General features: G+C 41.4%; 2 protein-coding genes and 1 gene segment (V, D, J or C); 2 read left to right on the top strand and 1 right to left on the bottom strand.

Annotated features, from left to right (window-relative positions):
* Positions 1–1,967: 1,967 nt before the first annotated feature.
* Positions 1,968–3,298, bottom strand: LOC311035627 (Ig kappa-b4 chain C region-like). The segment is given in 2 exons: positions 3,240–3,298; positions 1,968–2,482 (listed from the first exon to the last, which is right to left on the bottom strand).
* A 31,008-nt stretch (positions 3,299–34,306) lies between these two features.
* LOC311035626 (uncharacterized protein) lies at positions 34,307–39,864 on the top strand. 2 transcript variants are annotated; one of them, XR_014599755.1, is made up of 8 exons: positions 34,307–34,490; positions 35,343–35,394; positions 36,057–36,187; positions 36,807–36,882; positions 36,971–37,019; positions 37,631–37,714; positions 38,912–39,043; positions 39,794–39,864. XR_014599755.1 is itself a non-coding variant. In XM_084043937.1 (7 exons), the coding sequence occupies exons 2-6, from the start codon at positions 35,347–35,349 to the stop codon at positions 37,711–37,713; spliced, it is 387 nt and encodes a 128-aa protein (XP_083900063.1). In that variant the 5' UTR covers positions 34,307–34,490; positions 35,343–35,346; the 3' UTR covers position 37,714; positions 38,912–39,063. The 2 variants fall into 2 exon arrangements, 1 of the variants encoding a protein (XP_083900063.1); XM_084043937.1 differs by lacking the exon at positions 39,794–39,864 and having other exon boundaries at positions 38,912–39,063.
* A 2,466-nt stretch (positions 39,865–42,330) lies between these two features.
* Positions 42,331–53,783, top strand: LOC311036045 (excitatory amino acid transporter 5-like; the record flags this gene model as incomplete). Its single annotated transcript, XM_084044569.1, has 12 exons — positions 42,331–42,495; positions 44,754–44,833; positions 45,553–45,768; positions 47,823–47,865; positions 48,577–48,790; positions 49,815–49,914; positions 51,750–51,983; positions 52,492–52,686; positions 52,834–52,968; positions 53,105–53,243; positions 53,385–53,465; positions 53,596–53,783. The coding sequence occupies 12 exons, from the start codon at positions 42,331–42,333 to the stop codon at positions 53,740–53,742; spliced, it is 1,749 nt and encodes a 582-aa protein (XP_083900695.1). The 3' UTR covers positions 53,743–53,783.
* Between the last annotated feature and the right edge of the window lie 578 nt (positions 53,784–54,361).

Genomic DNA, 54,361 nt, shown 5'->3' on the forward strand with positions numbered 1-54,361 from the left:
TAAATAAAAGATGAGTGTTAAAAAAATGTAATTTACTGCTTTCTATAGTTTTAGCAATTTTCACAATCTTTTTTTACACAGTGTTTTCACAGTGGGCGGGGGCATTCTGTCCGGTGGCTAAATATGTATTTTTTTAACACATTAACCCGGCGTTTTCTTTATTATTATTTACAGTAGCTCTTCTAGCCCCCAATAACTCACATCTGGCCATCTCAGACAGCCGGACCTTTTTTATTGTGTAAAAAAGGCATATTTAGCCACCGGACAGAATGCCCCCGCCCACTGTAAAGAATATCGCAAAAAATGCTAAAACTATAGAAAGCAGTAAATGAAAAAAAAATTACACTCATCATTTATTTACTTTAATTACAAGCTAAAATATAAACCTTGGTTGTAAAAAAACAAAGTTGTCCTTTTTAAATAGCCTACCAAGGTCAAGACGAATATTACTGAGTGAGTGAATGAGTGAGTGAGTGAGTGAGTGAGTGAATGAATGATGCTGTAGTTTACACATAGCTAGAGTGTTTATGATAAGCCTCAGATTAAGAATTTTGTCCAAAAGGAAATTATAATGTATATAAATTAAAATATTTTCATTCATAGCTAGAGTTTGGGTAACAAGTAAACGATCTCTCGTATTTACAGTAAACGCACGGTGAGTTTGGTGCCTCGACCAAAATTCCAGCACAGTGAAAGGGAAACTTTAGTTATAGATAGATTTATATTGTAATAATTATCATGTTTTATTTCCTGGCTCATAATCTTAAGATTCAAAACTAATTAAGATAAAGTATAAAGTAAAGTTGTAAAGTTTGAAAATCCTTGTTGTCAACTGACAGAAGTTTAGAGGCTTTTTCATGCAAAGCACACAATAACCCCCTGTAATCCAGACTTGATATGTTAACATTTTTAATTCTGCAAGTATTTTTATTCCAGTAAATGTATCTTACTACAGTATTTCCCATCCATTCATTGTGTTCCTCATAATGTTCAGTGTGTTGAGAGAAGATAGATCATTTCCATAGAGAGGAGACTTTGCATTGTCAGCTGATTCTGAGAAGGTTTATATTCCTCAGAGCTGTCCGTCAAACACAGAAACCACAGCAACCATGACACTCATCACCATCCTCATCTGTACACTCGTCTGCTGCTGTTTCACAGGTCAATACATGTAAACAGAATGTTCATCAATGTTTAATGTATTTTTCAATATTTATTATTCATATTTAATTATGAGATTTCATTAATATTTTGTTTCTTTCTGCAGGATCCAGCAGTCAGGTGACTGTGACTCAGCCTCCATTCATGACAGTTACGACAGGATCTGCTGTTACTCTGACTTGTAAAACTAACAAAGCTGTTTATACAGATTCTAATGGAGATCGTCTGCACTGGTATCAACAGAAATCTGGAGAGCCACCTAAACTTCTAATAAAATGTGCAATTAAGCGTGAATCACAAACACCAGCCCGGTTTAGTGGCAGTGGAGGCAGCACTGACTTCTCTTTGACCATCAGTGGAGTTCAGACGGAAGACCTTGCAGCAGTTTACTACTGTCAGAGTTTCCATGTGATAAACAGTGCCTATGTGTTCACACAGTGATTTAGAGTCGTACAAAAACCTCCCTCAGTCAGACCGCATAGACACTGATCTGTTACAGCAGGAACCTACTGCAACTGTTGAAGGGGAAGAGACTCTGACACAGACCACTGAACACAAAACTATGGTTTCAAAGCAAAAGTTCCCCAAATAATCAATCGGCCACAATCCTTTCCATTAAAAGTGTACAATTAAACCTCTGATTTGACCAAACATGTTGTACAATAGAGAATTCCTGCTACTGTTACTACCCCTAGATTAGCACATCTCTGTCCCCAGATGTTGAACCTCCACCATGTTTGGAGCATGCATGTACCACAAAAAGATGCTGCATCTGAAGTAATTACACAAAACATCGATTTCTCTTAAAATATCACACTTTATTAGCTAATTTATTATGCAATTCACCCAAGCAAAGAAACACAAACAAGCAAAACCCAGTTAGATATGGGTATATAGCATTTTACCATTTCATGTTGGTAAATAGAAGGAAGAACAGATTTATATCAAGGTGTTTGTACCAAAAACAGCAACTCCATAATATCACTTCTGTCTTTTCTCTACTCAGAACACTGTCCAGGGTCCAGGGTTTGAGTGACAGGGGGCTGGCCACTCAGGCTGGCCTCACAGCTCACTGAGCCCGCCTTCCTCCACTCATCTGCAGTGAGGGTCAGGGTATTGCTCCAGATGTAGTGGCCGTCCCTCCCCAGGACCTCCTGGCTGCCTGACACCCCAGAGGACCTGCTGCTGCCCCCCACCTTCCAGCCCAGAGTCCAGGTGGAGGGGAAGCCCCTGTTGGCCAGACACACCAGTGTGGCACTGCCCTGCTCCATCTCCACTCTGGAGGGAGGGAGGACGGTCAGGGTGGGCCGCACCAAACCCACTGGAGGAGAGAGAGAAAGAGAAGAGGATTGGAGAGGAGTAGGGAGAATAGAGATGTGGAACAATATTAGAGAGGACTCATTGTAAATGTTTCTGAATGAGAGCATAAACTAAATTATTTCAAATGTAAGATAAGATTAGTTCATTGTAAAATGAATGAGTTCCATGTTTCTGCTTTACAGTGTTTGACCAATATAGAACATCTCAGAGGTGACAAAGGTGTCATTGTGAAAGACTTCAGTTAATACATTCATCTCTTTCACTTCCCTTTCAGTATATCCAAACTATTGAACCATGAAAACATATTACACACTGTTTTGGTTTAATTGTCAAATCTATATAATGAAATTATGAAATTAAATTAGAAAGTCCATATATTAATATTGTGTGTGCATGCATCTTTAGAAATCTGAATCAATTGTAACAAATGAGATTTGAGCTTATGCAACTAAACAATCAATCTATTGCCACAAAATTTGACAAAATGGGGGGAAATTAGATCCTTGTCTGAGTAGCTGGTGTTATCTCACACATACACACAAAAAAGAAATATACTTGAGAGTGAATGATGCTGTGGTGTAAACATAAATATCTACAGATCTGCAGTGTTGATGAAAGGGCACAGATTACGAATTTTGTTCTAAATGAAAGGAAATAAAACGGTATATAGATGAAAATGTTTACTTTTAACACACAGACAAACAATTTCATTAAAGCAATGGTTTGTTTGTAAATATTAAATAATCAGTTGTACTTACAGTCAACGGTGAGTTTGGTGCCTCCACCAAAAGTCCACCACAGTGATACAGACTCATTGAGCGGCCGTACAAAAACCTCCTGCACTTAAAACACACCTCTTTACAACTCAAGCTACAGTTTCACAAAATCTGTTGTGTCATAAAAATGCAGTTAATCCAATATTGTGATTAGTTTGATCAAATATGTTAATCGATATTATTTAATCAAATACAATTGATTCATTTAATGCTGTTTTCTGATTTCCCTATTTGTTTAATGAATAGGAAACATTAGTCATAGAAAGGTACACAATGATTGTCTTTTCTTGATAGCTGCAATCTAAAAGAAATCAGTTTTGACATGAAAATGCTGCTAATCCCACATTGTCATTAGTTTGATCAAATATGGTATTTGATATTATTAAATCAAATAAAATGTATTATTTAATGTATTTGTGTAATGAATAGGAAACTTTAGTTATAGATAGATATATATTGCAATCATTATCATGTTTTATTTACTGGATCATAATCTTAAGATTCAAAACAAATTAAGATAAAGTATAAAGTAAAGTTGTAAAGTTTCAATGAAAATCCTTGTCAAGGTCAAGGTTTTTATTGGTGTCCCAAAAGGGCAAATAGTTTTACAGCCGGAGTTGTCAACTGACAGAAGTTTAAAGGGCTTTTTCTTGCAAAGCATGCAGACTCATGTTACACAATAAACCCCTGTAATCCAAACTTGATATGTTAACATTTCTAATTCTGCTAAAGTATTTTTATTCTAGTAAATGTATCTTACTACAGTATTTCCCATCCATTCATTGTGTTCCTCATAATGTTCAGTGTGTTGAGAGCAGATAGATCATTTCCATAGAGAGGAGGCTTTGCATTGTCAGCTGATTCTGAGAAGGTTTATATTCCTCAGGGCTGTCACTCAACACAGCATAAACCAGAGCAACCATGACTCTCATCACCATCCTCATCTGGACACTGGTCTGCTGCTGTTTCATAGGTCAGTATGTGTAAACAGAATGTCTTTTTCACTATTTATTATTAATACTTAATTCTGAGATTTATTTTGTTTCTGTCTGCAGGATCCAGCAGTCAGGTGACTGTAACTCAGCCTCCATTCATGACAGTTACTACAGGATCTGCTGTTACTCTGACCTGTAAAACTGACACAGCTGTTGTTAGGAATTCTAATGGAGATTATCTGCACTGGTATCAACAGAAAACTGGAGAGCCACCTAAGCTTCTAATAAAACTTGTAAATCAGCGTGAATCCCAAACACCAGCTCTGTTTACTGGCAGTGGAAGCAGCACTGACTTCACTTTGACCATCAGTGGAGTTCAGAATGAAGACCTTGCAGCAGTTTACTACTGTCAGAGTTTACATCACATAAAAAGTGTCTATGTGTTCACACAGTGATTTAGAGTCGTACAAAAACCTTCCTCAGTCAGACTGCATAGACACTGATCTGTTACAGCAGGAACCTACTGCAGCTGTTGAAGGGGAAGAGACTCTGACACAGACCACTGAACACAGTTTCTAAAAGTTTCAGTGTTGGACATGAGTGTTAATATAACTCAGTTTTGCATGGTTACAGTCATTACACTCTTCTCAGAAGAAACAATGCATCCTTGTACTGATTAAATTACTCCTCTGGCATACTTATCTGTACAAGTGTAGTTCTTATCATGCAGCAGATTAACTGACTTCCGAAACTTCAATAGAAATCAATATTTAAAAAGCAAATAATGAAATACCTCAGAATATCATATTTGTAGGATGCAAAGCAGTCTGCAGGAATGCCATTTGTGTTGACTGTAAAGTTGAATTTATGTTCTCAGTATGTGTACTTGTATGCACTCCATTGTTACGGGGCCAGAGCTCAGCTCTGGACCTGTTTTGTTATTGGCAGTATTCTGTCACTTCTTCTTCTTCTTCTTCTGCCACTTTTCGCAGTTCTGGCTGAACCGTGCTGTCGCTTTTTACGAAACTCGGCCATATGGTAGATGGTCATGAAAAACGATCAAGAAATAATTCTCACAATCTTTCGTCCAAAGGTGGCGCTATAGCACTCAATTGAAAATGCCAACTTTGAACAGGTACAACTCATGCCCTGTTTGACCTACAACCATGAAACTTCGATACACACATGCGTCTCTTCATGCCCGACAACTTTCGTGGTCTGACTTTTGACCTCTGACCTTTAGATCGCCCACCATTTTGAATTATATGAAAAACAGCCATTGGCTCATAACTTCTGCATTTTTTCACTTATGGAAAATCCGCCGCTTTTGTTTTGTCGGCAAAGGTCCTAAGTTCATGTGTAAAATGTTTCGTGCAGATTACTCAAAAATCCCAGGAGGAAATAGATTTTAACTATTGCAGTTTTATGAAAATTATTCATCTGCCCCTAACACATACATGCAAGACTCACATTTCTTTGAAACGTTGCAGTAATGTAGAGAGTCATTCCAAATATCACTGAAACCAATCTCAATCCAATTGGCCAAAGGGGGGCGCTATAGCAATTTTTTGAAAATGAAAACTTTAAACAGGCAAAAGTCATGCCTTGTTTGGCCGAAATTCGTGAAACTTGCTTACACTTGTGCCTTGACTCATGAGGAACACATCTATCGCTTTGACCAGTAAGCTCCGCCCTTAGATTGCCCGCAATTTTGAGCAGTTTGAAAAACACTTAAACCCAGGATTCTTCAGCTATTTGCGTGAAACTGTATCATCTGTGTGATCTCCTTTTTCACAGTTCCTTGTCTGTTGGTCCAATGGTGTCTCCCTTAAATGAGTGCCTCACAATCTCAAGGTCACCAGTTCAAGCCTCATTTGGTGCAGACTTCATTTAAGTTGAATTGCAAACAACATGACTGTATCAATGAATACATGTGCAAATGGTAAAGATAACCTGAAATGCTTATTTGAGAGTACGTTTTTTCAATGTATGACATACTTCATTCTGAAAATAGCCGATCTCAAAACTTTTCAGATAGCAACGTGTCTCTGAGCTTGTAGATCGGCTGCTTTCACTGTTTTCGGTTGCGAGGAGACATACAATTTCTCTATTGGTAAATGGTTTGTGAACGAGTGATCTTAGTGTTGGCTTGGTTCATGACAGAAGGCAAGAGTTTATGATCTTCAACAGACAACTTCAGCCAGGACAAAGCTGTAGCACTATAGGTAGTGTTGCAGCCTATTAGTCCGAAAGTTGAGCGTTCGAATCCTGTTAATGGCAATAGGTTGAGATGTCCAATCAATCCATTCTGTTTCCATCTCTCTCTCTCATCAATCTATTCCGTTTCCATGTCTCTCTTCAATCTATTCCGTTTCCATGGCTCTCTCTCTCTCTCTCTCGCTCTCTCTCTCTCTCTCTCTCTCCAATCTATTCCGTTTCCATGTCTCTCTCTCTCTCCAATCTATTCCGTTTCTATCTCTCTCTCTCTCTCTCTCTCTCTCTCTCTCTCTCTCTCTCTCTCTCTCTCTCTCTCTCTCTCTCTCTCTCTCTCCAGTTTCCATGTCTGTCTCTCTCTCTCTCTCTCTCTCTCTCTCTCTCTCTCTCTCTCTCTCTCTCTCTCTCTCTCTCTCCAGTATCCATGTCTCTCTCTCTCTCTCTCTCTCTATCTCTCTCTCTCCAGTTTCCATGTCTCTCTCTCTCTCCAGTTTCCATCTCTCTCTCTCTCTCTCTCTCTCTCTCTCTCTCTCTCTCTCTCTCTCTCTCTCTCTCTCTCTCTCTCTCCAGTATCCATCTCTCTCTCTCTCTCTCTCTCTCTCTCTCTCTCTCTCTCTCTCTCTCTCTCTCTCTCTCTCTCTCTCTCTCTCTCTCTCTCTCTCTCTCTCTCCAGTTTCCATGTCTCTCTCCCTCTCTCTCTCTCTCTCTCTCTCCAGTTTCCATTACTCTCTCTCTCTCTCTCTCCAGTTTCCATGTCTGGCCCTGTATTATCGCTGCTTGCAGCTATATTTATTATTATTATTATTATTATTATTATTATTATTATTATTATTATTATAGCTATACAGCACAATGTAATAAAAAAGTCCTGCATTCACAATGTTACTTGAGTATTGGCTTCAAAATATTCTGTTCTTATTTCCTTTCCTGGATGATGGGAGCTTACAGTTGAGTTGAAGTTACAGTAGTTACCAAAGTAGCCTACTCTTATGTAGAATGGTTCATTTCACAATCATATTATTGGATTGTATATAGGCTATATTCACGTGTTCATCACTTTAATGTTGCAGCTTGTAAAGGTGGGGGTGGTTTTAATTACTTATTATTGCTGCAGGGTACCTAATAATACATCATCATTTATCAGTTAAAGTATATGTTGAATCTAAATCTGCAAAGTAATTAGAAGGCTAAGTAAAGTTCAATATTTCAAATAGGTAAGTATCAAAAAAAATCACAGGGTCAAGTAAAGTAAAAGTACCTCAAAATTGTAAGTAGGCTACATAGTTAGGCTACATTCCTCAACTGACATAAGTACAATGTTTTCTTTCTCTTAGTAAATATACCCAACTACAGGCTATAGGTTGTAGGCTAATCATACAAAAGAGATAAGCGGGCACGCCTCCATCTACATCGATAGTGTTGCAGCAGTGATAGGTCAGTGAGTTCAAGACAAGTTCATAACACTACTGAGGACGTCAGAGGGCCACTACACAGACACATCACACATGGTGAAAATGGCTTAGTCTGTAGTGAATGATTACTTGACAAAAGTTATGAGGAAAAGAAAAAAGAAAAAGAGACAAAAAACAGAAAGCGTTGGACTGATTTATTTCTTCTGACACACACACCCACATCACTTATCCTCTGACATGATGGGGGTTTTGTGGTTTATTTATATTTTCATTATAATCTTGATGAATGATTAGGCATTTTTAATACTATCCACAGCTTGAGTGAACTACAGGGATGGAGAGGTGGCAATAGGGACAGAATCCATCTCTTTGATAGCCTCATTCTCAATGGGTTGAATGAGGGGATTTGATTTGCTTATTAGATTGAATGAATGCACTATCATGTATGAATGATAGTTGGATATATAGGTATGTTTAAAAACAGTGCCCTGCCCTGATGAGGGAGAGGTGAGTCCTCCAGCTGCAGGCCATGAACTCATCAGCTGTACGTGTCTTTTCCACTTTCAAACTAGTGTCCATATTTTTGACATGAATATTGAAAAAAAATAAGAATTGTTGAAAATATCTCAAGACAGCAAAAATAGCAGATCTACTAGCTTGTAGATTGGTTATTTTCGCTATTTGTCATACGACATGTAGAGCTTAAATGATTAAAGAAACAAACAATTAAACAGACGGGAAAGAGACGTGTCAGGCAAACTGCAGGTCAGGTAGACAGCCCCCCATAGAAAATGGAGAACCCTTAGGGAGGGTCTTTGTCAAGATCAAAGAAGAAGGTAACAAGAACAACCGCCCGGCCGCCCCAGCTGCTAGTTGCCATTCTTACCCTTCCTGCAACTATAGATAAAATAGATCCGTCCCATTGAGCTTGGCCTTGGCATTCTTTACGCAAACTCTACTCTACCACCCATTAATTTGTGTTGGTTCTGTGAGCACCCCACAAGGTCACTCCTCCTACTGTTCTCATGAGGTCCTTCAGGTCCTGCCCGCTAAAACCTGATTTATACTCTGTTGTGTCGCACACCGAAAATAGCAGATGTACAAGAGCTGCAACGCGTTGTGTGAGTTTGTACATCTGCTATTTTCAGTGCAACAAAAAGTACAACTCAGGCTTAATACACAAGGAGAGGTTCTTCACAATGTTCTGTCACGACATGAGGTCTATATCTGCATCCACTTCTTCGGTGTGACAGTGTCTAGACCAGGGGTTCCCAAATGATGGAGTTTGGGAAACGCTGGTCTAGATGGTGGTGGTGAAACCCCCAGTGCCCCACCCCTTCCAGGTGCTCAGTGCTGTTTTGGCCCCAGGGCATTTCTGAAGCAGCTGCATCTGTAGTGACTCTTCTCACTGTCATTGATGCTTGCCTATCCCCTTTATTTCAGCATTACTTTATATCAGCGGTTCTCAAATATTTTCATATCAAGACCCCCAAATTAATATGTATTTGGCCACAGAACCCCATCTGAAAATATTTGGTGCAAGGGAACCCATACAAGATTTGTCTTCAAGATTTTCAAATAGCCGATAATAGGGTTAAAGTGGTTGAGCTGATTGTGATGCTAACACATTTTGCTGGGGACCCCCTGAACCCCTTCAAGGAGGGACCCACCAGGGGAGTGGGTCCTCGCTGTCAAGCAGTGGTTCTCAAAGTGGGGTCAGAGGAGTCCTCGGACCCCACTTTGAGAACCACTGCTTGACAAGAGCGTTAATCTAAATGTTATTGCATACTTTTAACAAGCAACTCTTGCATACAAATGTGCTCTGTGGCACAGACTGACAGTAGCTGTAGCTAGTAATATGCATTGAAAATTAGCTGGTACGACGGTATGACATATGTCATGCAGTTTCTATGACTGTCTCAGAATTATTAACATACACTCCTGTTTATATAAAATATCAACCTTAATGTCATCGTATACTACTCATTATAATACTCACTTCAAGTGAGTACACAAAGTGAGAATCATGCATCCCGTCAATTTTCTTATGTCTGTAAGTTAAGTTAAGTGTGACGTGGGGGAAAAAAAGACTACATCAAACTTGTTGTGGGTGAGCATTTGAACAAACAAATAATCGAAATACTGTACTCTGCAATACACACTGCCCTCTGGTGTTTCAAAGTTATTGTTGCAGGCGATGTCACCTTCAAGATTTCAAAATGTCAAAGACTTTATTTGTCAATAAATAAGAAAAAGAGGTTGCGCATCAACAATGGGTTTCCTCAGTGGAGTACTAGACCCAAAGTCCAGTATACACATCAAAAGAAGGAATTAAAAAAAAGGTAGCACATCCAAAATGTCAATTAAATGGAGGACAAAGTACTCACATTTCCACTTTTTTTATTGGCACACACACACACCAATAAATGAACGCTTACGCGTTTCGGCTATGAGCCTTCCTCAGAGCATTCATATCACATAGATTCAACTCACTTTATACAAAAGGTCAGAGTTCACCTACAGCTACAGCTGAAATCTCAAGACAATGACCATGGTCCAATCACTTGTACGCAAGAACACAGGCAATTACAGGCAATATGAGGCATATATCATAATAAAGTTACAAAGTAACACATCAAATAAACAAGTGCAGGGGCATCAAAGAAAAAAGCATTTAAAGCTATAATCGTCATTAAGTCCATTGGGTGTCATAGTGTTGAGTGTGTATATCTTTATTTGTTACATTGTTACTTTGTTATCTTTATTACTGTATTTTTCATATACACATACTTAAACATGTATGTGCAGTGATTGAAATGTTTGTGCGGCAGACTGTGCTACAACAAGTAATGTACAAGTTTTAACATAGTACAAGATAATACTTTGAAAGATGCATGAACAGTGTAGTTTGTATATGCTACCATCTGATAGAGGTGACAGCACTACTGAAATGTTAGAAAATGGTTCCAAATCTGTTGCTTCAAGAGTGTGTTGGAACTACTCCGTATATACTATATCAGTAAATTGTGTGCTCTTAATTATTTTTCAATACAGAGGAATATTCTATACCACTGTCACAGGGCAGCCCGTGCCCTACACACACATGCACGCACGCACGCGCGCGCGCGCACACACACACACACACACACACACACACACACACACACACACACACACTGATTGAGGACATTGCACACGCCTACAGTAACTACCCAGCTGCTTCCATTTGACTAACTTCGCAGGCAGTCTTGGAGGACTGTGTGAATGAACATAATAGTGTTACATGTTGATGTTGTTCATATTGTATCATTTGTACCTCACATCAACACAAGTACTAAACATTAACAGCATTTCTGTTTATTGTCAATCGGTCAACCTTTACACCCACCCTAAAACATTTGTTATAGTACTCAGAGTATCCTACAACATTGTCAAGCTGTCACAGCAATATAAGATGACTTACGAACAGTATAAGAGCAATAAGCAGTACATTATTTACAATCAAGTGAGTTAAACAAAGGCATGGTATGGCATGAGCCCAGTACAAAGGGTATGTGAATGAGGTTATTAAACACTAGTACAGAGGACAACTATGGCTCTTTTCGACTACAAGAACTAAGTGTACCGTATTGTGCCATGTAACGTGGTGCTCCTTCCATTCCGACATCTCGCCACTCCGACTAGTGGCTTCCGCGTGCGGTTAGGGTTAGGGTTAGGTATAGGGTTCGTTAACGTCGGAAAGGCGAAATGCACCCCCATCCAACGTGGTGTTCACTCTCCATTCCGACATCTCACCACTCCGACTAGTGGCTTCCGCGTGCGGGTAGGGTTAGGGTTAGGGTTAGGTATAGGGTTCGTCAACGTCGGAAAGGCGACATGTCGGAAAGGAGAAATGCACCCATGTAACGTATTTCACAGATTCTGGATTTGTTTCCATACACTATGGCTCGGTTTCAGTCAGATAAGGCTAACCTAATTTGGGCTCTTCTCAGAAGTACTAACCCTAAGTCAGAACTTATACTTATACCTTTTGCTAAAACCTTGACATTACATTACATTACAGTCATTTAGCAGACGCTTTTATCCAAAGCGACTTACAATAAGTGCATTCAACATAGGTAGGGGACGAAAACTACTAATCACCAGAAGTCTTAAGTGCATTTTCTGCAAAAACAAGCAACCAAGAGTATACCTAGCGCTAAGGTAAAAGTGCAATATATCAGCTACAGTATTTCCTTAAACAGATGAGACAAAATAGCTAAATCAAATGAGCAGGAGCTAAAACAAATATTTGTATCGACTAAACAAGATCCAATGAGCCATGCAGAGCTTGTAGATTTTAACAGCTTACATTGTATAAACTAGTGCCATATTGTGTCATCTCTTTTTTAATAGGTTGATAACTGAGTGAACACTGGATTTATTGACCACTTCAACTTGCTTTATTCATTTTGTCCACACGAGGGCAACAAAGACCGTTGAATAAAATGCACTTTATTAGTTCAATGCATTTAGATCAATGTTAGGTTTTTGACCCATGCTGTGAGTGAGTGAGTAGTTAGTGAGTGAGTGAATTAGTTAGTTTGTTTTGGGAAAAACGTTGGTACCTCTAAAGCAGTGTTTCCCAAACTGGGGGGTCGGGACCCTCAGGGGGTCCCCGGATGAATAGCTTACAGGGTGTCTGCACATTTATAAAGTTACAATTTAAGGACTTTTTTCTTTTTTTTTAGACCTTTTTAAAACCGCATTGGCCAAATTGTCAAACATTACGTAAGAAAGAGTCAAACGTTGTGAAAATAGCCGATCTACAAGCTCACGACACCTCGCACTGCACAGAGCCCAACCCGCCCAGCAAAAAATATTTAAATCAACGACCAGGCCACTCCCGCAAAAACAAAAGTAGCCTACCGACCGGCTTTTCAATACGCTAGCAACGTCAAGTCCGTCCATTCAATCGCTTTCGAGAGAGAGAAAGAGAAAGAGAGAGAGAGAGAGAGAGAGAGAGAGAGAGAGAGAGAGAGAGAGAGAGAGAGAGAGAGAGAGAGAGAGAGAGAGAGAGAGAGAGAGAAAAACGGCAGCGAACCATGTGACCAAATTTGACTGGGAGACAGTCATCTAACACATTGGTTCTCAAAGTGGGGTCCGGGGGGGTCCCCAGCAAAATGTGCTAATATAGCGTCACAATAATTTTAACCTTTTATACTTTGGCTATTCAAAAATAGCAGAATGTTCACGATTTTTTTTTAAATTGTGAACATTTGTGCAAACCTTGGAATATATATATTTTTTAAGACAACATTTTTAACTAAAATATTTGCCTCTGGGGGTCCCTGGAACAAAATATTTGAGATGGGGCTCCACGGCCAAATACATATCATTTTGGGGGACCTTGACAAATGAAATCAGGGAATCATAGCAAAATAATGATATATTGGTTAATAAGATTGAGTGAATAGTTTTGAAACTAGGGCTTAAAGAACTGAAGTCAAGTTAAAAGTCTTCAGCAGAGAAAAGACCAGTTGAATGGATCTCATTCAGAGATAGTATACTAACAGAGAGAGTGCTATAGTTCTCCACACAACGGTGTCTAACCGAGAGAATCACAGCTGACAAAAGAAAATAGTATATATTATCGGAGCTATTATCGGGATGAAGTCATAATTCAAGCAATCGGCCAGATACTCATCGAGCATGACTAATACAAATTATATCACAATATACTAAAGGTCATTTGTACAACGTTTTTTTCCGATGTAGGGCACTCAGTTTTTGGAAGCAGAGTTTAAAGAGTGGTTCTCAAACCTTTTCATGGCAAAGACCCCCAAATTGATATATATTTGGCCACTGACACCCCCCCCCCATCTGATTTTTGTTTGTGCCAGGGACCCCCCCAGAAGTGTTAAAAAGCTCCACATTTTTCAATATCTAATCTAAAATCAAAATGACACAGATGCACAGATGCTTTCCCGGTTTTAATGGGTTAAATGGCCTGTCTTGGTTTAAAGCCCACTCACCACGACAAGGTGCAGGCCGAGAGTGGGGGGGACACCCCCACCACCCCTTTCGGGGGGGTGGGGATGGAGGGATGGGGGTTGGGGTGGGGGGGGGGGGTGGCATATCAACAAATGGGACAGGAAAAACATACTCTGGTGAGACAACATGAAACATAAATTACAACCTAGAAGGAAACAGATATCACGTTATATTACAACCTAGAAGCAAACAGATATCACGTTATATTACAACCTAGAAGCAAACAGATATCACGTTATATTACAACATAGAAGCAAACAGATATCAGACAGATATCTGTTTGTTCCAGAATGACCCACAACGTTGAAATCTGGTCCGTGCAGGATCTATTCTTAAGGAAAACAGCTTGATGGCCTTGAGGTGTGGGTCAACAGCATCTTTCAACCCAATTAAAAACACTCTGTTGAAGGTCTTCCCTGGTATAGACAGCAGTGGTGTTCCCCTGTAGTTGAAACAGGAAGCTAGATCTTCTTTCTTCAGGAGCTTGATGAGGCAACCCTCCTTCCACTCTGATGGAACTTCCTCTCTCTCCCAGATGTCTCAAAATAGAGGGTATAGCGTTCCAAAGCTTGTCTCATCATCAGCTCTCAGTGCTTCTGCCGGAATGTTGTGCTGCAGCTGCAGCTGCAGCTGCAGCCTTCCCATTTCTCAGTAGTTTAAGGGCCTTGTGGAGCTCCTCCTTGGAAGGGACATCACAGACTATCTGCAGGTCACTTTAAGCTGGCTGGATGTCCGCTGGATTGAGTGGAGCTGGTCTGTTCAACAGCTCCTCAAAATGCTCCACCCATTTAAGTCTCTGTCCTTCCGCATCTGGAATTTTCCTCCCTTCTTTATCCTTCACTGGTCTCTCAGGTTTACTGAACTTTCCAGACAGCTTCGTAATAGTGTCATACATACTTCATGTTCCCATGCTGTGCTGCTCCCACTGCCAGAGCCATCCAGAGCCTCTATATAGCTCCTCTTATCTGCCCTTATACTTCTCCTGACTGTTCTGTTTGCTTCCGAGTACTCTACTTGGGCTTTTGCTTTTCCGGCCTGTGTGTGACTGTTGTTCCTAGCTGCCTTCCTCTGTTTCCTCTCCTCTAGCCTTTTCAGGGTCTCTGCTGTCATCCATTCCTTGTGGCTATACTTTGTCACAGCCCCTGTAGCCTGGCCTACCAGGGCCTGTGTTGTGTCTTGTGTACTTTTGTCTGTGTCCGTCACAGGGCCTGTAGGTTGGGGAATTGGGGTGCAATCAGGTGCATTGGGAACAGTGGCCAGGTGCTCCCAATGCACCTGATTGCACCCCACTTCCCCAACCTGAAACAGGAAGCTAGATCTCTCCACCTTCTCATGACTCTTCTCAACACCAACGTGGCTCTTGAAGCAGACCGGGTACTCACCACCTATCTCTTGAAGCAGAGGCAGGTGCACACGCACCCATCTCTTCCCAAACAAGTCAGCAAGATACTGCACTTGCTTCCACCTTCGGCGTGCACATAGAAGTATAATAAAATTGACATGGGTCAGTTCCACTCCAATGACTGTTCCAGAATGACCTACAACGTTGCAATCCGGAAAGGAAACCAGCTTGATGGCCTTGAGGTTTGGGTCAACAGCATCTTTCAACCCAATTAAAAGCACTCTGTTGAAGGTCTTCCCTGCTATAGACAGCAGTGTTATTCCCCTGTAGTTGAAACAGGAAAATAGATCTCTCCACCTTCTCTAGTGCTTCACCTTCTTGTGTGATGGGGTAACGCTGTCTGTGTTTATTTCGAGGACCTTGCTCTTTCCTCTGTGAATGGTTAGGCCAAGGCGTGTTTAGATGGCTGAGACTATGTTTGTCTTCTCCTGCATTTGATGTTGGGTGTGGGAAATAAGGGCCAGGTCATCAGCGAAGTCATGGTCATCTAACTGTGTTCCCTTCTTTATCCTTCACTGGTCTCTCAGGTTTACTGAACTTTCCAGATAGCTTAATAGTGTCATACATACTTCATGTTCCCATGCTTTGCTGCTCCCACTGCCAGAGCCATCCAGAGCCTCTATATAGCTCCTCTTATCTGCCCTTATACTTCTCCTGACTGTTCTGTTTGCTTCCGAGTACTCTACTTGGGCTTTTGCTTTTCCGGCCCGTGTGTGACTATTGTTCCTAGCTGCCTTCCTCTGTTTCCTCTCCTCTATCCTTTTCAGGGTCTCTGCTCTCATCCATTCCTTGTGGCTATGCTTTGTCACAGCCCCTGTAGCCTGGCCTACCAGGGCCTGTGTTGTGTCTTGTGTACTCTTGTTTGTGTCCGTCACAGGGCCTGTAGGTTGGGGAATTGGGGTGCAATCAGGTGCATTGGGAACAGTGATCAGGTGCTCCCAATGCACCTGATTGCACCCCAATTCCCCAACCTACAGGCCCTGTGACGGACACAGACACGAGTACACAAGACACAACACAGGCCCTGGTAGGCCAGGCTACAGGGGTTGTGACAAAGCATAGCCACAAGGAATGGATGACAGCAGAGACCCTGAAAAGGATAGAGGAGAGGAAACAGAGGAAGGCAGCTAGGAATAACAGTCACACACGGGCCAGAAAAGCAAAAGCCCAAGTAGAGTACTCGGAAGCAAACAGAGCAGTCAGGAGAAGTATAAGGGCAGATAAGAGGAGCTATATAGAGGCGCTGGATGGCTCTGGCAGTGGAGCAGCACAGCATAGGAACATGAAGACCCTGTATGACACTATTAAGAAGCTATCTGTGTCCAAGGTCTCCACTGGATGTCATTTCTTTTGAGATGTAGTTGTCTTCATGACCCAGTCAATGGCCAGCAGGAACAGAACACGTGACAATAGGCAGCCTTGCCTCACTCCTGTCCTCACATGGAGGGCATTGGCGAGTTTTCAGATGGTCTTCCTATCCACACTGTCAAACGCCTTTTCATATAAAATTAGATATAATAAAATTGACATGGGTGAGTTCCACTCCAACGACTGATCCAGTATGACCCACAACGTTGAAATCTGGTCCGTGCAGGATAATAGATCCTTCACTCTGTTGAAGGTCTTCCCTGGTATAGACAGCAGTGTTGTTCCCCTGTAGTTGAAACAGGAAGCTAGATCTTCTTTCTTCAGGAGCTTGATGAGGCAACCCTCCTTCCACTCTGATGGAACTTCCTCTCTCTCCCAGATGTCTCAAAATAGAGGGTATAGCGTTCCAAAGCTTGTCTCATCATCAGCTCTCAGTGCTTCTGCCGGAATGTTGTGCTGCAGCTGCAGCCTTCCCATTTCTCAGTAGTTTAAGGGCCTTGTGGAGCTCCTCCTTGGAAGGGACATCACAGACTATCTGCAGGTCACTTTAAGCTGGCTGGATGTCCGCTGGATTGAGTGGAGCTGGTCTGTTCAACAGCTCCTCAAAATGCTCCACCCATTTAAGTCTCTGTCCTTCCGCATCTGGAATTTTCCTCCCTTCTTTATCCTTCACTGGTCTCTCAGGTTTACTGAACTTTCCAGATAGCTTAATAGTGTCATACATACTTCATGTTCCCATGCTTTGCTGCTCCCACTGCCAGAGCCATCCAGGGCCTCTATATAGCTCCTCTTATCTGCCCTTATACTTCTCCTGACTGTTCTGTTTGCTTCCGGGTACTCTACTTGGGCTTTTGCTTTTCCGGCCTGTGTGTGACTATTGTTCCTAGCTGCCTTCCTCTGTTTCCTCTCCTCTATCCCTTTCAGGGTCTCTGCTCTCATCCATTCCTTGTGGCTATGCTTTGTCACAGCCCCTGTAGCCTGGCCTACCAGGGCCTGTGTTGTGTCTTGTGTACTCTTGTTTGTGTCCGTCACAGGGCCTGTAGGTTGGGGAATTGGGGTGCAATCAGGTGCATTGGGAACAGTGGCCAGGTGCTCCCAATGCACCTGATTGCACCCCAATTCCCCAACCTACAGGCCATGTGACGGACACAGACACGAGTACACAAGACACAACACAGGCCCTGGTAGGCCAGGCTACAGGGGTTGTGACAAAGCATAGCCACAAGGAATGGATGACAGCAGAGACCCTGAAAAGGATAGAGGAGAGGAAACAGAGGAAGGCAGCTAGGAATAACAGTCACACACGGGCCAGAAAGGCAAAAGCCCAAGTAGAGTACTCGGAAGCAAACAGAGCAGTCAGGAGAAGTATAAGGGCAGATAAGAGGAGCTATATAGAGGCGCTGGATGGCTCTGGCAGTGGAGCAGCACAGCATAGGAACATGAAGACCCTATATGACACTATTAAGAAGCTATCTGTGTCCAAGGTGTCCACTGGATGCCATTTCTTTTGAGATGTAGTTGTCTTCATGACCCAGTCAATGGCCAGCAGGAACAGAACACGTGACAATAGGCAGCCTTGCCTCACTCCTGTCCTCACATGGAGGGCATTGGCGAGTTTTCAGATGGTCTTCCTATCCACACTGTCTCAAACGCCTTTTCACATAAAATTAAATATAATAAAATTGACATAGGTGAGTTCCACTCCAACGACTGTTCCAGAATGACCCACAATGTTGAAATCTGGTCTGTGCAGGATCTATTCTTAAGGAAACCAGCTTGATGGCCTTGAGGTGTGGGTCAACATACATCTGCTCCTCTTCTGACGCGCACATCTAAGAGATCTTCTGAACCTTTTTCCAATGCACACATGGTCGATTAGTTTAGGTGTCATGAGGTCTGGTGATACCCAGGTTGCCTTGTGTATCCTTCTGTGATGGAGGAAACTCCCGCCGATGACAAGGTTGCTTGTGGCACACAGGTTGATGAATCCCATTTTCATTAATTTCCCCCGAGCTTGCAGCTCCATTATCTCCTCATAACCCCGGTTGTCGCTGCCGATCTTTTCTTTGAAGTGGCCCATGGTGATGATTATGTTTCGCCTTGGGAGGCGGGCCTGGATGATTGACAGCAGTCTGTGGTAGAACTCCTCATTGACATCCTCATTGCTCTCATTTGTTGGGGCATAGCACTGGATGTAGTTGTCATCATGTGGTGTGTCTTGGGCAATTAAACCTGGTGGCGCCCACCCCTCTCCAGGTTGGAGGCAGTTTAACGTCGTACCCAGGACGTAATCATGGACCCAGTCACTCATCATCACACTTCCGAAAAAAGGCAATCTCCAACTGTGCCAAAACAACCGGTCTTAGTCTTATTAGCCATCCCAGAAAAGTTCTACTGAAAATAATACTAAATAGGTTAAAACCTCAAGCTGAACTGATAGCTGAAGAACAGGCTGGATTTAGGGCAGGGCGGAGCACCACAGAACAAATATTCAACTTAAGAATCCTCCCGAGCCTATGGAATGGAAATCCACGCTGGAAAAAAAAATGATGACCAACAACAACAATGGCATCTGCTCAGACATCAAAGTCAATGGACAGGCACTGGACACGGTGTCTAGCTTCAAATAGCTCGGAGCAATCCTGTCCGATGAAGGATCCAAACGGGAAGTCCTTGCCAGAAATGCCCAAACAACTGCTGCCCTGGCAAAACTCAAGCCTATATGGAAAGACAAAAACATCAGTCTGGCATCAAAGGTGAGACTACTGCGCTCACTTGTGATCTCAATCTTTCTATATGCTTGCGAAACCTGGACCCTTACAGCAGAGCTACAGAAGAGAATACAGAACACGGAGATGAGATGCTACAGAAGACTCAAGGGTATCTCCTACACCCAACATGTCACTAACGAGGAAGTCCGGCAAAGGATCAGCCAAGCCATCGGCCCACATGATGACCTGCTTACCACTGTCAAAGCGAAAACTGAGGTGGTACGGACACATCACCAGATCCTCAGGCCTCGCAAAGACCATCCTGCAAGGTACCGTACAAGGTGGAAGGAGACGAGGGAGACGGAAGAAAAGAAGGGAAGACAACATCGGAGAATGGACTCACATGAAACTCAGTGAGGCAATGAGAGCTGCTGAGGACAGAGAGGGATAGAGCTGGTCATCAGGTCTGTGGTGCCCCAACGACCCTCCAGGGTTATGGGATAGGTACAGGTAGGTACAGCAGCACTGGATGATGTCCATATTTATCCTCCACTTTTCTGTTCGAAAACAGCCACTACATTTAAAAAGATGTTCAAAAATAAGTTAAATTAAAAATAAAATTAAACAAATATAAAACATTATAATAAAGTATTCCAACAGTTAGTAAAAAGAAAAAAATCCAATGTACAGTAGCCAAAGTTGACTTAATACAGGGATTAATGCATTATTATTGAGGAGTAATGGGTGCATTCATTTGTATACTTACCGAACTTGGCACCAGCTTTGGACATGAATCGTATGTATATGGACAGAATATTAGTAATGCGTATGTGTAATGTGCTTCTTTTTTGACATGGATACGTGTGAGTGTGAGTGTATGTATGTGTATCCAAGTGTGTAGCCATGATATGGGTGTATGTGCTTTGGTGTGTATGTATGAAAATATGTGTGTGGAGCTAGAATATATTCTGTGACCAATTAGCCACAGAGTATGATATGGTGAAGCATCGAAGGTGCATCGGTGTGTAAATATGGACCCATATTCTGTGGTCAAATAGCCACATAGTATGGTGAAACATAGAAACAAATTCTATTAAGTGAAACCTGACTTGTTTCCTGTATCTGTTCTTGGACAGTCTCTCCTTTTGAATTATCCAATGCATTCAGTTTCGTTACATCAGTGTTTTAAAACTGATATTTCGTTTTTGTTTTGAAACTTTGAAACTTTGAAACTTTGAAAATCAAATGAGCAAGAGCTAAAACAAATGAGTGTATCGAATAAACAAGATCCAATAAAACAATAGAACAAGAGCTCGTACAACTAGTTAGCAACAAGTAGGCAAGGCGAAGATAATCTCTCATCGGCTTCAGCACCTGGTCCATACGACCACACTGGAACAGTGTTCGGACGTTTCAGGTGCCTACTCTGGTGTTGGCCTTGGTGTTGAAGATCGGGGTCAAGAAAGAAAGAAAAGAAAAATGCTCATTAGATTGTTCATAAAATAATAGGATCATAAGTAGCACATTCTGATTTTGGATTGTATAGTTACCTTGCCATGATGTAACTCCAACGATGGGCGAGCAATCAAAAATAGTTGGTCCATTGGTTAGAAATTAGTCCCGTCCCTTCCCCACCCCCCCCCGCCCCCCAACGCGTCCCGTCGCGTCCCGTCCTTTCAAAAGACCTTTTGGACCTTTTGAAATGACCAGGTCCAGGCCTGGATTTACAGAGGCTTATGTCTAAAAACACATTGACTGCAAATGCTCTCTCTCACACACACAAACACACACACACACAAAATAACAGCCACAACACTACCAACATAGTCGTACTACAACCTGAAAAGAACTACTTCGTAGATTCAACCTGTAAACAATAACTACACCAACCAACATAGTCATAGATTCAACGCCGGCGTTCCGATTCCACAACCTGAAAAAAAAAAGCTGCATAGCAACATCTTTAACCACATCAACACACATACGACACAATCACACATACGCCACCAGCAGCGTCCAACAGCATACGCCCCATCCAACAAACTGCAGCATGAGCTGCAGCATCCAGCAAAGGTAAAGGAACATTTTTTCCTACTTTGAGGTGTCTTCAGAGGAAACGCCCGGCGGACCGAGGTATTTGGCGGAGACCACCAGTGGAGACCGCCGTGCGGTGACCAGAAATCTGATCACTCAGCGATCAACCACAGTGGAGGTCCACCGAAGACCAGGGTCAACAGCGCGGACGAATCCCCCCCATGCGGACGAATCCATGGATAGAGCGAGATCTCCATCTCTGAGGGCATCCTCGGGTTGAGCCTTCCAGCGGCATGAGAACCTCAGTCTTCTGGTGTATGGGAGGGTGTTCTACTGTAGGTGAGAACCTCAGTCTTCTGGGCATTCAGGGCACAAGAACAATCTCAGCACAGTCTGTGTCTCCACTCTGAGAAAGAAAGAAACAAAGAAACAAATATTAATTCAAGTGACCGAGAGCCAGATATACGTGTAGTGTTCCTGTCACAACATACACAGCCTAATGTATCAAATCAAATTCTATTTATAGAGCACATTTAAGCTATTGTGCAGGGGCATTTAGATTCATCATAAAATATATTTTTTAATATTCTTAAACATTTGTATTTCTGTACATTTTTCCATTGCATTACAAAATACAATGATAATGCATAGATTGAGAATTGAGCTATTGAGTAGTAGAACAATGGTTCCCAAACTGGGGGTCAGGACCCGCAGGGGGGGACCCCCCCAAATTATTTTATGGGGTCCCCAGATGATAAGCTTAATGTGCAACATTATGTTCTCACTCAACGGTAAACAAACCAACATACAGTATAAGTGTATACAGCAGGGGTCTTCAACGTTTTCAGCCCAAGGACCCCCTAGCTGAGAGAGAGATGAAGCAGGGACCCCCTAGCAAAGAGAGATGAAGCAGGGACCCCCTAGCAAAGAGAGAGATGAAGCAGGGACGCCCATATTGTATACAATTGTGTTTCAGATTCAACTTTTTTTGTTTACGTGGTCTGCTCTTTTTTCCCTCTACACCTAAACCTCTTTGCCAAAAATAGCAGATCTACAAGCTCACAACGCCACGCAGAGCTTGTAGATCTGCTATGTTTGGCTAAAGTTCTCCTCAGAAAAGGGATGCTTCAAGTGGATAAGGTAAAAAAAAAAACATCACACAAAGATTTGGCGGACCCCCTGTAGTAACTCTGAGGACCCCCTAGGGGTCCCGGACCCCCTGTTGAAGAGCCCTGGTATACAGGGTATCTGCACATTTATAAAGTAACAATGTAAGGACTTTTAAGACCTTTTTAATACCTCTGAAATGACAAATAAAAATAAACTAATAATAATTACTGCGTCCAAAGTAACCAAATATACTATAAAAAGATTGTGATACTGTACATTGGCCAAATTGTCAAATATTACCTAATAAAGGCAAACATTTTGTAAATAGCCGATCTACAAGCTCACAACACCTCGCACTGCGAGGCGTTGTGAGCTTGTAGATCGGCTACTTTCATAATATTTATCTGTGGAACCGAGTCAAACTGAACAAATGTCAAACTAAAAAGCAAAATTCAAATATGATTATGTTGGGGGGTCCCCAGTTCAACTATGATTGTTTTGGGGGGGTCCCCAGTTCAAATATTATTTTGGGGGTCCCCAGTTCAAATATTATTATTTGGGTGGGTCCCCAGTTCAAATATGATTATTTGGGGGGGTCCCCAGTTCAAATGTGATTATTTGGGGGGGGGGGGGGGTCCCAGTTCAAATATGATTATTTTGGGGGGGGGTCCCCAGTTCAAATATGATTTTGGGGGGTCCTCAGTTCAAATATGATTATTTTGGGGGGGTCCCAAATAACATAACATAATAACATTATATTATACTATTATCATAGGTATACCATTGTAAACTAATTGTACGATTATTGGATTATTATTACATACTAGGTCATTATATATCATATATTATACATTATCTATAGCTTACAACATAACATGCACACAACACTTTTGTACACTTATGGTATGGCCCAACACAGAAGACCAAGCCCTGATAGACTGTAAACTGTGGGCTCAGACCTGTGTCCACAAAGTCAGTAACAGACAACAGTGGGTTCATTTTAGTTACATTTCTTAATCCTTGAGTCCAAGTCCTGTACCCTTTTACAATGAGACTGTGGATGATTGTGGGTAAGCGGTCCAACTAAGGTGGGACTCAGGGTGGTTGGATGCCCCTGCCATGCACAGCCCCCAGTGAACATGCCTCACAAAGTTCACTGGTAAGTTTATTCCATTAAAGTTCATAAACCCCTGAGATGAGCACAATTTAGGAGGGCCCCCTCTGGTGGTCAAAATAAATCATTACACATCTCTCCAGTTGGGACAGTTTTTGGGAAGTGATAGATAGGCCAGTGCACAAGAGCATTTAATTTGCCTTTTTAAACCATCAATAACAATACCTAACCCTAACCTATCCGAACCCTGTTCATTTTCAGAAATGAACACTTGAAAGCTACACTTAAGAGAAAACAACATATCAGGAACACAGGACACTGTCAACCCATTCAATCTGGGAACGTGTCTCTGTCATTTTAGATTGTTTTGGCTATTCAAAAATAGCAGATCTACAAGCTCATAGCGCGGCACTATGAGCTTGTAGATGTGCCGTTTAAATAAATCTTGAACATTTTTGCAAATGCTTCTGGGGATCCGCGGCCAAATACATATCATTTTGTGGTCCTTGACATGAAAACCACTATTATACTGTAGCAACATGTTTTTTTTAATGATTTTTGTAGAATTTCATAGAATCCCCCAGAAGCAAAGATTTGAGTTAAAAATGTTTGCTTTAAATATATATATATTCAAAGATTTGCAACAATTTCCCATGATTTTTCAAAAGAATAGCAGATCTACAAGCTCATAGCGCGGCACTTTTGCAAAAAGACTAACATTTTTAACTCCGATCTGTGCTTCTGGGGGTCCCTGGAACAAATTATTTTCAGATGGGGGTCTGCGGCCAAATACATGCATAGCAAAATATGTATTCTTTCAACAAACAAAAAGATATATGTATTCAAAGATTTGCACACATTTTCACGATTTTTCAAAAACATTGCAGATAGCGTTGCACTCTGTGCCGCGCTATCTGCAAGCAGCGAATGCTTGAGCTTGTAGACCTGCTACTTTTGAATAGCCAAAGAAATTTAAAAATGACACAGATGCGTTCCCGGTCTTAATGTGTTAACTGCAAAAGACCCTGTGAGGGTACATTTTTACGCTCATGCACATCAAACTGGGGGTCCTTGAAATTAAAAAAAAGTTAGGAACCAAATGGACCCTTTATGGTTCTGTAACTCTCAGAGTTAAATCAACATTGATTTTACAATATAATTTGGGATCCCGGAGTACTATACTTAAGTACAATTCTGAGGCGATGCGACGCGTTGTGAGCTTGTAGATCTGCTATTTTCAAACATTTTAGTTCTTTTACTTTTGGTACTTTAAGTACATTTTGATACCAATACTATACATTGTCTTCATTACAAGCTGCTAGAGCATGCTGTTGAGAATTTATCTGCATTTTTTTAAAATCTGTTTCAGACTTTTCACCAATGGCCTGATGCGGAAATATAATATGTCCGGTGGTGGGCAGCAAAACAAGAGGGCGTTCAAGAATACAAACTTCTTTTCCCTCATCCAGGGTAAATAGAGCGTCGCAGTTCCCGCCCACTTCCAGTTGCCGGAAGTAAATACTCAATGCATTTTTCCCATTGACTTTTCCGAAAATATTTATATAAATTAATTTAAGCCTAGAATCAAGCTATCCAGGATGCTGGTGAATCATGACCATAAAACGTTTGATTCTGTGAAAAAACTTTTTTGAAAACGGCAAAACAAAGGGTATTTATTAAACATAGTATATCATATCATTAAATATAAAATTTAAAAAATCACAGAAAAAAAGGTTTTATGGTCATGATTCACCAGAATCCTGGATGGCTTGATTCTAGGCTTAAATTCATTGATATATAAATATTTTTGGAAAAGTCAATGGGAAAAATGCATTGAGTATTTACTTCCGGCACCCGGATTCTGCGCAATTGCGATGCTCTATAGAACAATTGTCTGTGCTAGTTCTTTGTTGATGCTTCTTCGTGTTATAAATGTGTGACTGCCATGATGACATACATTAACAAAATATATTTGTCACTGTTTTGATTGCAGAAGCTGTTCGGGAGAATTTCGCAGAGGCAACAGAGGCCCAGGTCAGCGCATTAATAGAGACACACGGGCGGAAACGGAAGGCCTACAAATTCACGCCCACTTTTGAGACAGCGCTGCTACTCGGGGTCCGTTACAACGATGAACTGCAGCTCTCAATGCAATCTTTATGAGAGGCATTGTAAAATACCGTCATTTCATTGGTTAACTACTGAGGCTGTAGCGACTTTTTTGGTGTTCTAATAAAGTGTCCCATTTGTTTGATTTGTCCTTTTTAATGTCCCATATCTGTCATCTCGATATACTACCCACAATATACTATAATATACTCCATCAGTATGTCAAAACCGCTAGCATCGGAGATCTAGACTTTAAGTGGTCGCATGGTATATACGTCACGGACGCATCCCTTGAGGTTTTCAATACCCAGAAAACTGGCGAAAGTGGACGTTTTCAATATGTTTTGGTCATTATCTCTGGAACAGAAGGTCCAATCTGCTCAGTTCAAAGCTTGTTGGGTGCGTGACGTTGAGGACATTAAGCACGCAATGACACATTTTCGGGTTATTTGTTTTTTTTTAGGGGAGGCGAGATCTTAGTTGGGCAGGCGACCGCCTGTCCTGCCTCTACAGTGTACACCACTGGTCGGCGCTCGGCGCTCGTAAAGACAGTGATGTCACTGAAATGCGACAACTTGTCTGTCTGCCGTCTACCCTCTGCTGTGTTAACATTATGGGTAACTCGTTAAAGTGGCAAATTAAATGTGAAACACATCAACTATTAAGAAAACAAGAAGATATGTTGACAAAGACACTCCATACATTTGGAAACATATTTTTATTTAAATCAATATCGTCTCCAGTTAATGCAGGATAATTTTAAAAGTAGGCTAATTCTCATATCCTCTCATAGGGAATGCATTGAGAGCTGCAGTTCGTCGTTCTAACGGACCTCGAGTAGCGGCGCTATCTCAAAAGTGGGCGTGAATTTGTAGGCCTTCCGTTTCCGCCCGTGTGTCTCTATGGCCGACCACTTCAAGCAGGCGCCAGCTCGAAGTGGTGGCCGGGGGGGGTTACAAGAGTCCAAGGACAAATACCCCAAAATGACTTTATCAATTACTCACCCCATGGAAACTTGAAGTCATTGATTATTATTTTTGTCTCATTCATAAGCCAATAATTTGATGAGCATTCAATATACCAGAGCTGTTTCGCCAATACACAAGCAGCAAGTTTGACCATTATTAATATTATGTATCAGTCACTCTATCTACCTGATTTGTATGTAAATACACAGAGACAGAGCCTCACCTCGGCAGAAGGAGCCCACGTTGTCCACGCTCTGGCGACACACGCTGCACTGACGTTTCTTCTTGAACGTCTTCTCCTTGAAGACGTGAGGCTCCCCCTTCCCCGCCTGCAACGTACAAACACACAAACAAATGTACACTGTTACAACTACAGTACATGATGAGAAGTGCTGAATAAGTCTGTTGTGGCCAAGAATCCATGTTGGACCTGTTTCCAAGAGTTTGACTTGGCAAATGTACAATCTGTGCTGACAGCACTCTCATGGTTTCTACACAGCATCTTAGTTTTTCTTTGACAAGGTGACAACAAAACGCATGATGTGGACTGACCTAATCTCCTCTCATCAAAAGAGGAATAGAACAAAAAGGGAAAGAAAAGCTGTACAGAAACATAAGGAGAAGTATGCTATTATTATTGTCCTGTGACAGCAGCTATATGTCTGAGGTGGAACAAGGTGTGCGTGCGCGCTCTTTCTACCTGCCTGCTGTACTGTACCTCTGTTCTGGTTGTGTAACTGTCTTCAAGTACTAATCCTTGTGGTGCGTGTGTGTGTACTGTGTACGTGTGGCGTGTGTATAATAAACTGAGTGTGTGTGTGGGGAGGGATCAGAATGTGTATGATAGTCAAATATATATGTGTGTGTGCTTGTCTATAGCAAAGTGTACCCACAAGTATAGTAAAGTTCAACAAATTGTTATATCTTGGTTTGGTTCTTGACTCTTACCTGCACCTCTCCATTGTTTCACTCAGTATGAGGTGAAAAATGAATAATTGTTGAAACATGTATTGTGATTGAAATATAGTTGAGGGATAGTTCTGTTCAAAGTAGATCAATTTTAACAAAAATACATTTATTTATATCCTGTTGTACAGTATAAATAATTATGACATTAGTGTTACACTCAAAGCTATTTAAAATATCCAGAAAGATAACAAACATAATGTAAATAAATGGTCAGAACATCCTGGGACTACATTACCACATTTATCAAGGTAAGCATAACAGGCTAAATGTGGTCCCTTTAGTATTTTTTTAAAATAGAGAAGCTGGATCTGCATTAAATATTGAGGCTGTTAAATGAATATATGTCTTGTAAAGGTAGTAAAGGTTTAAAAAAAGGTTATAAACCCACTGGTCTATAGCATTGGTTCTCAAAGTGGGGTCCGGGGACCCCCAGGGGTCCTTGAGGGAGTTCCAGGGGGTACCCAGCTAAATGATGGATAGTTAGGAACCAAATGGACCCTTATGGTTCTGTAACTCTGAGAGTGTACAAATGGAACCAAATTGACCCATAAGGGTCCATTTGGTTCCATTTGTACACTCTCAGAGTTAAATCAACATTGATTTTACAATATAATTTGGGATCCCGGAGATAGAAATGCTGTTAAATGGGGGTCCGTAGCCTATAATGCATGTCAAACTGGGGGGGTCCTTGAAATTAAAATGGTTGAGAATCACTGCTAGAGCCCTAAAAATCAATCAATTTGGGGGTCCTTGACATGAAAAGGTTTAAGAACCACTGGTTCATTTAGACACTTCAGCTCAGAAATAACCAGACTGTTAATGAACCATTTACCATTTATTAACCATTCCCATATTAACCATTATCATATATGCAATGATATTGCATTCAAGTTTGGCGGTGTGACTCTGCTCAGGTGATATTAAAAGATTCCCTGAGCAAAATGTCACAGACCTTCAATCACAAACCCCCCAGAGCAGAGCATAAAATACAGTTTTACATATAGTAGAGGACCTGGCTAAGATATGTATGCATTTAATTTAGGAGAGATTATCTCAACTGTTCTTGGCTAATATGACCCCAGGGAACAATTTAGGAACTATGAGAAATTCTCTATCCGGGGCGAAATACTCGGAAATGACCACGCCCCTTTTAAATTGACCGCTACTTCAAACATGGCTCTATCTTCTACACTGTTGGAGCTACAGATTTTCTGGGGTGCCCAAAATGTTCACAATACTCATGTTTGTGGAACCCATGCCCGAGCCAGCAACCCTCCAGGTCATCATAGTGCCAAATCCAATATGGCCGCCACCTGAAATAGGTTTTGTCTATAACTTTTGAACCAGATGAGCTATGAATGCAAACTTGGTGTCTAAATATTTTTTGACAATTAGAAACATGTTGGAATGCTTATCTTTATGACTGGGTGTGTTGGAATGCTTATCTTTATGACTGGGTGTGGCTGGACCTCTACTTTGCATATTTTAAAGATGCCGACTATCTGACAATTTGTTTTACTTACCTTAATCTTTGTCATTTGTGGCAAACTTGGTGTCTATTTTATGCTTTTTGAGCATTAGAAACACATTGGAATGATCATATTTATGATTTAATCCATCTAGAGCCCTCTTATTTGCTTATTACAAATATGGCATATATCAAAAATGTTATGCAACATAAAGTTTCATCCAGAGTTGTTGGAATGAGTTAAGATCAAACTAAAGAAAAGAAACAACCTGTGTATAGATGTTGAAACAATAGAATAATATGAGTAGAACCCAAATTATACAGCAACAGCCAGTACAGTATACAGAGCAATACTCAGCATGAATTGAATACTATCATACTAGTCAAGGGTGTATAGATAGACACACACACTATATACACAATATTGTAGGCACCACTTTTTGTTTTTTATGATTGTTGTTTTGTGCTAATAGAGTGTGTGTTTGTGTTTGTGTTTGTGTGTGTGTGTGTGTGTGTGTGTGTGTGTGTGTGTGTGTGTGTGTGTGTGTGTGTGTGTGTGTGTGTGTGTGTGTGTGTGTGTGTGTGTGTGTGTGTGTGTGTGGTACTTTATGTATCAGTGCTGTTGCTACACCAAGACAATTATGTACAATAATACATATTGTTCAAATTATATACACCTATGATAGGATTACATTTTATGCTGAGCATTGTTGCACATACCGTACTGGCTGTAGCTGTATACTTAGGAATGAGTTCTATTCTTAAATCATTCTATTGTTTCAATAAAATTACATCTGTAAGATACATTGGTTGTTTCATAACATAGTGGCCATATTTGTGATATGCATATTAGAGTCTTCTAAATAGATTAAATTATAAAGATAAGCATTCCAACATGTTTCTAATGGTCAAAAAACATGATTTAGACACCAAGTTTACATTTGTAGCTCATCTGGTTCAAACATAGCCAAAACCTTTTTCAGGTGGCGGCCATATTGGATTTGGCCACTATGATGATCCCGAAGGCTGCTGGCTCGGGCACCCTTGCTACATCATTAGAGCATGCCCTGGGTTACATCTGGGACACATGTGGTGCTTTTAGATTGATTCACGCAAAAATATTCTTATGGCCCTGGACTGTAAATAAGTTGACCGTTTTTAGCCGTTTATTTAAGCTGTTCTGAAATAAAATATATAATTTGACATTTTACACTTTTCTATTTTTCCCTAAACATGAGTATTGTGAACATTTTGAGCACCTCAGAAAATCTGTAGCTCCAACGGTTTAGAAGATAGAGACATGTTTGAAGTAGCGGTCATTTTAAAAGGGGCGTGGTCATTTCCGAGTATTTCGCCCCGGATAGAGAATTTCTCATAGTTCCTAAGTTGTTCCTTGGGGTCATATTAGCCAAGAACAGTTGAGATAATCTCTCCTAAATTAAGTGCATACATATCTTAGCCAGGTCCTAGACTAATAACATTGAACCTTCAATGCATAATTAAACTACCGCAATCATAGTACAATCCATAGAACACAGTACAATACACAGAATCATAGAACCACAGTACAGACACAGAATCAACCTATAACAATATGAACTAAAAGCCACGGGGAGGAGGCCGGGTAGGTGGAGGGAATTTGAAAACAAACAGCTGTACACCCAGCTTAGACAGCGAAGCACATAGACTGAACAGAGAACAGAGGCTGCTTAAATGAAGCGCCAGAGTTGCACTGTGGGTATCAGGGCGTGAGTAAATAGGCTCTATGCACAGCAGCCATATTGGGAATGAATTGGGCCCCTTCCTTACTTCCTTCATAGGTGTTACCATGATACTAATTAAGGCTCTGTTCCATTTAGTGTGGCATAGTGGTTGTCTTATTTTAACGAACCCCCATAACTCTGAGAGTGTACAAATGGAACCAAATGGACCCTTACGAATGGAACATTTGGTTCCATTTGTACACTCTCAGAGTTACACACCCACCATAAGGGGCCATTTGGGAACCAAAATGGAGTGTTTCTACTTTCTAGTGAGCCAACATGCACGATATCAGCACCCTGACCAGAATGGAACAGAGCCTTCATTAGTATCATTGGTAACACCTGTGAAGGAAGTAAGGAGAGGCCCAATTTCTTTCCAATATGGCTGCTATGCATAGAGCCTATTAGCTTGTAGCGAATGAGAATGACAAGAGGTTGAACGTACTGACTTAACGGAGTACGACTGTATAACTTGTTAGCAGATGGGGGGGGGGGTCCGGGGAGTGTGAATGAAGTATATCAACATTCTGCCTTCCGTGTCTACATGAACTATCGTTACACTGAATTCTATACAGTCAGACTATAGTGTTGGACTTGGGACTGACCTATGAGCAGCACAGCACAGGGACCAGGCTTCGTAGCGCCATCGGTAGCAGGGTTTGACGGGACAGGGTTTCTGCACTGCTCCATCTGGAAGGGGGGCACGGCCTGCCGTCCCCCTGAGGGTCCTGGACCGCCAACCTCCGGCGCCACAGCTTGCCTGGAGGACAGAGAGACATGAAGACACACCGTGGAGACAATGAGAGACTGATCAGTACTGTGGTGGACAGTAACGGATAAAAGCGTCTGCTAAATGACTGTAATGTAATGTAATGTAAATGTAAATGTACTTGAGTGTGTGTGTGTGTGTGTGTGTGTGTGTGTGTGTGTGTGTGTGTGTGTGTGTGTGTGTGTGTGTGTGTGTGTGTGTGTGTGTGTGTGTCACACGCCACAAGGTATTGGCATCAAGTTTTCAAATGTATAAAAATGTACAGAATAATAATTGTAATATATGGTTAGTAATAATCTAAATCTACAAAGTAACAAGTAACTAAAGTTTTCAAATAATTGTAGTGGAGTAAAAGTACAATATGTGTCTCTGTGTAGCAAATTGGAAACACTCCAGTAAAGTAAAAAATGTACTCAAAGTACAGTACTTGAGTACATGTAGGCAGTGATGCTATGCTCATTTGAGAAGTGGTTGCTCTCTATTTTAATGACGTGACGCGCACGTCGCTTAATACCTACAGTACAGGTCACACAATGGACAATTGATATGCATATAGGCTAATTCCTATGTTAATGTACCTGGCGTGAGTCGGGAGCCTTTGTAAACTTTGATGAAGTGTGAATTTAAAGTAGTTTTAAATCTATGCGTGTGCCTGCGCGTCCCCCTGGCCAAATAAGTGGTTGCTCGGCGTGCAACCCCGTCCACTGAGCATTGCACCCCTGCATGTAGGCCTACTCGGTTACTTTACAGCACTGACTATTAGGCCTGTGTGTCATCGTCACAAACACAACTCAATAAAACATATATATATTCACTTCACACATATGCTACATTGTTGCTTTTTACAAGTAACATAAAAGTTAAATGACTCGCAATTCCATCAATTACTTTATTTCTAAGCACTTAATTAGCCAAACTCACCTTTTTAACACTCTTTTAGCTTAGTTTTAACAACAAACACTTGGTCGTGTCTACTCTTGTGTTTTCTGTTGTGTGTGTGTGTGTGTGTGCGTGCGTGTGTGTGCGTGTGTTCTGTGTTGTGTGTGTGGGGCTGCTGCTCCATTGCCGCCTTCTGTCCCTTTGATGTCGCGCAAAGCAGGTGGCGCGGTGACGTCATAGTAAGAGCGGGCATGAAATAGCAGATCTACAAGCTCACAACATGTTGCACCGCAAGGCATTGTGAGCTTGTAGATCTGCTATTTCAATTGGCCGCAATGTACATAGGGTTGAAAGTGGTTAATGTATGTTTTGTAATAATAATATATATCTACAAAGTAACTAAAGTTTTTCAAATAATTGCAGTGGAGTAAAAGTACAATATTTGTCTCTGAGATGTAGTGGAGTAGAAGTAAAAGTACTGAAAATTGGAAACACTCCAGTTAAGTACAAAATAAACTCAAAATTGTACTCAAAGTACAGTACTTGAGTACATGTACTCGGTTACTTTACAGTACTGAATAGGCCTCAATAAAAACACATATATTCACTTCATATCAAACAATGCTTCATACTGAATAGTTGTTGCTTTTTACCAAGTAACATAAACGTGAAAATTACATGCGAAGTCATCATTTCCTTTAATGTATAAGCACTTATTAGCCAAACTAACAACACCTGTAGAAAACTCACCGTTTTGGAGATAATTATCTTGTTTTTTTTTTTTTTTGTAGCTTGCTCAATGCTTCACCTCCCTAATAAACACTGATAACCTAATATTACAGTATGAGTTGTTTTAGTTCACTATAATAGTCTTTTTACAAACTTTAACAGACATTTCGTCTTGTGGCTCCGCTGGCTCGGCCCGCTCGCGCTGCTATCCCTGTGGTCGCTTGTGCGAAGTGCGTAGTAGACAGAGTGACGTCACGCTTTGATCTTTCCCGAAATGCGCGGTCCGCTGTGGGCGTTTCTACGGCCTGGTCTCAGTAGCAGGGGGCGGGGGGCTTTAAAATAATGATTAAAAAAAACGTGTATGTTTTCTTTTACCTTACTTATATATTTTTTTGCTCCAGCAAAAACATTTAGTGTTCAGTCAAAAAAGCAGTGGTGGAAAAAGTACTCACATTTTCTACTTAAATAAAAGTACCAATACTGCAACATAAAAATACTCTGTTACAAGTAAAAGTCCAGAATTAAAACATGTACTTAAGTAAAAGTACACAAGTATTGGCATCAAAATGTACTTAAAGTACCAAAAGTAAAAGTACTAAATATTTGAAAATAGCCTAGGTATAAAATAGGGCTAAAGTGGTTAATGTATGTTTCATTATATCATAGTTTATCTGAAAAGTAACTAGTAACTAAAGTTTTCAAATAAATGTAGTGGAGTAAAAGTACAATATTTGTATCCGAGATGTAGTGGAGTAGAAGTAAAAGTACTGGTTTCTAAAATATTCCTAATTTTTTAAAAATGTCTTCCAAGATTTTTTTTGTTGTTTTCATAAACGTGGTTGCTTGTTTCTCTCACAAAACATGGCAACGCACGCTCACACCCGGAAGCAGTAGTAAATATTGACATCTCAGAGCTCCGTTCAAATCACTTTGATGAGTGATTATTTATTACATCAGTACTAAGCTCGCATCACCAGCCTTTGCACCTGCAGGTTCTCAAGCTATATACGATTTGAATTATAAGTACTGTTTGGTATAATCTGTGTCATGGGAGCTGTACTGACCAGCATTAACCTGGTGAAGCCTGCTGTTTGTCTTGAGGAGTTCTGTCAAAGTGTGAAGAACCCTGGTTGTCTCAGCTATGATGGTGACAGCTCTGATCATCCAGACAGACAGACATCTCCACTCTATGTGAACAGGAGTTCAGACACACACATACATGACTTTGAAGTGAAGAAGCTCATAGGTAAAATATGTTTCAATGTTATGGGTTTACAGCAGGGGTCTTCAACGTTTTCAGGCCAAGGACCCCTTGGCTGAGAGCGAGATAAAGCAGGGACCCCCATTATATATTGTATAGAATATTATTTTTTTCATAGATTTCATAGGCAGCTTCATAGACTTCACAGCACTGTCATGTTGGATTCATGTTGATGTGTATTTCCAGACATTTAACCATGCAATTAAACAATACTTAGTAAACCTGACCTTTCACTCTGTACTTAGCCTGCTCTTTTCCCCCCCTATACTAAACCACTTTGCCAAAAATAGCAGATCTACAAGCGCACAATGCCTCGCAGCGTGAGGCGTTGTGCGCTTGTAGATCTGCTATTTTTGGCTAAAGTTCTCCTCAGAATAGGGATGCTTGGTTGAAGTGATTAATGTAAAAATCACACAAAGATTTGGCGGACCCCCTGGCCTGCAGTAACTCTGAGGACCCCCTAGGGGTCCCGGACCCCCTGTATTTAGAGCACAGTAATGTTATTTTGATAGATACAAGAAGAGTGTGCACTAAGAAAGAGTAGGCACTAAGGAAGTGGGCACCTCAAATTTACTATTTTGTCCAAAATGTTTTTAAAAAAAAGTAAAGTGTACATATTTGAACATGCACGGTACATCATAATCACACTTAAATGTACCCTTCAACTCCTTGTTTATGCCCAAAATGATTGGAAATACAGGTTTTGTAGCAATTTAGCAATTGTAGAAATAATAGACCTTAATGGTCAAATGTTCATTCATGTTCTCTAATCATTTATAGCTTACATTGCTTAAGACCCTTTTCCAAATATCTCTCTCTCTCTCTCGTTTTCTCCAGATCCATGCCAACCTCTCTGAAAGGCCCACTGAGACTGGCAGCAATCTCTAAGGTGAGTTTATAACATTGTCACATTTTGAGACTATAAGGCAACCTTTATGTAATAATGTTGTGAAGTAACATAAAAAAAGCTAAAGTATATTAATACATATTTCTTTGGTACATCACGGGTGTAAAGAGCATTTTAACCACAGCCTGCCTGTGGTATTATATAAGCAGATTTAAGCAACAGTGCTGTCAAAGCTTTGATTGATTGATTGATTTGATTGAATACTTTATTAGTCAGAAATGTAAACAGTTAGTGGTACAGTAAGACATTAAGGCTAAAAGGATAACACAAAAAAAGTCCTGGGGACTGACTTTCCTTTGTGGTCCTATGTAGTCAATTCATCAACATACTGTAGCATAACAAATTAACACAATAATACTGTGACAATGACAATACATGTCATCAACAAATACAGTACAAAACAGTACACTACACTACACTACAGAAAGGAAAAACGGTGGCAGTGAATGACACCTCCTTTCGATTTACCTCCCCTTGTGGTCTCCTGATACATGTTTTTTCAGGACAATTTTGAAAGAAACCAGTGTTACACATCCTTTAATGGATGGTGTCAGGGCAGTCCACCTTTTGGTGGCAGAGCAGTAGAATGAGAATTATCTGTGCTGTCTGAGCTCACTGTCAGATGGCTCCTTGTGTCTCCATAGGATGTCATTGAGAACATCTTAGATTTGGAGGTGTCTTCAACACAGTCTGATGATTTTCTGCATTACGCCAGTGGTGGCGGACTGCTGCGTGGATCAGACCCACTGGCACACAGATATATGGGGGCCATCAGGTACACTCTGATTAGGTATTGATGTTGCCCTGGCCTAGAATGGCTGTGATATTGTGATTGTGATAGATACACAGCCATAGATCACCCCCATGCCCTCGCGGGTAGCAGACTCATTGTGGCGGCATAAAACGTTGTGGCGCCCCGTGTGTACTCACCCAATAATTCATTTCTGTGACTTATTTGGAGTCAGATATTGTCCTCTAGTACTTTAATTCATATCCATTTGAAAGTTCTGAAGGAAAACGTGTGATTAGTGAAATATCTTCACTTTTCCACAAGCTTCACACAGACAACATTCTCTGCCCGCAGCAGGGCCCAAAATGATTGCTGGACTGAACATATGAAAACGTCTATGGGGAGCACACACGTATGGGGCACAGAATTGACAGGTGACGATTAATTACCCAGCACCAATCGCAAAGCACCAGTCGAGTTTAAATGCCACCACGAAGACTCTGCTACCTGGGCGGGCCTAGGGGTGATCTATGGCTGTGTATTTGGAATACATGAAATGTATGCGATGTCACAGCCATTCTAGGGCTAGTATTGATGTTGCATCAATTTATTGGAATTGCTACTTCAACTTATTTAAAGAACTCGTATCTCTCTGTTACACTAGTAGTTTGGCTATTGGTCTGGGCAGCTGGGAGATGGTCGGGCACATCTCCTTGGTCAGCACACTAACAGGCAAGCAGGTTTTTTGAGTTATACAGCTTAATATTTGCAAAAGTCTTGACTCACTCATATTTCTGTTTTAAACGTTCCATTTCTCTAGGAAAGGAGAAATATGGGAACTCCAGCTCAAAGGCTCAGGGAAAACTCCTTACTCAAGGTGTAACACAACGTTCTGACTCCTTTATCATTTAATTTCTCATTTTCAGTTTGACCAGTTAAATGTCTTGAGTTACCTGAAATGCAACAAAAATACAGATCCATACTTTATACTGGAGAGATCTCTAGAATACCAAACCAAATACAACCACCCCAATAGCATAAGTTATATTGTCAACCTCAGTTGTGCATCAGTGCCTTTTTAATGATTTGCAAGGTCGATTGAAGGCAACGAAACACCACTACAAATTGATACCTGTGTGTGTGTGTGTGTGTGTGTGTGTGTGTGTGTGTGTGTGTGTGTGTGTGTGTGTGTGTGTGTGTGTGTGTGTGTGTGTGTGTGTGTGTGTGTGTGTGTGTGTGTGTGTGTGTGTGTGAGAAAGTGCATTTGGCTTCTTGACTGTTTGGATAAAGACACATCTAAGCCCTGTTTCAAAAAGCCCAACTACAAGTTCACAGCGCCTCACAATGTCGATGGCCAAAATGGGGATGCCAGGCAATGTCAAGACAGTCCACTATAATAATTAAACAATTTAGTGCCCACAAGTTATTACCTCAACGGTCGTGGTCTTTCCTTTAATCTTCTTGTTTTCACCGTCATTCCTCCCATAGATGTAGGAGACAGTTCAGTCAAGACTCCTGGACCACAGGCCCATCACCCAAGGAGAGATTCGCTACTTTGTGAGGGAGTTTGAGGTAAACCACGTTGAGCAAGTCACAGATGGAGAACACCCACAACACTGACACATGCTCTGTTATTGAGATGTTAAATAGGTTTTCACTGTAACACACATCCTTGGGAAGCCACAGTGTATCTGATGAAAGCTAGTCTAATCTGTGTTCGTAATGATAATGATAATGATCTTAATTTATATAGTACCTTTCATACATGGAATGCAGCTCAAAGTGCTTTACACAAAAAAGGAAGGTAAGTAATAAACAAGTACATAAAGAGGAAAGCATAAAGAAACAAATCAAATGTTTATTTTTATTTTTTTAAGAACAGAAAGAAGAAACGCTGTTTCCTGTAATGAAGGGGGGAAAATAACAGTGGTGTGAGCTATTAACTTCTATCATAGCAAGATATAGATTATATAGATTAAGATTGATATAGTGCCTTTCTCCAAAGCGCTTAAAAAATAATGTGTATTTACATTTCCCCCATTCACACACACATTAACACACAGACGGCAGCGGAAACCATGCAAGGCACCAATCTGCTCATGAGGAGCAGTAGGAGGTTCTTAGGGACACTTTGACAGTAACCCGGGGGATCAAACAGGGAACCTTCCGATTCCCAAGTGGCCGATCTAGCTCCAGATCAGGGGGGGGGGGGGCCTACATGTGATATTTTTTATATTTTTTATATGACTTAGCACAGGGGTCTTCAACGTTTTCAGGCCAAGGATCCCCTAGCTGAGAGAGAGATGAAGCAGGGACCCCCTACTCTATATTGTATAAAATTGTGTTTCAGATTACTTTTTTTTTTTTACTTAGTCTGCTATTTTTTCCCTCTACACCTATAGCCTCTTTGCCAAAAATAGCCGATCTACAAGCTCTCATTAGCCGAAGATCTGATATTTTCGGCTAATGTTCCCCTCAGAAAAGGAATTCTAGGGTGGCTACTATAGGGGGCGGACCCCCTATAGTAGCTCTGAGGACCCCCTAGGGGTCCCGGACCCCCTGTTGAAGACCCCTGACTTAGCAGAACTGTAAAAATAGGTTTGTGTGATACAAGTTCATACATTTCTTACCGTGTGTTTTTATAGATGGTCAATAATAATAATAAGTGAATATAATTGACCTAAATCAGCAGTACTATCCCAACAAAAATGTCAGTTTAAAATGTACATGAGAGAATGAACAGATCATGTCCCTTTGGTTGTTCTAAAGGAGAAGAGGAGGCCACAGGGGAGAGCAGACTTCTGGAGAACCTCCAGAAGATGGTGGTGGAAACAAATGAAAATGCACTGCCCAAATGTACGGACGCCATGCAGGAGCACTTGTGTGATGTCATAACGCGCTGTAAGTCCCCGCCCACCCTCGCTCTCACTAGGGCAGGGGTCTTCAACAGGGTGTCCGGGACCCATAGGGGGTCCTCAGAGCTACTATAGGGGGTCTGCCAAATCTTTGTGTGATAGGATTTAGTTTTTTTACATTAACCACTTGAACCCTAGAATTCCTTTTCTGAGGGGGACATTAGCCGAAAATAGCAGATCTACTGCTGCGAGGCATTGAGAGATGCTATAGGTGTAGAGGGAAAAAAGAGCAGACTATGTTAAAAAAAAAACGTTAATCTGAAACACAATTTTTTACAATATAGAGTAGAGGCTCCCTGCTTCATCTCTCTCTCAGCTAGGGGGTCCTTGGCCTGAAAACGTTGAAGACCCCTGCACTAGGGGCTTGTCTTGTTTGTCTACTTAGACAGTTAAAACAATGTCAGATGTAGGTGTAGTTCTTTGGAATAACTACAATTCCATTATACCAACAAGTCAGTTTAAGACTGAGGAAAAAGAGAGAGAGAGAAATGCAATGACATCATTCAATGACATTGATATATTGATCGAATAAGGCATTGAATAATATGCTGTTTAAAAAAATGTTTTACTTATTGCCCTTTAGCCATTTTAGAGTTCTCTGGCATTAAATTGCTTTGTAGCATGGAAGGAATGTGATTCACCCAAACTTGGCTCTTGTAAAGATATTTTTACTGGGAGTAAAACCTGTCTTGTCTTATGTAATTATTTATGTCTGGTTGTTAATTTTCTCACACAGTGGAGGCTGCAAATCACATGGCACAGAGAGTCCAGCAGAGGGAGCTAGATGCACACCAGGTAACATAACTGGCTCCATATAGACAATTGACTTACATTTATAGTAGCTTAATGCACCTACAGTATAATGCAGTCAGTATAATGCAGTTAAACAATACTTACTCTGACCTTTTTGAATCCTGCACCTGACAAATAACCCAATGTATGAAAAAAACGAACACTAAAGCTAATAAAAACTAAACTAAAACTAAGCGTTCTCACAAAAATAGAAACATAAATATAAATATAAAATAGAAATAGAAATAGAAATATAAAAACTAGCAAACCCGCCCTAAAAACTAACTAAAACTAACTGAATTAGAAAAGAAATAATGTCAAAACTAACTAAAACTAACTGAATTAGAAAAATAATTGTCAAAACTAACTAAAACCAAGCTACAATGAAAAATCCAAAACTATTACAACCTTGCAACAGACTGAAAAACAATGACGTATAACTGAATGTGCATGGGCACGCATGCGTGTCTGCTTGCCCACATCAAGTCACTTTTTGACCAATGCGGCCCAGACCCCAAAATGAGTTTGACAAGCCTGGTGTAGGGGAATCCGCATCCCCTAAAGTTTGATTTGGAAAAATGTGAAAACTTGGCAGTGGCAGTGAATGACTTCTGTAGAAGCGTAAGTATATTGTCACATGTTCAGCACAGTAAGTTTGTGTGTGCGCGCGTGTGTGCGTGCGTGCATATGTGCGTGTGTGCGTAAGTACATGTATGTAGGTATGCATGTAGCTGCATTGATTGACACTGGGTGTCCCAGAAGCACTCTCTAACCATTGTCCAAGATAGGGATTAAAGGTTATTGGATTGGCTGTGGGTGATGTACACAACCATTGTCTGGCAGGACAGTGAGGCTTATTGGACCTTTACCCTGCCTGACATGGATGCTTTGATGTCAGAAAACACACATAAGCTACAGAATTAACCTGGCTGATAGCAACACTGGTAAATGGTTGTACCGATTCTGCAGCTAAGCCTTACCATGATTCCCATGCACCATGATTCCCATGCACCTTCAAATCTAACAATAAAATACGCAAATGTGTGTGTGTGTGTGTGTGTGTGTGTGTGTGTGTGTGTGTGTGTGTGTGTGTGTGTGTGTGTGTGTGTGTGTGTGTGTGTGTGTGTGTGTGTGTGTGTGTGTGTGTGTGTGTGTGTGTGTGTTTGTGTGTTTGTGCATGTGTGTGTCCTTCTGTCCTTCACTTACCTCGAGAACTGGCCGACTGACAGACAGACAGATGCAACGATCTCCATATGGGCATAAAAGGAGCACAGACAGACGGGTACAACGGGTACTCTAACATGGGTACAAAGGGTACAATGGATATTGCATTCCCAATTTGATGGATTTTAACAAATACGATTAAATCTAAGATTTATAATGATACTACAACTAAAATAGTAGTGAAATCCTTTCTAAGAATGATGAGTTTTAAGGGTCCAGGTAGCTTCACCAGGCAGTGCATCGACTACAACTGCAACAATGGGTTTAATTCCCGCCTCAGAAGGACCTTTGCTTTCCTGTGCCTCTTCCCTGTCCTGTCCAAAAGAAAATGAAAAGCCTGACAAGAATATTTAACAACAAAAGAGACAATTTAACAGGCTCAGTAGTAGGGAAAAGACCACAGCTGGACTTTGGACCAAATATCTCTTATTCTCTGTGATTGCATAACTGCTTGCCATGCCACCAACATAAACCTCTGGTAGATATCACACATAGATAAAATGGCACAGTGAAGAGCAAATAATGAACAAAATCCCACATGAAATTAAATGTGCCCAGTCTTTGAACAGTTTTAAAAAGCTGTTGAATAATTGGCTAATGGGCAAGTTAGAATAAAGTCAGGGGCCCCTTGTTGGTCTGCATTGAACCTGGTTGGTATGGCTGGTATTGGGTGTTTTAAAATGTATTGTTTATTTATTGTTTTATTTGTCTCTTGTTCACTGGTTTTATGACTATGTTGTTGAATGCTATTACTACAGTGATTTGGATTTAGTTATAATAGCATAACACATGTGTTATCAGTTAGATACTATACCTATGTTGCAATTATTTATTTTGGGACCGCAATGGAATTAAGTCTTTTGACTTTTTGTGCTATTCGGATAACTCTACTGTAGGCCTACTATGCACCTCGGTGAATTGTATCATGAATTTTACAAATAAATCAAATCAAAAATTAAGTCAACTAATCAGTGCTGAAGTCTTCCCCGTAAAACCCTTTAAGCTTGCGTGGTTGAAGCTCTGAATATGCCCAGAGTAGCTAATCCTGTTAGGGACTGATGTACAGGGGAACGTTTAGTCATCACTTTCTCTCCATCAGACTAGATGAGCTCTTCGTTGTGAGAACTTTTACCTGTTCAGACAATAACAACCTGTCTTCCGCTGGAAATACGCACACATCCACCTCATTTCACAGAAAGACCACACTGGTCACCCAGAGTGTCGCTGGAGTAGCCTACTGACTGGACCGGGATCACAATGGGGATGTTAAAGACTGCATTTAGGAGTGTTGTGTCAGTAAAAGTCCAGGAGTATGTGAAGGACTTCTGCAAGAGGAACGGCCTGCTGACGCTCTCAGTCTTAGCCGTGGTTACGGGCTGTGTGCTTGGATTTGGACTTAGGACAATGAACCTGTCCACTCAGGTATGGATGCATGGAATGATGCATGGAATGATGGATTAATGGTCAAACATTTTCATCAGAATGATAGGCTATGGATCGTTATGAGGCTTGTACAGTGCAAAGAGAAAAGCTTTTAGAGTCCCATGTGATGTATACATTTTGTACAATACAGACAAACAGGATTTTGTGCTGTGGAGTTATTAATGGTAAAGTGGCAAGGATTTAATTTGAGAGATTCTGTAACAGTTCAGTAAGATAACTCACGAATAGACAGAATTTTTTGTTTCTATGAAATGTAAATACAAGTGTCAATATTATATCTGATCTTGGCATTCAGGCTCTATTATTCCCTGCTTAGCATATTAGAAGACAATCATTTAAGGAGCATGGAGATAATATACATAACAACACCCCCCAGGGGAAAACAGAACCCTTAGGGAAAGCAGAGGTCACTGGTGGTGCTGGGGTGATAGTGGGAGGAAACAAACACATACCAAACTTCAGTGACACTGACAGCAAGAGCAACAACAGTGAATGAGGGGTGCTTAAATAGACCGCCAGATTGGTCAACTCCTTGACACATCAGTGTTGTAGACACATTATACATCATAAACCTCTCGAGTGTGTCTGCCTGAACTAGCTCGCAAGCTATGTGCATCATTATTGGCAAATATATTATTGGCTTCTCTTCTGTGCCCAAATAGTCAAAAGGTAAAGATAATCAGCTTATCTAATAGTTTGCAAAGAGTTGGACAGGTTAGCGTATAGTATACCTATCCATGGATATCAAAGGGGCTTTACACCAGGGGTGCAATGCTCACTGGACGGCCTTGCACGCCGTGCCGGAACCTATTTGACCAGGATCACGCGCAGGCACACGCATAGATTTAAAACTACTTTAAATTCGCACCTCAACAAAGTTTTCAAAGGTTCCCGACTCACACCTAGCGAATTAACATAGGAATAAGCCTAGATGCATATCAATTGTCCATTGTGTGACTTGCAGTGTAGGTGTTAAGCGACGTGCGCGTCACGTCATTGAAATAGAGTGCAAGAACATACCAAATGAGCATTGCATGCCTGCTTTGCACACAACTGATTTATGCTTTAGTCACTATGAGTGGCAGTTGGGGCAAACGCTCTCCCCACAACATGATTTACGATTCTGTGCCTATCGGTACATAACTCGGACGGGGCTGAGTAGGCTCAAGTGAACTTCGCAACGTTCGGCACGGCAACTCGCGCGATTTAGCACGCTGGTGGTGCCTCTCGTGGCTCAAGTTCGTTTTCGACTGCGCCCCTCCGTCGCGGTCCAAAACTATACTTTATCGATGAAAAAAACTAGTGTCGAAAGTGGCCCCTATGGGACGAGACTTCCCATCTCCTGTATACTTCCATATGTCGCTTTGGAGCATAGAAGCGTGACAACAGACTACAGACCCACGCCCGTGGCCACTCATGCGCAGTAACGGCAAAAACCATGGCCGTAGAGTTAGATAGTCTTTCCAAAGAAGGCTAATAAATAGCTTGAATTTGGGAAAAGGGAAAAACAGGCTTCCTCACGGTCTGCATAATGCTAATGGTCAATGCCTGTGTGCAAGTTCAGATCAATTGCTCAAGCCAGTGAGGAGAAAAATAGGGAACAGAGAGTATGACTGACTTTCCTTAATCATAGGTAGGATAAGGTTTGGTTGTGTTCCATTCAGGTCAAACAGAGTCAGGGTGCTAGACTGTACTAATATTATGCATGTTGGCTCACTGGAAAGACTCTACCAAACTATCAGAGCTTTAATTAGTAGGCTACACACACACACACACACACACACACACACACACACACACACACACACACACACACCACCCTTCCATCTTACTAGCAGTTCCTTCGTGAAAGCAACCCCCCCCCCCACACCACAACCCATCTTCCGAGCAGTTCCTATTTCCTATAGGCTACTGTAAACCCCCCACAGCGGAACAGACAAAACTTTCCACATGTCACAAATATTAATTGAAATACAAATTCTATTGAGCCAAAAGTATTCATATAAATGTATTGTGTAACAATAATAATGATCATCTTGACTAACTAAGTAATCACTTCCACTGCATTTGAACTGATGTTCAACTTAAACGGTGTGTTCAAGGAAGCAGTGATGGCTTATGTTGGTCTTTATGTTGGTCGAACTGCATGAGGTAAAAATACAGGCTGTTTCCATTAGTTTAACAAGACCTACAACCGTATTTATATGCTTTCCTATGCTCATACACTTCTCCCAAAGGCCAAGATCTACTTCTCTTTCCCTGGAGAGCTGCTGATGAGGATGCTTAAGATGTTGATTCTACCTCTCATCACCTCTAGGTAAAACACTAGACTATTAGCAATGCTAGGCTATAACGTTAATGCTAGGCTAATGTTAGAAGATACCTGAATCATTTGGCCAGTGGTTCTCAACCTTTTTTTCTGGATCAGGGCCTACTTGAAAATCTCAAAAGTGTTAGCGGTGCGCCCATCTGGCTGGTGGCCACTTAACACCAGCCGAATGGCCACCACATGGCTGGGCTGTGTGCATTTTCAGAGCATGTTCATTTTAAATAATATCAATCAATTGATTGGGTTCTGGCTTGGATCAGTGGAACATAGTATACTTTAAGTACCTATTTATCGGTATCATAATGAAACCTCATTTTGCTCAAGGTCTTAAAGAAAATACCATGGAATTTTCTTTTTCTGATTTTTTTTATGTTGATGTTATTTTATCATCAAAATCATAGTTTTTTTTTGCCAACCGGTGGGCCTCAACCCACAGGTTGAGATCCACGGTTCTCCATGTGTGGTCCAGGGGGAACCCCTGTAGATACGTAACTACCTACTTCCATTCGTGCCATCAATAATGGAAGCAGGAGGAGGTAGCTATTATTATCTGGATCTTGTGATCATGTCTCTATGTCTATGTTTATGTCTTGTGTATGTTTACTGTGTTTTGGAGTTTCTTATTAGTGTCTGCTGTAACATAAAGTGCCCAGTTTGGGACATGATAAACTTGAACTTGTCCTAACTAACCTGTCCTTTTTGCCCAGTCTCATGTCCGGTCTGTCAGCCATGGACACGAAGGCTAGCGGTCGGCTAGGGATCCTGACCATCACCTACTACCTGTGGACCACATTCATAGCTGTCATTGTGGGTATAGTGCTGGTGCTACTCATTCACCCAGGCACGGGAACCGAGAAGGAAGGTCACCATGGAGGATCAGGGCCTGTCATGACCTCTGCCGATGCTCTTTTAGATCTAATCAGGTACAGATTGTCTGTCTGTCTCTCTCTCTCTCTCTCTCTCTCTCTCTCTCTCGCATGCACGCACGCACGCACGCATGCACGCACGCACGCACGCACGTACGCACGCACACGCGTGCACGCACACACACGCACACACACACACACACACACACACACACACACACACACACACACACACACACACACACACACACACACACACACACACACACACACACACACACACACACACACACACACACTTGCCTGCATGCAAATACGCAAATACAGTGAAATCCTCAGTTTCTCAAATGACATGTTTCTTACACGTGTCAACATCATTTTTCAATCTTTCAAATTAAAATGGTAAGATATTTTAATAGATGACAAACATGGTCTTGACGTCATGTAGATGTCTCTTCCGTCAGCATTGCAATGCAGCCTGAAATTGAAATTAAGCTTAATTAATGGGTATTTTGGAAAACAGTGGAAAACATTATTATATCCACCTCTCAGACACCACTTGTGAGTGCATTACAAATAAAATACTTAACCGAATAAGACTTTCCAGGGCCTCAAATTACTGATCTTAATTAATGAATATTGTAAACAATCTGTATGGCAGATTTAATACAATGTATACAATACAGATAATACAGATATCAAAATTAGGCATTGTAGATTTAAGCTAAATACAGTAACTACCTTAGCCCAAACTTAGGCATTGCAGCTTTAAGCTAAATACAGTAACTACCTTAGCACCCTAAGGTAGTCTCCTCTATTTTTTGAATGGAACCATGTATTTCATTTCTGATAGATCTGGCAGATCACAAGATCATTCAGTAGTCTGCTGTGATTCTTGGTTTTGCAGCTTATCGTTTTTTTAAGGCATGAGGATTTGCCATGTAACACCCTGTAATTCCTTGTAAAACCATTCCAGACCTATTAAAGCCAGTACAGTTCCAACAAAAACCCAGTGTCCTCCCTAGATTACTCTTTCCAGGAAGCTGAGCTCCTCCTTAATCACAAACGCTTAAGTGACTTTAGTGCTGAGCCACGCAGGAATAAATGTATAGAACGGACATTTTCATTCAGGAATACTGGTTCAATGTTATTTTACCCAGTAGCTTATTTTTTGTTTCTAGACTTTAGTTAATATTTTATATAAAAAAGGAACATTTGGGGCCCTGTGTGTGGAGATCACTGGGCCCATGCATTAATCTGCATATGACAGGGTAGATTCACACAGCTAAGCTTTGGCCAGGTGTCTAAGCATTTCATGTTGAAGGAGGAAAAGGTGATGTTCAATAGTTGCAGCGGCACTCCTGCATCAGCGACTGGCCTAAGAATAGACAGCCGTTATATCATGATCTGTTAATCTCCTGCTTTCACAGAAGTTCTGCGAAAGCAGGAGATTAACAGAAGGACCCTGTGTGCTGTTCACTTCACTGCACAGGGCCTGCGACGTGGTAGACGTACACAGGCTTACACGCGCGTACATCCATGTCAGAGATTCAATAAAGCCTTCTTAGCTTAGATTATATTTAGAGCTGTGTGGTCAGAGCTCGGTGGGTCAGTGGCTCTTGGTCAAAAGCCAGGTATGTGTGTGTGACCTCTTACACGTTTGATGAGCTTAGTTTCAGAGGTCAATGCTCCATAAATCTTCCTTACTAACCACATATGAACCTTAGCGTCCCGATTCTGGGGTGAACATTCTGTGGTGCCGCGTTGTGACTTGTGAGCTAGGCTGTTTTCGGCGTATATATTTGGTGTAGAAGGAAAAAAAGAGGGATCCAACATGTGAACCCTGGGGGACCCTGGTCAACTACGTATATAGGGTTTAAGTGGCTAAGACTTGTATTTATGCCAAAACATTTAAACATTTATGAAATGTTAATGTGGAGGTACGGGCAGGTTTTCTGCCCGACAAGTGACTACTGTATGCAAGTAGAAAACCTCCCAAGCATAAACTCTCCTGTGACTTCACACCAATCAAGCTATGGCTTTTTGATGAATGAGATGTTATACAATACAAATATTATATACATAAGATAAATATCTCTTATTTTTTACAGGAATATGATCCCTTCCAATCTGATTGAAGCCACTTTCCAACAGGTGAGTGGATAAGGACACTAAAATGTATTAAAGTCCTCCGTACGAAACATGCAACTGACATGCATGTTGTTGCTGTTGGGTGAAAAAACTGTAAAAAAATATTTTTAAATAATATTTAAAATCTACAAGCTCGAGCTTGTAGATCTGCTATTTGTTCAACACTCTTGTACGATGAAGAAGGGCATTAATTTACTAAAAAACATACAAAATGTAAATATGGAATACGAGGGTTCTTCCCGACAGCAACGATGTCTGACCTCCTCTCTACCTTTTCCTTTAGCTGGATTGAAACTCAGTGAGAGTATGTGTTACTTTCTATGAATTGAGTACAAAGGACCCCAATGGAAACAAGTCATAGACTTTCTTGGGTTTAAAATCCTCTTAACAGACCTTGTATTGAACTTGTACTTCCCTGTGCTTGTCTCTGCAAACTGTTAATAAAGTATTCAGTCAATCAATACTGTGCATGTATGTAATGTGTGTATTAACCACTTAAGGATATTGGAAACGGCTGATCTACAAGCTTGCAACTTGTGATTTTGTGATGTGTTGTGAGCTTGTATACCTGCTATTTGAAAAAAGAAAAGAAATATTTTTTAAAATACTTTGAAAAACATTTTTGCTTATAATGTCCAAAATAGGGACGCCAGGTAGTTAACTGGTTGAACCCTAAGTTGAGCCCTGTTTGTTGTTCTCTCTTCAACACCACAGTACAAAACAGAACTGGTGCCCATTGTGCAGAGTTCCAACGTGAAAGAGTCTCAGGCCAACTTTGTGTACGTGATGCCCGACTACCACAACCCTCAGCTAGGGCACCCCGTGTTTCTGGAGATCACCCCTGCTCCTGACATTAAGTACAAGATCAAACCAGGTAGCAGCAAGGGCATGAACGTGCTGGGCATTGTCATCTTCTCCACCACCATGGGTAAGGTGCACATGTACTGTATATCGTTGTTGTATATTGTCAATCAAACAAACTGTGTTCAAATCGGATCCTCACAAGCTCTTGTTAGTACTTTTGATTGGTTAGGGTTACCAATGAACATTCAAAATATTTCCAAAATAGCAAAAATAGCCGTTTTACATGCTCTCAACGAGCTTATAGATCGGCTATTTTTGCTATTTTTGTTTGACAATCTTGTACAATGCAGTAGGACATTAATTTACAAAAAAACATAAAGTTGAAATATGGACATATGAGGTTTCTGCCCGACAGCGACTATATGTTACAGACAGAGACACAGAGACAGAGACTCCCCATCTAGATGTGTGTGTTATTTTAACTCTGAGTTACAAATGGAGAAGTTCACGCTGTGGATTTTATTGTGCACTAACAAGTCAGACAGACATACAGAAACGCAATTGCACACCCATGCATGGACGCACACACAGAGTAAAATCCAGAGTGTTCTTTGTTTGTTAAATTAAACTAAATAGCTCTATATTCAATTAATAGCTCTATATTTAGCCTGGTTACTGTTTGTTCAGTAACCAGGGTCTCCCCATCTACCCAGCTATTCAGGTCGGGATACCAATTTTATCCAATCAGGAGAGAGAACTCACATAGGATACAGGTGACATTGAAATTGAAAGTGTTGACAGTGAAGAAATTGAAGAAATGAGAAGTCAAAACTGGAACTGGAACACTATCAAATTTAAGGTGATTTTGGGGACTCTCTTCTGATTGGATGAAATTGTCAACCCACCTGAAAATGTGTTCTCTGTTTATTAAATAACTGACAGGGAGAACGCTATTGAACACATATTATGTAGCAATGATTACTATCTGAATAGAGCTTTAAATAATATCACTTACACTACCCTAAATGTTAAATTCAAATTTACGCTCTGGATTTTAATACACACACATGCGCATGCGCTCATGCACGCATGCAAGCACACAACAAACAAACTGAACATTTTACATTGTTTTATATTGTTCTATGCAGGCCTGCTGCTGGGGAAGATGGGGGAGCGCGGTGCGCCACTGGTCAACGTGTGCCAGTGCATCAATGAGTGTGTCATGAAGATTATCAACGCAGCCATGTGGTACGACCCTAGATCTCTGTTTCTGAAGAACATCCCTCTGTCTTGTGTACAAACGGAAACACTTGTGTCCGATTACAGAGTAGATGAGATTATGTCTAAAAATAAGCATTAACAGGAACCTGACAGAGACACGGCTTAAGGTCTTCTGAACAGTCCTTAATATTTTGTCAATTTCCGTGGCAACAGATGATTGTGACCAGTGGCTTGCTTCACAATCAATCCCCTGAATTGAATTAGAACAAAGGTATACAATGGTCTAAAGAAAAACAAATGACTTCTTGACCTTGCAGGTGAGAGAAGGAAACAAGAAAGAAATGACTTGGAAGTCATATTCTACCAGGTGCTCTGTGTGCGTGTGTGTGTGTGTGTGTGTGTGTGTGTGTGTGTGTGTGTGTGTGTGTGTGTGTGTGTGTGTGTGTGTGTGTGTGTGTGTGTGTGTGTGTGTGTGTGATTGTTTTCATAGACCTGATTACTTACTTAAGAGGTGGCAACATTTTGTGACACCACACGGGTCTTCCCAACAATAGCTAAGATTGAAGTCAGTGTGAACATGGCCAAATAATAACTTAATAGCCAAACTAGGTCTAATGAAGCACGCTAGCATTTAGGCTAACCCTCCTGCCTGAGGCTGCAGTAAAACTTGCACTGTCTGTGAATGAGGGGAGCGCAGCGGAGCACGGTTACTGCCAGGGGGGGGGGGCGGGATGTCTCCCCATTCGTGTCGCCATTGGCTTAAAGGAGTGAAGGACAGCCAGGACAGCCAATGACACTTAGGTGTCACTCAGGTGTCGCTTAGGTGTCGGACTAGTACCCAGTGTGTCTGTAGACCCGGCGCTCTTCGAGCACCTGGTAAAAAAAAACTCACCTTGAAGAAAACGAAAGAACGAAGATGAGAGGTAAAGGTTAAACAGGCAGTGTGCAGTCGTACAACAATGTCAACAGAATACATCAAATGACTAGTGAGGAAATGTCCTACCTTATAAATTCATGGAATTTAATTCATGGTGATTTAGGGAGAGAAAGAGGAAAGAAAGAGAGAAAACAGAAAAAAAAGAAAGGGGAGTGGGTCTTCCTGTGAGAAAGTAGAAATCACATCATTTAATCACAGTAGGCTACATGATGTGACACCGAATGAAGCGAATGAAGGGTGAGTACTTCCTAAAGCAGCTTTAGATCTTAGGGTCAAGTGAACAACATGTAAACATGCAAACACTGAGCCAGAATGCGTAAGACAACTGCTGTCGCGTGGGTCACACTTACACGACAGCGGGTATGCACATTAATGAAAACATGACAACTTAATGATGCACGCACAATTAGGCCACGTGTAGGCTACTTTGGTCCTGGACCTGATGAGACGAAGGAGGAGCCCGGCCAGGAGGCCACCCACAGAGCCTAGTCCCTCCACATGCCAGAGCCTCCCCCAGTCAAAGCGGATTGAGTGGCCCTGTCTTTCCCTTATAGGACTGACTGTGGATAGCTACTGGGACGTAAGTCGGGGCTTGATCAACCCCGGCTGGGTCACCTGGGCGAGGGTGTATGCTGTTGCGAGACCCGGAACACCCGATGACCCCAGGCTACAACACTGATGATACGTCCCAGGTGCATCCATGTGATGTTTTCTTTATAGGTAGCCCCCCAGCTGTCATGATAAATGTTCCTTTCACGTTGAACTGCATTTCGACTTATTGTGCTGTAATGTATCGCATTTCATTCTAATCTAGTTAATTGAATTATTAGCTAGTGTTATCTTCCAAAGGACACTTAAATAACATCCTTAGTCTTTCTCTCTTTCTTTCTTTCTTTCTTTCTCCTCCTCCCGATTTTCTGTGCAGGTATTTTCCATTTGGCATCGTGTTCCTGGTGGCAGGGAAGATTCTGGACATGCAAGACCCAGCCCACCTAGGAGAGAAACTGGGCATGTACTTCATCACAGTGCTTGCAGGCCTGTTTGTCCACGGCCTCATTCTCCTCCCTCTCTTCTTCTTCCTGCTGACACATAAAAATCCCTTCACCTACATCAGAGGCCTGCTGCAGGCCCTGGTCATCGCACTTGCCACCTCATCCAGGTAACAGGCAACAGGTCTTGTGTATTCAGTTATTTTATGTGTATTTTCTCCACCTTTTCTGTTACAGATTAATCAAATTTTACAGTAGATCCGTGCTGAGTGCATCTCAATCAACCCATGCCTGTCCATCTACTGTACATATGACACACATGTTATTGGCACATGTGTTCTTGTCTGCAACCATAAATTCATTAAACACTTTCAACCTGCCGTCCCGAATTTGTGCATGTCATTATAAAGCGAGCATTTTCTAAAAGTTTATATCATTTATTTTCTTTACAACGTCTAACTTCTTGGATAATCTAGCAGGTGTGAGGGGCACCCCAAAGATAGCTATCAAGGGACAAGTTTCTAAGTTGATATTAAGGGCGTGTAAAAAAAAAACTTGCTTGGCACAAGTTGGTATAATATAACTGTGTCATTCTTATTTTTTTAATAGGGCTTAAATGGTTCCTTTTCAAAATCAGGATAACTTACTTCCTTATTCCCATTCTTAATGTCTCTGCAGCTCAGCCACTCTGCCTATCACCATGAAGTGTCTTTTGGAGAACTGTGGGGTTGACAGGCAGATTGCTCGCTTTGTTCTGCCAGTGGGGGCTACTATCAACATGGATGGCACGGCCCTGTATGAAGCCGTGGCGGCCATCTTCATTGCTCAGGTCAACGATTATGAGCTGGACTTTGGCCAGTTGGTCACTATCAGGTGAGGATGGACAAACCTCTGCTAACTTTTGCCACTTTTTCTCCCCGCCTTTCTGTCTCACCCTCTGTCTCTCTCCCCTGAACTTGACTTTGTTGTGTGATATATCACAAACATCACATCCCTAACATCCTGATCCTTTCTCATCAGTATCACAGCAACCGCGGCCAGCATAGGGGCAGCTGGAATTCCTCAAGCCGGCCTGGTTACCATGGTGATTGTCCTGACCTCAGTAGGGTTACCACCTGCCGACATCACACTGATTGTGGCCATCGATTGGGTCCTGTGAGTATCACTAACAATTAACATGCCATAATAGCCATTAATCAGGGGATATATTTAATAGCATCTTTTGCGGAGCAGCTGGGGAGGTTAGTGCTGAACTTAGAGAACAGAACTGATTTTCTTCTGACTGGTTCAGGGATCGCTTCCGTACGATGATCAATGTTCTTGGGGATGGCTTGGCTGCTGGGATAATGGCCCATCTATGCAAGGAAGACTTTGAGAGGGCAGCTGAGAGGGCCACTCCTACCCCCAGCAATGCCGGACGAACTGTTCGGGTAAGGAGAAGGAATGATCAGTGACAGTGGGAATGTGAAGGAGATGGCCCAAAAGCCAACCTGACATATCCAGCAACAGCATCAGCTAATTTCTCTAAGTGTCCCAGCTAAGCATATTGTTTATTGCCTCTTTCCCCACAGAGAGACACAGTAATCTCCTTGGGCAATCAGAGCATCGCTTTGTCTGAAGCTCCCCTGATGCATGGCGGACGAACTGGACGGGTAAGCAAAAGGAATGATCAGTGACAGTGGGAATGTGAGATAGCCCAAAAGCCAACCTAACATATCCAGCAACAGCATCAGCTAATTTATCTAAGTGTCCCAGCTAAGCATATTGTTTATTTCCCCACAGAGAGACACAGTAATCTCCTTGGGCAATCAGAGCATCGCTTTGTCTGAAGCTCCCCTGCTGGCACATCGGTGTGATTATGTGTACGAGGTGGAGGGGGACAACGTAACAGAAAAACCTGTGGCTTGCTACAACCTCTGCCATATCTGAGGACAACTCACGATCACCTCCCAGGACAACTAAGGAACCACCAACATCAGAGTTCAACTTCAGACTTCAGTTGGAGAGCACAGCACACAAAAATCTAAACGTTATGACCTCAATTCAGGTCATTCTACTTTTCAGGGTTTTTTTGTTAGAGGGGGGTTGGCAATGTCCACTGTGGCAATGTTACCATGCCTAAATTTGTGTTATATTGTGATGTTCCAGGAAGAATATTATTAATCACATCTGTGCCATGAAGGAAGAAAAACTTTCTTCTAGTTATTGTTTTTTTAATAACTTTATAGTAAGGCTGCTTTGAAAGAATTATAGTTAGGTTATTTTTCTGTTTTTTCTGAGCTTTTATTGATAGTGACTGTGGAGATAGTTAGGAAACAGGAAGAGTAGGGAAGTTACATGCACCAAATGTTCGCTCGGCCCAGGAATCGAACTGGGGACTCGCAGTTAGGCATTAGAGTAATCGCAGTCAGGCACTCGGTCATCAGGCACCCGGTCATCAGGCACCCGAGGTTGTTTTAAGTGTTAACGTCACACATTTGGGAATTTTGTACACATACTCGTTTTACTGTACATATTCTATATGAAATCATGTGTGGAATGGTGCACT

Source organism: Gymnoscopelus microlampas (genome assembly GCF_963454915.1).
Source record: "Gymnoscopelus microlampas genome assembly, chromosome: 20".
Classification (NCBI taxonomy): domain Eukaryota; kingdom Metazoa; phylum Chordata; class Actinopteri; order Myctophiformes; family Myctophidae; genus Gymnoscopelus; species Gymnoscopelus microlampas.

What these genes read in the sequence shown, in the direction of transcription:
- LOC311035626 (XM_084043937.1), top strand. Translation starts at nt 35,347, where the DNA reads ATGCCAACCTCTCTGAAAGGCCCACTGAGACTGGCAGCAATCTCTAAG. An exon ending in AGATATATGGGGGCCATCAG is followed by an intron (nt 36,188 to 36,806) that starts GTACACTCTGAT and finishes CTGTTACACTAG; the next exon opens with TAGTTTGGCTATTGGTCTGG. An exon ending in GGGAAAACTCCTTACTCAAG is followed by an intron (nt 37,020 to 37,630) that starts GTGTAACACAAC and finishes TTCCTCCCATAG; the next exon opens with ATGTAGGAGACAGTTCAGTC.